Source organism: Oncorhynchus tshawytscha, linkage group LG29, assembly GCF_018296145.1.
Source record: "Oncorhynchus tshawytscha isolate Ot180627B linkage group LG29, Otsh_v2.0, whole genome shotgun sequence".
NCBI lineage: Eukaryota > Metazoa > Chordata > Actinopteri > Salmoniformes > Salmonidae > Oncorhynchus > Oncorhynchus tshawytscha.
The window spans coordinates 7,033,144-7,105,232 of NC_056457.1; the positions used below are offsets into that span (position 1 = coordinate 7,033,144).

General features: G+C 40.8%; 2 protein-coding genes across 2 annotated transcripts; both read left to right on the plus strand.

Moving 5' to 3' along the window:
• Nucleotides 1-746: 746 nt before the first annotated feature.
• Nucleotides 747-12,823, plus strand: tubb6 (tubulin, beta 6 class V). The gene is made up of 5 exons (XM_024393140.2): nt 747-922; nt 1,525-1,633; nt 6,179-6,289; nt 8,497-9,556; nt 12,385-12,823. The coding sequence occupies exons 1-5, from the start codon at nt 866-868 to the stop codon at nt 12,407-12,409; spliced, it is 1,362 nt and encodes a 453-aa protein (XP_024248908.1). The 5' UTR covers nt 747-865; the 3' UTR covers nt 12,410-12,823.
• Nucleotides 12,824-35,757: 22,934 nt separating this feature from the next.
• Nucleotides 35,758-57,198, plus strand: dipk1c (divergent protein kinase domain 1C). The gene is made up of 4 exons (XM_042308751.1): nt 35,758-36,554; nt 51,834-52,517; nt 55,095-55,259; nt 56,628-57,198. Exons 1-4 carry the CDS (start codon nt 36,339-36,341, stop codon nt 56,886-56,888), a joined length of 1,326 nt encoding a protein of 441 aa, XP_042164685.1. The 5' UTR covers nt 35,758-36,338; the 3' UTR covers nt 56,889-57,198.
• The last annotated feature ends 14,891 nt before the right edge of the window (nt 57,199-72,089 follow it).

Below are 72,089 nucleotides of genomic sequence, written 5' to 3' on the forward strand. Positions count from 1 at the left end.
TTGTACTTTTTTGCAGTTTGTACCTTTTTAAGTGGCAAATATGAACTTAAGTCCCTTACACTTCACCATCCCACTTCTGACAACAACGTAGCAAATTCAGAGGGTAGCCCCAACTGGGATTTGAACCTGGCTCCAGCAACTGTCAAGCCAACAACTTAACCATTACACCAAGAGGTCTGTACTTGACTAAGTTGCTCAGTGTTGGGTTAAGCTCGCTACAAAATTACATAAGTCTATATAAAGATTTCAGAACTGTCAGCAGACATGCTCAAACTTGCAATATAACAGTAGACCACTTAAACTGGTACAACACTTCAATTCAGGGGTGGTCAAAAATAACTGAAAACCACGCCCCCAATAATTATACCTTTTTTATATTCAAAATATTGGGTACAAAAATGTACAATTACTAGATTAGCCGCACATGTACCCTAAAATGTACCAAACAGTACCATTAGATCATATGTGTACCTCCTGAAGGTATATTATGTGTATTTTGATATTTTTGTACCCAAGTGAACTACACTCATAATGAGCTCACTACACTCATTCAACTTTAGCACTTGAAATGGTGCAACACCTAAAGCAAATACAGCCTTGGCTACTCTAATTATCACAATTGAATTGATACATTATTTCAACAAACTAAGCCTGATAATATACTTCTCTTGTGAGAAGGGAGATGGGATGGGAGATAACGGTTCACTATTTTATTGCACAGCTGGGGTGTCATTCACTTGTCCAGCCCTACTGGGCGTGGAAGTTCGGCAGAGGTGAACAGGAATTTAGCGCGCCTGCTAATCAGTTGAGTTTACCAGGCTGCATACACACTCCAGCCGCCAAGACACCTTTGCACACAAACAGAATGAGAGAAATAGTTCACATACAAGCCGGACAATGTGGGAATCAGATTGGCACCAAGGCAAGTAGAGACCATTGAACTGAATTACTTTTTCATTAAGAATTACTTTTTTATTTGAATTAACACCTTGCATGTTTTGTGTAGAAAAACAATTTCTTAACTTTTATTATGCCATCGCACACGGATTTTGTCCAATATTTTTTGTTACTGCCGCCAATGTTTTTTCAATGGGAATCATCCGTTGCCAGATGAATGACAACGGATGACGAATGATCGGAATGTCTTTTAAATCCGAAAATACCGTGTGTGGCATTAGCCCGAATTTTTAGAAGCTGATGTGACAAATTGTAGGCCAGTGTTGTATAGCATATGACCCCATGCGTTGGGTCATAGGCTGCGACTTTGCCTTTTGAAAATGGAAATTGACATCGCTTAATTACAAATATATTTAGCCTATAATAAACTTCATAACGGTCCCTAGCGTTCAGCCATGGAGTGCTATGAAATTCGCGCTGTGTGAGTCTATCAATTTCAGCAGCTGAGTGTGCTTCAGTCATCAAATGAGACCGAAGGATGCACAATGTCCAATCGTTTTTTCATGATGCCTTGATAACTTTAGGATATTTAACTGTAACCTATTCCTCACGTTGATATCTCGACAGTTTTGGGAAGTTATCAGCGATGAACACGGCATCGATCCGGCAGGAAACTATGTGGGTAACTCATCGCTTCAAATCGACAGGATTAATGTGTACTACAACGAAGCGTCCGGTAAGTGTGTCTGTGGTAGAATGAGTCATCATGCTTCCAAGTTGTTCCCAATTGTTAAAGGCATAGAGCATGTAACATAAGCGCACTCATGGCCTGCTACAGGGTCCTTACTTCTGGTGCTTTGATAAATTGCCATAACCCTTTTTCCACCTTTTGCTGCAACCTGAACTCAGTGGTAGACGTAACAGTAAATGTAAATCCGGAACACTCCAATTAAACTGAACAAAAATAAATGCAACATGCAACAATTTCAAAAATGCTATGAGTTACAGTTCATATAATGAAATTAGTAAATGGAAATGAATTCATTATGTCATAATCTATGTATTTCACATGACTGGGAATACAGATATGCATCTGGTCAAAGATACCTTTAACAAAAACGTAGGGCTGTGGATCGGAAAACCAGTCCACATCTGGTGTGACCACCATTTTCCTCTTGCAGCGTGACACATCTCTTTCGCATAGAGTTGATTAGGCTGTTGATTGTGGCCTGTGGAATGTTGTCCCACTCTTCAATGGCAGTGCGAAGTTTCTGGATATTGGCGGGAACTGGAACACTCTGTCGTACACGTCGATCTAGAGCATTCCAAACATGCTCAATGGGTGAGATATCGGGTGAGAATGCAGGCCATGGAAGAACTGGGACATTTTCAGCTTCCAGGAATTGTGTACAGATCCTTGAAACATGGGGCCGTGCATTATCACGCTGAAACTTAAGGGTGACGAGGAGGAATAGCACGACAATGGGGGGATTCTAACAATGGAATTATTTTAAGATGGTCATACTATGGATCATTTAGCTATTGAATTAAGGACTCATTTAGGTACCAAAAAATATATATGAACAAATTATTTGATATAATATTGAATTTAGCCTTTTACTACTATAGCCCAGAGAAATGCATTGAATAACACATTCATGAATGGCAAAAACAAAAATCATAAGAAACAAGCTCTTGAAGTGTCTGTCCTATATCTAGGAGATATAAGAAAGCTCCGGAAATATACTGTGCATTCAAAAGTGTTCAGACCCTTTGACTTTTCCACATTTTCTTACATTACAGTCTTATTCTAAAATTGATTAAATAAATGTTTCCCCTGGGTCAAATGTTTCGGGTAGCCTTCCACAAGCTTCCCACAGTAAGTTGGGTGAATTTTGGCCCTTCTTCCTGACAGGACTGGTGTAACTGAGTCAGGTTTGTAGGCCTTCTTGCTCACACACACTTTTTCTATAGGATTGATGTCAGGATTTTGAGGGCCACTCCAATACCTTGACTTTGTTGTCCTTAAGCCATTTTGCCACAACTTTGGAAGTATGCTTGGGGTCAGTGTCCATTTGGAAGACCCATTTGCGACCAAGCTTTAACTTCCTGACTGATGTCTTGAGATGTTGCTTAAATATATCCACATAATTTTCCTCCTCATGATGACATCTATTTTGTGAAGTGCACCAGTCCCTCCTGCAGCAAAGCACCCCCACAACATGATGCTGCCACCCCTGCGCTTCACGGTTGGGATGGTGTTCTTCGGCTTCCAAGCCTCCCCCTTATTCCTCCAAACATAACGATGGTCATTATGGCCAAACAGCTCTATTTTTTTTTAATCGGACCAGAGGACATTCCAAAAAGTACAGTATTTGTCCCCGTGTGCAGTTGCAAACGGTAGTCTGTCTTTTTTATGGTGGTTTTGGAGCAGTGGCTTCTTAATTGCTGAGCGGCCTTTCAGGTTATGTCGATATAGGACTTATTTTACTGTGGATATAGATACTTTTGTACCTGTTTCCTCCATCTTTACAAGGTCCTTTACTGTTGTTCTGAGATTGATTTGCACTTTTCGCACCAAAGTACGTTCATCTCTAGGAGACAGAACGCGTCTCCTTCCTGAGCGTTATTACGGTTGTGTGATCCCATGGTGTTTATACTTGGGTGCTATTGTTTGTACAGATGAACTTGGTACCTTCAGGTGTGTGGAAATTGCTCCCAAGGATGATCCAGACTTGTGGAGGTCTACAATTTTTTTCCTGAGGTCTTGGCTGATTTCTTTTGATTTTCCCATGATGTCAAGCAAAGAGGCACTGGGTTTGAAGGTAGGCCTTGAAATACATCCACAGGTATACCTCCAATTGACTCAATTGAGTCATCGGAAGCTTCTAAAGCCATGACATAATTTTCTGGAATTTTACAAGCTGTTTAAAGGAACAGTCAACTTAGTGTATGTAAACTTCTGACCCACAGGAATTGTGATACAGTGAGTTATAAGTGAAATAATCTGTCTGTACACAATTGTTGGAAAAATTACTTGTGTCATGCACAAAGTAGATGTCCTAACTGACTTGCCAAAACTATAGTTTGTTTACAAGAAATTTATGGAGTGGTTGAAAAACAAGGTTTTCCTACCTAAGTATATGTAAACTTCCGACTTCAACTGTGTGTGTGTGTATATATATATATATATATGAACCATAAACAATTAATGAACATGCAGCTGTGGAGCAGTCGTTAAGACACTAACAGCTTACAGACGGTAGGCTATTAAGGTCACGGTTATGAAAACTTAGGACACTAAAGAGGCCTTTCTACTAACTCTGAAAAACACCAAAAGAAAGATGCCCAGGGTCCCTGCTCATCTGTGTGAAGGCAGGGATGAAGACTGCAGATACGGCCAGGGCAATAAATTGTAATGTCCGTACTGTGAGACGCCTAAGACAGCGCTACAGGGAGACAGGACGGACAGCTGATCATTCTCGCAGTGGCAGACCACGTGTAACAACACCTGCATAGGATCGGTACATCCGAACATCACACCTGCGGCATAGGTACAGGATGGCAACAACAACTGCCTGAGTTACACCAGGAATGCACAATCCCTTCATCAGTACCCATACTGTCCTCAATAGGCTGAGAGAGGCTGGACTGAGAGCTTGTAGGCCTGTTGTAGGGCAGATCCTCACCAGACATCACCTATGGGCACAAACCCACCGTTGCTGGACCAGACATGACTGGCAAAAAGTGCTCTTCACTGACGAGTCGCAGTTTTGTCTCACCAGGGATCGGATTCACATTTATCGTCGAAGGAATGAGCGTTACACCGAGGCCTGTACTCTGGAGCGGGATCGATTTGGAGGTGGAGGGTCCGTCATGGTCTGGGGCTGTGTGTCACAGCATCATCGAACTGAGCTTGTTGTCATTGCAGGCAATCTCAAGCCTGTGCGTTACAGCGGAGACATCCTCCTCCCTCGTGGTACCCATCCTCCAGGTTCATCCTGACATTACCCTCCAGCATGACAATGCCACCAGCCAGGGTGATTTCCTGTGTTCTGCATGGCCAGCGAAGAGCCCGGATCTCAATCCCATTGAGCATGTCTGGGACCTGTTTGATCGGAGGGTGAGGGCTAGGGACATTCCCCCCCCCAAAACAAATGTCTGGGAACTTGCAGGTGACTTGGTGGAAGAGTGGGGTAACATCTCACAGCAAGAACTGGCAAATCTGGTACAGTCCATGAGGAGGAGATGCACTGCAGTACTTAATGCAGCGGGTGACCACACCAGATACTAACTGTTATTTTGACAACCCCCCTTTTGTTCATGGACACATTATTCCATTTCTGTTAGTCACATGTCAGTGGAACTTGTCCAGTTTATCTCAGTTGTTGAATCTTATGTTCATACAAATATTTACACATGTTAAGTTTTCTGAAAATTAATGCAGTTGACAGTGAGTTGTTACTTTTTTTGCTGGGATATTTATTTAACCCATTTTTTTGGGTAGGCACAAAACGACCTTCATTCTTCCATATTTTTTGGGGGACCTTTCGACAACTCACGTGACACTTATGGGGGTCCTAAAGCGTAACTGAGAACACCATCGTGTTTGTGAGAATCTCCCTTTGACATTAGGGGAGATTAGTGTGTAGCCCAAACTTTTCGGACGTTACAAACAGAAGTTGGCACATCGTCAGACGAGTCAACTGACGCCTGTGGGGGTTGTTGAGCAAAACCGTTCGGACGCTACAGACGTTTTCGTGAGAAGTCCAATTTTTGGGACGTCCGATAGCCTGACAAACACCACTCTACCTCTACTACCTTTCACCGCAGATGCGGAAGTGCAATACAGGCGGATGCGGTGGATTGAGATGCATCCAATGCAAAAATCTATCGCTTTTTTTTTAATGTTGCTTAGATAGACTATACTTAACATTGTTACTATGAGACCAGGCTGTTTTATATAGCATGATGTGAATACATTATTTCTGACGCATCTATGTACACCTTTTGTATTCATTCAGCCTTTAAAGTTAGTGTTAGTTAGGACTGAAATATTCAGTGTGAGGGAAAGATGGCAGGCCGCATTGAAAAGGGAAATGTTATCAGGTTGTTGGCAATTCCTTAAGGCCTAAAATAAGGAATGTATTTTAGGTAATAGGTTATAGGCATACCTGACGAAGTCTTGCTTGTGAAACAGACTACAGTAGAATACCATGCATTCAGATACATTTGAAATGTATTCCAATCTGTATAGGTGTTTGGTTGTCTTTTTTTCTAGCACACAAGTATGTCCCCAGAGCAATCCTTGTGGACCTGGAACCGGGGACCATGGACAGTGTCCGGTCGGGGTCTTTTGGACAGCTATTCAGACCTGACAACTTTATCTTCGGTAAGTGGACACTGTAACACTTTACTTAAAGTCAACAGCTAAATAATGCATTGTTATTAGGTATTATATGCATCTTAGAGCATTTATAATATCCTATTATATGGCTTATTTTGTCTCTATGTAGCAAACACATTTTTTTCCCTACTGATTCAAAATGGCTGTTTTCTAGGTATGTGTGCCATTAAGTGTTTTCATTGTTTCTTCAATATCAAGGACACACAGCATGAGGTGTTGCGGCAGTCACGTGAGGTCTACTGGGCCCAGGTTTTGAAAAACTTTTAATCTGGATCAGAATGATCTGTATTGGTCTTTTTTTGCAATCCAGGATCAGATCGTGCTGGCTGTTTTTGAGCCAGTTTTTCAGAACATAATCGGAAATATCATTCTGATCCAGATACCACAATATCAAGATCACAGAATACGGATTCTCAGTGTTTTGAACAAACCTACACCTTGCCATCTACTGGACAGGTTATGGTACTACTTCTACACTGTCATAGGGAAACGGAGAGGAGTAAACTACACAAATAAAGGTACCTGAGATAGAAATAAAAAATAAATTAGCCTACAAGAAAGTACATACATTTATTTGATACTTCTCAATATAACAACTGACCACACACCTAAACTGCTGTCAATTTAACCTAATTAACCTTTGGTTTTCAAATGTAATACTGTTTTTTTTTTTAGCCTTTCCTTAGTTTCATTGCAATGTCTTGGTTGTAGTGCTTTTAACCTTTCTAAATACAACCTGAATCCAGCCATCTAGTGGGATCAAGATAATCCTGATTTTCGGCATCAAAACTATCCTAATCACCTTTGAAAAACGCAAAGAAAACTACATTTAATCCTGATTAAAGGTAAAATTGGATTACAAAATCCAAATCCACACCTGCAGGATCAGAATCCATATTTTTAGTTTTGAAAAACCCAATTAAACCTGACGTTTAATCCTGTCTGATCGTCTAAATCCGATAACTTTTGAAAAACTGGGCCCTGGGGATCAGAATTGATCAAGTTTATAACACAAAGCCCCTGAAAGCTCCCTAGATGAGCCATGGCATCAAGATGTTTTGGTTCTGAACAGTGCTCTCAAAATGGATGGCAGGTTGTTTTTTAGGAGGGTATTTACTTTAGTTGCACGTTTTCACCCATCTCTAATTGGTAACGATTGGGAAATCATTCAAGGATTTGATAGCAGCATATACAGACTGTTTAAGCTTACTTGAATGGGCAATATGTGAGGTAAACGTGAATATGTGAGGCTGTTAAAATGGGATCCTCTACAGACATAACAACTGATTGTCAATCTACATCAAGGACTTGCGTGCACATCTTGTGTTGTGTCTAGTACAAACCAAAATATATGACATGTGACTCTAAACTACACATGATTGTCATACAAAAACAAAATGGAATTAAGTGATCTACAGTTGTGAATTAAATCGTTCAATCAGCACAGATCAATCCATATGTTGTCCTAGTCTAGTTGTTTTCATTAGGGCACACAATTAGACAACGTTTTAAAATGTTCTGCAATTGAGAACAGAAAGTAGAGTTTCTCATTGGACAAGTGAAGGAAGTCCCTCACAGACAGTTATCTTCTGTTCGAAGTCCCAGTACAAACATTCCTACCTGGGTTCAAGTGTGGTGGTGCCAGTGGTATTTTTCAGGAGGTGGATGTAGTCATTGGGCACCATTAGGCATCAAATGTTTTTTTTAAAAAGAAGCTGAGTGAAACAGGGAGGGACTACCTAGGTTTTGTCCAATAAGAAACACTCATTTAATTTTTTAGAAGTTTTCCATTGCATGACCTAATGAAGACTGGGATGGATTAAGTGGGACGGTCCCAGCAGAAGTTGTCAGGAGATGCATGATACATGGCCTTAGTCATTTACCCTTTCATTAGCAGCTACGGGGAGACAATGGAAAACTATTTGACAGAACATGAAGCTTGTACAAATGCCAGACTCAACCTACATTCTTGCCTAAATGTCTTAGACATTTGTTTCATCAACTTTTCAGGGTTTTCACGTGGACTTGAGCCCGAGAATCTCACCTCGCACACACCCTGTACTGACCCCACATTTCTCTTGGCCTAGACTGGATGATAAATGGCTCACAATAAGCTTGTGTTTGGGGTAGTGGGGGGGATTTGGGGTTAGGATTTAACTGACAATTTTCATCCCTTTTTGCTGTCCTTGCAGGGCAGACTGGTGCGGGGAACAACTGGGCCAAGGGCCACTACACTGAGGGAGCAGAGCTGGTAGACTCTGTGCTGGATGTGGTGAGGAAGGAGTGTGAGCACTGTGACTGTCTCCAGGGCTTCCAGCTCACCCACTCCCTGGGTGGGGGCACGGGCTCAGGCATGGGCACCCTGCTCATCAGCAAGCTCCGTGAGGAGTACCCCGACCGCATCATGAACACGTTCAGCGTCATGCCCTCACCCAAGGTGTCTGATACGGTGGTCGAACCGTACAACGCCACGCTCTCTGTGCACCAGCTGGTGGAGAACACGGACGAGACGTACTGCATTGACAACGAGGCGCTCTACGACATCTGCTTCCGTACCCTAAAACTGACCACACCCACTTACGGAGACCTCAACCACCTGGTGTCGGCCACCATGAGCGGTGTGACCACCTCACTGCGCTTCCCTGGCCAGCTCAACGCCGACCTTCGCAAACTGGCCGTCAACATGGTGCCCTTTCCCCGCCTACATTTCTTCATGCCTGGCTTTGCACCACTAACCGCCCGGGGGAGCCAGCAGTATTGCGCCCTGACAGTGCCCGAACTCACTCAGCAAATGTTTGATGCCCGCAACATGATGGCAGCTTGCGACCCGCGCCATGGCCGCTACCTCACCGTGGCCACTGTTTTCCGAGGGCCCATGTCCATGAAGGAGGTGGACGAGCAGATGCTGGCCATCCAGAACAAGAACAGCAGCTACTTCGTGGAGTGGATCCCCAACAACGTCAAGGTGGCCGTGTGTGACATTGCACCCCGCGGCCTTAAGATGGCCTCCACATTCATCGGCAACAGCACGGCCATCCAGGAGCTGTTCAAGCGCTTCTCGGAGCAGTTCTCGGCCATGTTCCGCCGCAAGGCCTTCTTGCACTGGTTCACCGGGGAGGGCATGGACGAGATGGAGTTCACAGAGGCCGAGAGCAACATGAACGACCTGGTGTCTGAGTACCAGCAGTACCAGGAGGCCACGGCTAATGACGGGGAAGAGACATTCGACGACGAAGAAGAAGATCTCAATGAGTAAGGATAACGTTGCCTGTTTGTAAAATAATATATATATTTTATTTTATTTATTATTATTATATATATTTTTTTTAACATGTGTTTTGATGTGTACTGTTTTATGCCCAGAGGTCTCTGTAGCAGTGGTGGAAATAAAGCCTTTTTAAAGGCTTTGAATGTGTTGTATGTTAAGTTTTTGTCTAGTGCAGTTTTCCATTGTGTGATATGTTGTGTATGGGTTCGTTCCATTTGATTTCGATCACTTTTTGACTGCCCCCCTTTTGATTTGAACAAAACAATACGTATTTGACACTGGTCAGAAAGTAACCTTTTGGACTGGAATGCCAAAACATTTAAGGGATAGAGGTGCTCGATAGTTTTGCATACCTCACCCTACCGAGAGACATCCATTCCTTCATTTCTGGAAAAGATTAAAGGTTGAGTCTCGTATCGTTTAAAAGCTTACGAGAAAGGTTTGCTAACAACTTAATTTATTTTAACATAAATTAACAACCAAAAAAAATGCACTTATGTTGTAGCTTAGACCCTATTTTACATCATCAGAATGTTTTCATGTTGGGTGTAATGTTTCGGTAAATGTACTAAAATGGGAATAACATTTCAACTTTAAAATTGTAGCACAAAGATTATTGGAGGTCACCACATCAGAAAATGTTGTTTTAATCTACAGTGTCAATCTTCCATAGGAAACCTATTGAAATCATAGAAATACAGTTACTAGAATATACATTCCCATTTAAGTTGACATTCAACGGTGGGTTGACCGGCAGTCCCTTAGATTAACTACAATCTTTTGAAGTTAATATTTCGATTCAATTTAAATTATGTACCAGCTAAATTGCAGTGGTCTGAAGGGATACTGTATGTCCATTCTATGATTGCTATTTCTATGATTGAAATGACCCCCTCGGTCTACAAGAGTATGCTCTGTCTTTTACACATTTTTAGATAATTGACATTAAAGATGATAAATAAATAAATAATAATATAACTCTGTTTGTAAGCTTTTAAATTATATCAAACTTAACCGTTTAATTGTTCCAGTGATGAAGACATGGATGTCTCATGGTAAAAAAAATAAATCTTATTTACAATGATGGCATACCCCGCCCAAACCCAGAAGACGCTGGGCCAATTGTGCCCTGCCCTATGGGACTCCAAATCACGGCCGGATGTGATACAGCCTGGATTCGAACAAGGGACTGTAGTGACGTATCTTGCACTGAGACGTAGTGCCTTAGACCGCTGCGACACTCGGGAGGGTGGGGTATGCAAAACAGGTCAACTTTGAGCATTAATATCTCCTAATTGTTTTTGCATTCAGGTCCTGAAAGTCACTTTCTGAACACTTCTACTATGGGCAAATATGTATAGAAAGTTTAGTTCAAAAAGTGATTGAAATCAAATGGAACAACTGTATATTCAAATCTGTATGTACATTTCTCAATTCATGTTGGTCAGTTGTGGGCATGATATGTTTGATGGTTGATGTGTGTTGATTAGTACATTGGGAAACTGATTTGCTAAGTTTCTGCTCTAGTCTAGTGCAATGCAAATGGAAGACAAAATATAAATGTCTTGGTGAACTTTTCCTTATTCATCTCTTAATCTTTATTTTACCTTCAACTTTTTGTGTTTTACCCTTTAGAATACCCTTTAGAATACCTTTTAGAATATAACTTGTTCCATTGGAAGTGTCAAGCCTTAAAGAACTTCCTGGATGAATAAAGAACAACACTGGTGTAAATGCTTAGTAGATATAGCTCCAGACACTCTACGGTATGACTGTGATAATGGACAATACAGAGAAGTACACTTCCAATAGCTTGCTAATCGTTCTCCCTCTATTGTGGTTAGAACTTGATTTCCTAGCAGTTCTGTTTAGGGAACAAATAAAGGGAACCAGTCATTGTAAACCCCAAGTGCTTTGTTCATATCCGCCTCAGTCATGTCCCACAGCAGACAGGCTTCAATGTTCCTATGGTGGGGGCAAATCCCCCCCTTCTACCCCTAGTTACTCACAACAGTTGCTGAGCAAGGCTTTCTCCATTTAGAACTGTGGAGCTAACAATAGGGGACCTCCAGTCTGCACCAAACTATTTAGAGCTATTCATGGCCTCAATGAGTCTTCTGCCATACACATACTAGCTAACTGAGTCAGCTTAGTGCTACATTTTGGAAGCATTAAAGTGAGAAACAGATACCATGTGTGAAAAGGTTTATACCTTTAAAGACAACTTTACTAAATGTCACAATAAAAGCACCGTGCATGCTGTGTGCTTTAGGGAAATGAAGCAAACAGGAAGTGAATCTTTCCCCATGATATGAACAAGATGAAGCATGATCACCATCTGATTTTAAAAGCTCTCTCAGTATATCAGCCCAACAGTGGGTACTTGGCCTTAACACCATTCACAGGTCTGTACGGTGGAAGCTCCCCCACACTGCTTACACCTACTGTATACAGATCCTCCAGACCTGTTAACATCTTAGTGTTAGGGCCATGGGGAATGGGTAGGAAGTGAATTGGTATTGGCTGTACGTTGACCTGATGTGGTTGGAAGGGCTTGGTGTGGTATGCACAGCTGCTGTCACAAACGATCTTGGCCCGGCCAGCTAGCTGGGAAGTCAGCTGCAGAAGTGCTTCATGCCACTCAAATTACATTGGCACTGACCATGAGAACAACTCCAGTGTGTGTGTGTGCGTGTGTGCGTGTGTGTGCGTGCGTGCGTGTCTGAATTACTTTATGTATTACATTAGCATGAGCAGGCTGTTTATTACACTTTGATCTTGATACATGTTAACTGTATCCTGTATCCAACAGGGAATGGAACCTTGAAGCCCAATAGCTTGAAGCCCCCATCTTTGAAGACAATGTTATCTCACTGAGCTAAAGCTAAGGCGTTAGCACTGGAAACAGAAATATCCCGCAATGAAGCTGACAGTGTTTTTACTTTAATAGTGATTGTTTAAGTATTATCAGACACTGTAAGTTTTATCCCTGTAAGGATTCACTGACTCAGAAATTATAAAATAAATCGTTGACAGCAGAACAACAATATGCGAGCAAAAGAAAGCCAATTGAACTCTCTATAGAAAGTAGATTGAACTCTCTACAGTAATGCTAGATTGCAGTATGTCACAACCAACAACCAACCAAGTAGTTTGCTTTAGTAAGTAAGATGTTGCAATTGTCTTCGAGCATTTCGGTTCTGAATAGTATGTGAATCAAAACTCAATAAAGGTTTCCTTGAAATTGTCAATTTGTTGTGAGTTTGAAGATTGAAAATAACTACAGTTGGTGAAATTGTCGGACACTGTCTTAAAGAGACAGTACTTGCAGCTGTTAAAGACCCAGTGTAACCCTCCCATGTGTCTCTGTAGCCTCACTCTAGCAGAAACCCACTGCCTATTAAGGGAGGACTGTGCTGGCTCTCAGACTGGGTTATGAAAATATTGCCAAATAAGGGGAAGAGTGACTTAGTATATGTATTTAATGGAGATGAATGGAAGGTGCACATTGGTACTGCATAGGGAGATAGAGTATGTGCATGAATGTCACCCTCTGGTGGGTAGATAGTGAACAAATAACTAAAGTAGGATAATGATGCTGTTGCTTTTCTGGATGCTTGAGCCAACAAGGGGTATGCTTTTTGCCCTTTAACAAAGGTTATGGCATACACCCACACACACCCACAATTAGATCCTATACAGCCTATGGCAGCCTTAGCCTATAGGCTATTAAAGTTTGGTAATCTTGTATAAGACATGTTCTTATAACCAATAAAGGGATGGTGTTTCTTTCCTCAAGATGAGGTATGCTGCTGTTAAAAAATGCTAGTCATTTTAACCAAGTGACAAAGTAGTTATTTAAAGATAGACTAAGTGTTCTAACGTTGGCACAAGCAGCACCTCTTTCCTGCCTAAAATGCTTTTGTTCTTAGTGCAGCATTGCTCCTTGTCAGTCTAGCCTGGTCTCATAGATGAGACGTAACATAGTAAAAGTAAATATGATTACTCTATTTAGAAGGATTTTATTGCTTTTAGTATGGTTACATAAGACAGATGGTTACTTATAACCTGAACTTCTAGCAACCCAAAGGTTGTGAGTTTGAGTCACATAACGGACAACTTTAGCATTTTAGCTAATTGGCAACTTTTCAACTACTTACTACTTTTTATCTACTTTGCAAATACTTAGCATGTTAGCTAACCCTTCCCCTAAACCTTTTAGCTAACCTGTAACATATCATAAGTTTAGCAAATTCGTAACATATTGTACATTAAGAAAATTCATAACATATAATAAGAAATGTAATTTTTAACATACACTATATATACAAAAGTATGTGGACATCACTTCAAATTAGTGGATTTGCCTATTTCAGCCACACCTGTTGCTGATAGGTGTATAAAATCGAGCACACAACCATGCAATCTCCATAGACAAACATTGGCAGTAGAATCGCCTTACTGAAGAGCTCAGTAACTTTCAACATGGCACCATCATGGGATACCACCTATCCAACAAGTCAGTTTGTCAAATGTATGCCCTGCTAGAGCTGCCCCGGTCAACTGTAAATTCTGTTATTGTGAAGTGGAAACATCTAGGAGCAACAACGGCTCAGCCACGAAGTGGTAGACCACACAAGCTCACAGAACGGGACCGCCGGGTACTGAAGCACGTAGTGCATAAAAAGTGTCTGTCTTCGGTTGTAACACTCACTACTGAGTTCCAAACTGCCTCTGGAAGCAATGTCAGCACAATAACGGTTCGTCGAGAGCTTCATGAGCCTAAGATCACCATGCGCAATGCCAAGTGTTGGCTGGCAATGGATTCTGGAGCAGTGGAAACGCGATCTCTAGAGTGACGAATCACGCTTCACCGTCTGGCAGTCCGACAGACGAATCTGGGTTTGGCGGATGCCAGGAGAACGCTACTTGCCCCCAGTTTGGTGGAGGAGGAATAATGGCTGGGGCTGTTTTTCATGGTTCGAGCTAGGCCCCTTAGTTCCAATAATGGGAAATCTTAATGCTACAGCATACAATGACATTCTTTTTGTTTATTTTTTTTTCATTCATGTTTTTTGTTTTTAGAGGTGTGACTGCATCTAGGGTATTAAGCAAGGTTATATATAGATCCTTGGTTAGGTGGATAACTGGGTAGATGGAGGGAGTCTGGAAGGGAATTTATAGCGCAGCTTTTTATAATCCATGGTTGGGGTCTGAGCAGATAGGTTACGTTTCTTACTGGTATGTATTAATTTGTGGATGTCCATCACCCAATGAAACATGTTCCCCCCTTTTGCTGCTATAACAGCCTCCACTCTTCTGGGATGGCTTTCCGCTAGATGTTGGAACTTCTGCGGGGACTTGCTTCCATTCAGCCACAGGAGCATAAGTGAGGTCGGGCACTGATGTTGGGCAATTAGGCCTGGCTCACAGTCGACGTTCCAATTCAACCCAAAGGTGTTCGTTGGGGTTGAGGTCAGGGTTTTATGCAATTGGCTCTCCACCAAACTGGAAGAGTTAGCTTGGAAAGACAGTACCGTGCAATATTGAAGAGCCCTCACTGCTGCTCAATCAACCTTCTTTTCTAACCTAATTGAGGAGAATTTAAAAACAATCCAAAATGTGCATTTGATACATTCACAAAAATAACTAAAAAGCAGCATTCCTCTTCACTTCAGCAGTGATGAATTCATTAACTTCTTAAATGAAAAGATCATGACCATTAGAAAGCCAATTACGGACTCCTCTTTGAATCTGCATATTTCTCCAAAACTCCTGAGTTTTGTCCTGAGTTGGCACAGAACTGCCAGGACCGAGTACCCTATTCTAAGGAAGCAACTGAAAGAGCTATTTCCTGTGCTTGGCCCTCTTATGTTGAACATAATAAATGGCTCCCTGTCCTCCGGATACGTACCAAACTCGCTAAAAGGGGTAGTCATAAAGCCTGAAAAAGCCAAACCATGACCCGGAAAATTCGAAAAAAAAAAAACTATTGGCCTATATCGAATCTCCCATTCCAGAAGAAAAATATTGAAAAGCTGTTGTGCAGCAACTGACTGGCTTCCTGAAGACAAATCATGGATACAATATGTTCCAGTCTGGTTTTAGATCCCATCATAGTACTGAGACTGCATTTGTGAATGTGGTAAGGAACCTTTTAATGGCATCAGACCAGACTGTCCTCGTGCTCCCAAACCTTAGTGCCGCTTTGACACCATCGATCAACACATTCTTTTGGAGAGATTGGAAAGCCTAATTGGTCTACACGGACAGGTTCTTGCCTGGTTTAGATCTTATCTGTCTGAAAGATATCAGTTCTTCTCTGTGGATGGTTTGTCCACTTACACATCAGTTGTATGTTTTGGTGTTCCTCAAGGTTCCGTTTTAGGACCACTGTTGTTGTCATTATATATTTTACCTCTTGGCGATGTCATTCGGAAACACAATCTAAACTTTCACTGCTATGCGGACGACACACAGCTGTACATTTCGATGAAACATGGTGAAGCCCTAAAATTGCCTAACCTGGAAGCCTGTGTTTCAGATATAAGGAAGTAGATGGCAGAAATTTGTTTTATTTTAAACTCGGACTAAACAGAGATAATAGTTCCTGGTCCCAAGAAACAAAGACATCTGCTGTTTGATCTGACAACTAATTTTGATGGCTATACAGTCATCTCAAATAAAACAGTGAAGGAGGCCTGCATACAATATATACATACAATATACTTGCAGTGAAGCCGCTCAACAACTACATCACATTAGTCATCTAACAGACTCCCATCCAGAGCAACACACTGAAGCAACCAGCGTCAACACTCTGCTCAAGGGCACGTCGACAGATCTCACATAAGGTCAAAAACGAGGACCTGAACCAGCGATCCATCAGCCACCGGTCCAAGCTCCCAACCGACAGGCCATCATCAGCCCTCCATGATCCCCCACACAGTTCCCCAAGAGTTGCCCCTCAACCATCGGAGACCCCCCACAGCCCCCCGAAAATAAGACAATAAAATAATATTCCATTCCCCACCATAACCAAGAAAATGAACAAAAGAGAAAAAAGACAAAGACAAAGGAAAACAGAAGACAATAATGCAAATAACAAAACGCATCAAGGACAACAAAAATCATATCAGCAAGGCATGTAGTGCATGTATGGCACTATTTACATGTGTATGTGCATCTGTGTGCATTTGAATGAGTATGTGTGTATATGCATGTGTACAAACACCTGCACGGCATCAGCCTCAGGCAAACCGGCATTAGCTGTAAAAACACTGTCCCTCAGTGTCATTCAAACATACTTTTTGTTATGTTTTATTTTGACAGTATTTTTCATTAGAGTTACCAGCCTCAGAAATTGAATCCCAAATAAATGCTTCACAGAGTTCAAGTAACAGACACATGTCAACATCAACTGTTCAGAGAAGACTGCGTGAATCAGGCCTTCACAGTAGAATTGCTGCAAAGAATCTAATACAAAAGGACACCAATAAGAAGAAGAGGCTTGCTTGGGCCAAGAAATACAAGCAATGGACAAAAATAAAACTGTCCTTTGGTTTGATGAGTCCAAATTTGAGATTTTTGGTTCCAACTACTGTTGGAAAAGCATTCCAGCTGAAGCTGGTTGAGAGAATGCCAAGAGTTTGCAAATCTGTCATCAAGGAAAAGGGTGGCTACTTTGAAGAATCTAAAATATATTTTGATTTGTTAAAAAGAAATTGCTTACTACATGATACCATATGTGTTATGTCATAGTTTTGATGTCTTAACTATTATTCTACAATGTAGAAAATAGTCAAATAAAGAAAAACCCTTGAATGAGTAGGTGTCCAAACTTTTGACTGGTACTGTATGTACGTTTGAACATCTTAAAGAACGATCTGGCCTTAATGTCCATGCACATTTATAATCTCCACCCAGCACAGCCAGAAGAGGACTGGCTACCCATCAGAGCCTGGTTCCTCTCTAGGTTTCTTCCTAGGTTCCTAACTTTCTAGGGAGTTTTTCCTAGCTATCGTGCTTCTACATCTGCATTGCTTGCTGTTTTAGGCTGTGTTTCTGTATAAGCACTTTGTGACATCTGATGATGTAAAAAGAGCTTTATAAATACATTTGATTTCAGTTGCTTTTATACTAAATAGAGTGTCTCGGATTGAGAATAGGTTGGTCAGCAATGCACTGAAGAGCTACTACAGCGCTCTGTAGCGCACATCCATTCCACCGAGGCAGCTGAACCCTACGTGAACCGGCAGGAACTGGCTCATTGGTTGATGCAATCCAATGCCTGAGAAGAGGAACATGAGCATGGAGATGAACGCAATGAAAGATTTGAGTTCCAGACCAACTAGGTAAAATGCCTGTGCAATTGGCCCTCCCTGGCATGCTGTCAGCCTCACCTGGGACAACTTTGGCGATCTCTGTTTTTCTACAGTAAAAAGACTCCATTACAGCAGTTGTTTAGCAGTCAACCTATTTCCTGTAGTCTCAAAATTATTAAAGTTAAAGATTTCTACTTCAAATGGAGCATACTTGGTTAATAATATGTATTAAATCATATGAAATAATGTTATTAAAATAAGTTGAATCACCCGCATAAGTATACCTGGATGCACAGGTATCAACTTTGAAATATTCTTTGTTTTTGGCATATGGCTAGGCTAATGTTGCTTCTAGCACCTAGCATGGCACTTGGTAGTAGCCTTCAATTCACACCTCCCATGTAGATAGCGATAATTAGCATAACTGTCAGTGCTCCTCTTTCCCGCCCAAAATGACTTTGTACATTGAGCAGCTTTGCTGATCAAGCCAGTAGGTGGAAACCAACTTCAGCGCTGCAATTCATTGCCATTTTGCCGACGTAGGCGATGACTCTACTTCCGTTGGTGGCAAAAATGTTCTTAACCGCTGGGACACTTTTGGGGGGGCTATGAACCTAGTGTGAACCGGCAGAGTTCTGTCATGGAAATTCTAAAGAATCAGGAGAGACTTGGATAATTCTTCAAGCAATCGTACATTAATATTGATTAATTAGTACAATAATGGAGCTGGTCAACGAACCAGCCATAGGTGATTCGTTGAGAGCCCCACAATAAGGAAATGCAGAGGTCTTATATATTGGACCTAAAAATGCTTAGTCATGGCTGGTTCCACCTTTCCCCGGCAGATCAGGGAAACAGAAGCTACCTTGTTTTCTTCTTGTGGCTATGTGTATCGGGTCATAGCGCACAAACAAGCGTTAATGTTAGTTCCGTTACTCCTCTCTGTTCAAGCCAGCCTCTATTCTTTTCATATCTCCACACAGCTGTGCCCTTGGAAGAAAGTAAAAAAACATGATGGACTGAAAAACTGTGGTCACTCTCAAGAGGCTCTTTGTCTTGACCGTGTGACTAAGTTGAACAAAGGCAGAGTGGAAAAATACCAGCTCCTTCTTACAAGACCATCAAACAGACAGTGGAATTGTACAGGTTTAAGGTTCATACAGTGCATGTGCATAACAAAGTTTAGCATTAAAAACTATTAAAGTAATTCTTCATTACATTGTCTCTGCTATACAAACTTAGAGGTTATACAGGATTTTTACCTCACAGTTCGGCCATTGGTGGTTTTGCATCACCTCACCTTAGCTGAGACCGACGATGGATTGCATCAATGGACAAATTCCTGTCGGTTCAAGCTGGTTTCATAGCCGTAAAAAAGTATCCCAGCAGTCCCAAAAAAGTATGCCGCCGACGGAAGTGGAGTCACTTCCTACGTCAGCGAAATGTCAGCAACGCGGTATATTATTTAGTATTTTTTTTAGGGGGTAGATCAGCTTTAATATTGCAGATAGATTGTAGCTAGCGTGTTGGGCCAGTAAAATTATATCTATATTTTTTATATAATTTCCTTCATTATTATTTTCCCCTAACTCTACCATCCCTCCCCTAATTGGAGTAGACTAACGGACACTTCCAGCTTATGCATACTACATAAATTTGACGGGCAGTATATTTGACATTAGTTAACTTTAGTTTGTTTTTAGTCCAAGCATTCAGTTATCTCTACTTATTGACTGTATGTTTTGATCATTCCATGTGTAACTCTGTGTTGTTGTATGTGTCGAACTGCTATGCTTTATCTTGGCCAGGTCGCAGTTGCAAATGAGAACTTGTTGTCAACTAGCTTACCTGGTTAAATAAAGGTGAAATAATATTTTTTTAAATACCATTAACCCCTCCCATCTATCCCTGAAGACCATATCCAGTTTTGATTTCTAGATGCCATACATTTTTCCACTGTGCTGTGATGTTTCACAAAAGTTATGAACCTTTCCCATTGTTTCTACAGATTGTAAATTAAAGATAAACACATTTGCTAAGAGCATTATTGTATTATTGATTGATTGACTATGACTTTTCAAATCACCCATAAGTGCTATTAGTTAGCTCTATGTAAATGTTGCAATTTTTCAGCCATTCCTGAATCTGTGACCAAAAACAAGCTACATATGGGCAGTACCAAAACAAGTAATCTAATTATTCTGTCTCTTTGCAGCAAAATATGCAGAGCTGGGATGGGATGCATTCGGAAGGTATTCCGACATTCACTTTTCCACATTTTGTTACGTTACAGCCTTGTTCTAAATTGTGTTAATCCAAAATGTGGAAAAAGTGAAGGGGTCGGAATACTTTCTGAAATCACTGTATATATAACATTCTATTGGTTGTAAGAATTTTGATAAAGTATTTTAATTGAAAAACTTTACGTTTTGAATCCGATATCGTTTTGTGTATCAGATTGTAAACCATGTGCCATGGAATAAGTACGTTGAAAATATCCTCCCAACTATATGGTGCAGCTGTCAAGTTTTTGGTCCTTAAATGAAACTGGTTTGCTTTTTTATTTATCACAATTTTCTTTAGCCAATTTTGGTCTTAGTTGCTCTACACTGCCTGGGCCATGCAGCAATGCTGCCCGGTTAACAAACAAATGTTAGGCAGGAAAGAAGGGCAGAGCGCTGAGTGTTTTGCTTGTTATCGCCATCTACATGATGGGGTGTGAATTGCAGTCAATTACCACATGTCATGCGCTCAGGTAAAAGCAATAAGCCATAGCCCAAACAAAGAAAACCATGTTTCAAATTTGATACACCCAGGTATACTTATGTGAGTGAGTAAACTTCTTTGAATTGTATATAATTTAATACCTTTTATTAACAAAGTGTGCTCCATTTGAAGTAGAAATAAACATGATTAAATTAACACAATTTGTATTAATTTGACACTAAAGGAAATAGGTTGACTGTTATGTTAATAACTGTAGTCATAGCAGTCTTGTGGCTATTGTAGTCTTTTGGGGAGAAAAAAAACCCAGCAATCTCTAAAGTTGTCCCAGGTGAGGCATGAATTCAAGGGAGGGGCACTTACTCCTGTGCCTTCCACCACCTGAACAAGGCCACAGTCACGACTTCCCAGGTCGAAGCACTGAAGTTCCAATAACTCTGACAGCATGTGAACTCCCCCCATTAGTAACTTAGCCGAAATCTCTGACAACACTGTGCAATTTTAAACTCGGCACTGGACTGAAAGCAAAACATTGAATGAAATATGTTTGTCCTATTGTTTTTGTTTACATTTTTTTCAACTCCAAGCAATGAGTAACAATGAGTCACAGGATCTGATGTGGTGTGTATTGATGGATGCCAAGGGAAGCCAGGTGTGCCAAAAATGATTTACAAATCAATTAACACAAATGATTAAAAAATGTATCTTTCTTCCCTTGTTTTCATAATTGTCCTTCAGTTCGCAATTGGCTGTATCTATCTCACCGGAGAAAGCGCCCCTCTGTCTCAGAATGTGTACCACATGAATCTGATGCTGTCTGGACAAAAAGAGTATGACATGTTGCCGCCAAAGCGTTTGATTGATTGATGCCAGCGAGCATTTGGCCTCAGTTGATAAACCAATTCTAAAATAATTAGCCAATCAGCATTGAGTTGAGCTCAACTCTGGGTGGTCCTGGCGCAGCAAAACACCCCCCAAGGCAGGTCAGTCTGGATTTGGCTTCACAACAAAAGCAAAATGTCCTAAAGTAGCTAGCTAGCTAAATCGGCCCTTTACTAAATCGTCCCTTTACTAAGCCATGGATGGAGATGGGAATTTGGACGTGTAATTTTTACTTAAATCTCCATACAGGCCAATGACTATAATGGCAATTCTGATCTAACTATAAATTCATACATTGTACCACTGGCCTGAGAAGACTTTAGTTCAGTATGTATCCTAGATGTAGTAGGCTCACGTTAACTAGCTAGCTAGTTTAGCTATGGATATTCAATTTAGCTATAGATATTCAAGTTGATATTCAACATGTCATGAGTCCTTCAGTTTTAATACAATGGAGAAAACGTGTTTATATGTCCTTTTGCACGCTTGGCGCCATTTTATATTTGTTACAAAGCTTAACAATTCCCAACTCCTCTTCAGATTCATATGCAGATCACCAGCTGGTCTGCTGACTTGCAGAAGGGTCTGATTTATGTCTCCTTAACCTGCTCAGGGCCATTCAGAGTTGTAAAGGGAGAAAAGAAGAGCAGTTTATTGGTCTTGTGATGGGTTGAATGGGGGCGCTGTCAATTACAGAACTGTAAATCTTGGCCTGGAGTGTGGTACTCTGTCCACTCGTGGGCTAACATTACAACATTCCCCTCTTGTGGTTTCAGCTTGGAAGGTTTTCCCTAGCTGTAAACCACAATGTAGGGCTGTCCACGAGCTGTAATTTTGATGCTGAGTCTCCTGACCACATCGTCCAGTCAGCCATCTTGGTTGACCTAGGCAGTAACTTAGCTACAAAGTTAATGGCACATGACACTCAACCAACACACCATTCCTTTCCTATGAGTGGATGCTGTGGCACTTCATTTGTGGTTGTATTGAAGACTGTTCATGGCAGTTTAGGCAAAAATAGGTAAATAAACACATTAATTCTGGTTACCACACCTTAACTATCTAAGCTGACATTTTGGAAAAATTACTCTATTAGGACACTTGTCTAAGATGTCTTACTTAGGGTGTTCCTACTTCAGTGGTGTGTTGCTTAAGGTACTAGTATATGTGGACTTAGGGGCATCAGCTTAGGGAGCCTGCAGACCTCTGGGGAGGCAGTGGCTGTACTGCTTATAGGACTCTCGGGATCACTTGTCAGCTAACCAAAGACTGGTATTGACCCGAACCTGGCACTAGTGATTCTAGTATAGATCCTTGTTGCATCCTCCATTGGGTGTGTGCGCCTAAGCATGTAGTAAGAACAGACGCCAAGGGCAACCAAGGATCATGATAGCGGTCAAAATACTGTCAGGCATTGTCTACGAGTGGGTGACGGGCCAGTCTTTGGACTTATCATCAGCAGGGTTGATTACCAGGCCATCATTAAGTAGACTATGATCAATGACCATCGGTCCCTCATAAAAAATGTGGTCTTGAATGGTACAGTTCAGCCAATTGAAGAGTGCGATTTGAAAATGAATCAGGGATTTTTATCTCAGTGTCCAGTCTGTCCCGTGGAGATGGTACATAGCTAGGTCGCCTATGTGGGCAATTGCTCCCTCTTGCACACTAACAAAGACAGTCTGGTTAGGAATGCTAATTTCAGTGATTGAGGTCATGAAAGTCATAAGTCATGGCAGTGGATGTGAATGGTGTGTTAACAAGCCACTTGTCTTCTACTAACTCCACCTGAGTGGTGGACACATCATCCCTGGTTGTCAGCCTTGCATGGCAGCCCTCATCGCTGGCTAGGGGTTTAAAGATGTTCGGTGTTGTTCCTAACAAATGGTTCGCTAGGGCAAAAGTAATGAACGTCTTTAGTTCTAGTACACTAATAGATTGTTTGTCAGATATAAGTCTGGCCTTTCCTCCTGGAAAGCTACAAGCAGGGATGTGATGATTTTCACGTGTGTTGTCTTGACAGAACCATATGTTGAGTACGGTTTTTAACCTGTAGATATTCTCTACATCAATGACAAAGAGTGTGAGCAGCAATCCCTCATTCTTACCAGCTGTACATGGGCATAATCATGATTCATGACCTCTACCAATTTTCCTATTGAATGGATAGTTCTATTAATGAGAGTAACATGCATGTTAAATAGTGCCTTGGAGTGTCTTTCCTACATGTTGTAACCTAAGTGACTGGGCTTTAATCTGCTGTTGGATCAGGGGCATCTCATCTGTTAGTTCTCTAACATCATTTTTGACAGTGGCCAGACAGACGGCGTTGACGGCAGTGGTACCTAAAGAGAGTAGTGACCCTAAAGCCCTTGCTACTGAGAGTAAGGCTCCAATGAATCGCTTCTGCCGCCTGGGCTCTGGTAATTCTTTGAGAATTTTTGGAGTTGGGCCAACAATGTGAGCAGTGTCTAGCTGGGCGTGCTTAACTGCCTGGCCGATCCAATCAGACCCGGAACCAACTCGGGTGTGCACTGGGGGGGAATGCGTTAACGGTATCCGTTCACAGAGTCCAGGCAGACATACACTCTCTAGAGATTAGTGGACAACTGTGTCCTCTGCAGTTGGTCGTTAATAGTCCTGGATCGTTGCGCAGGATGATAACCGCTGGGGGTCTGCTAGTTAGTACATCTGGTTGGTTTGATTCGACAATGACACAGAGTGCCAGGATCAACCAGAGCAATCCCATCCTAATCTGGATTGATCTCCCGGGATAAGATACACCATTGCATTGCAAGGGTTCTTTGTGAAGTTTTGGAAGGTTGGAACTGGCAACAGATTAAGCATCCCTGTACGTGCTGTGTCACATCCTGTTCCATGTGTGGCCAGTGGCCCACTTGTTGCAAGACTTCAGACGTAGCCTTGACCCCCTATGGCCTTCCGCAAGGCTCATCGTGGGCATGGGCTATCATCACCCCACTTTGTGTCTTTGGGACCACACATCTGTGAGTGCTGTTGGTGGACCGGGACACAAGCCAATATGTTATGCCCAACTTTGGGGTGGAACAAGTGTGTGAGCAGGGCCCCATGTTCATGGGAATAGTAGTTTTATTGAGGCCACCATCTAGGAGCGATACTCGTCAACTGGCAATGGGTCCAGAGCACACAAGAAAGCCTCCTTTTTGTTCAGGGGCTGGGTGGAGTGCCATGATTTCTCATCCGCAATAAGGGATGCTGGAGTGACTGAGTGGCCAAGAGGGAAATCCTTTGTGTCTGGCTCGGTGTCATGGGGTGGTTGAGTAGCTGAAATCGGCTCTTCACTGTGGAGTACAGTGTTGCACCAAGTGTCTTGGGAAGGTGGTAAGGCCAGGGGAGCAGCTGTGGTCACTTGTCCACACTTGGTTCTTGCTCCAGTCAATCAAAAGGACCAAGCAATCTATTAAGTCTGACCCAATTAGCAGTGGCTCGGTTTCAAGGCTGGGAACGTACACAGGGTGAACAAGGGCCACTTTCTGGAAGGTTAGTTTTAGGAGAATTGTGAGAGGTGAAGTTGTTTGTGTGAACCCTCAAAGTTTAGTGGCACATCGTTCCAATTTTAACTCATGTTTAGCCGGGTTGACGATCTTTTTAAGGTCACCCAATAATGTCAGAGAATTAGGGAAATGGTAGAACCAGAAGTGATCAGAGCTTCACAGGGCAGACAGTCCTCAGGGACTATCGTAAAGGTAAGGCCTCTTAGAGTTGTTTTTACTTGTCATCTCCCCAACAAAGTGGAGAGGGGGTGTTTCATAGGGTTACAGCTCGTCATTAGTTTTTGTTTTGATGGTTAAAACAGACGTGCTTATTTCAGGGTCTGGAAGTCACAAGGTTGGATTTTGTGTGGAAGCGGGAGCAGACCTATTAATGTTATACTGATGTTCCACGCCTAGTGATAGCGACTTGTTTTCCCTGTTTAGCTGTTAGCACGTCTTTTCATCTCTTTGAGCAATTCTTCCGCAGAGGCCGTGCTCAGCATTGCATTCCCATTCCATGTTTTGTTACCTTTTTGGTCTGACCCTTTGTCTGACTGATTAGCAACATGTGTTTTATTAGGTTGGCTGCCATACAACCTATTTTGCGCGTACCGGTCATTATTTTTACGCCTACCATGATAGGTGGGGGAGTTGGAACTATTGCGTTGTGGTTGGTAGTCAGGTTGATAATTTTGGGGGGTGGCCGCATTCCCTGTCTGTGGTGTGGGTGGCTATGGCAGCGGATACAGAGGAGGAGAAGGTAGGTCCTCCGGAAGTTTCGTTTTCCTCCATTTTTGCTCAGCTGCCTGCTTCCCTGTTTTGTAAGCTTGAAATTAGTCACTCATCCACGGGCTGGAGTAGAGGGCTGGAGTAGAGGGCTGAGCCTGCGGGAGGAAAGGAGACAGTGAGAGTTATGGGAGGAAAGGAGGAGAGTAGGGTCGAAGTGGCAGAATCAGGGGACAAGAGGGAAAATGATTTAGCAGAAGGGAGAGATTATAGGATAGAAGAGGAGAGAGTAGTAGGAGAGAGAGTGAACATTGCGACGGCGCATGGCAATCTGGGTAGGGCTGAGTGGCTAGAGTTGGAGGAAACGAAGACAGAAAAGGAAACAAAGCAATGATCAGAGTGTATGAATACATTCAATAAAATGTGCACGTATATATTTTTTTAAAGTCAATTGACGAGTATGAATATTCTGCTGTGAATCAAAAATACACATGCAGATTGTCACGACTTCCGCCAAAGTCGGCTCCCCTCCTTGTTCGGGCGGTGTTCGGCGGTCGACGTCACCGGCCTTCTAGCCATCACTGTTCCATTTGTTTTGTCTTGTTCCCTGCACACCTGTTTACATTCCCTAATCAACTGCATATATATATTCCCCATGTCTTTGTGTGGGATTGTTTTGTTACGTGTTTTGTATTGACGCGCCTAGCTGGTTTTTCCCCGGGTACTATGTTTCAACCCGGAGTATGTTTAATTGTTTAACATTTTTGCTTATTTGTGACTTTGTCGAGCTTTGCACTTTTGCCTTTGGCCGGAGGTTTGTTGGACACTGTTGTTTGCTTCTGCCGAATAAAGTGTGCACCTGATCACAACTCTCGGCTCTCCTTCACCTGACTTCAACACCAGTAGCGCATACGCTGACACAGATTTAGAATCTGCACATGCTCAGAGTTCTGTCACGCTACCTAGAGATTTGTTTGCTTGGAAAAAAGTTTTGTACGTTTGTAGAAAGAGATTTGCAAGTAACATTTTTATTTGCGCTCTGGGGCAGGACCTTTTACTCCTGACCAATCAGTTCCCTCTGCCAAAACCACAGCCGCCTAACCATTGGCTGGATTGTTTCATCAATCAAATCTCAGGATGTAGCTACCCACATGAGCAAGAGAGGATGAGGTAAATAAAAACAAGATTCAGTGCGGCTTGGCAGGGTCGACCTTTGCCTCTCCCAAATCTGTACGGGAGTTGCAGCGATGGGACAAGACCGTAACTACCAATTGGGTATCACGAAATTGGGGAGAGAAAGTGTATATATATATTTCATACTCATAAATGGAATAGTTCTGAAATTATACCTGCCGATGTTCAAATGTCAAGAAAACAAGTTTGAGACCTTATTTTCCACCATAATTTGCAAATAAATTCATTAAAATTCCTACAATGTGATAGTATTTCTGGGCAGTCTTGATACAACATTTTGAACAGAAATGCAATGGTTCATTGGATCACATTAAAACTTTGCACATACACTGTTTCCATCTAGTGGCCAATATCTAAATTGTACCTGGGCTGGAATAATACATTATTTTGCTTACTTACTTACTGACTTTATAGTCCCCATGGGGAAATTTTGTTGCAGTGTCATGTACATGTTTAAAGTGGCGTTTAAATGCAAAACAAAATTGACAATACATTTTTCATAACAGTTACATACCAATAAAACATTATTTTTTTGAAGACTAGCCTGCTGGCCTTTCTGAGTCGATAGGAACATTAGCCCGAGCCATTTAGGAGGGATCACACCTGGCACAGATGATTGTCTAGTACTGTTTTTCCTGTTGAGGGGTGCCCTATACCTGCGCCCAGAGGGGAGGAGTTCAAAGTCCGGGTACAGGGGGTGGCTTGGGTCTAAAATGATTTTGTGAGCCTTGCGGAGGGCCCTGACCTTAACGATCTCATCCAGGCCTATCTGTTTGACTCCAAGTACATTGCTTGCTGTGGTGATAATCCTTCTCAGCATATTTCTCTGGCTGACAGTGGCATTGCCAACCCAACAAACAATACAAAAGTTAAAATACTCCCAATGAAAGATTTGTAAAACAGAGTCAGTATAGTACAATTAAAGAACCCAGCTTTTTGAGAAAGTACAGTCTCTGTTGGCTCTTTTTGTAGATCAGGTCTGTACATTTACTCCACTGAAGCTTATTGTCCAAGAGGACACCCTGGCATTTTCTTATTCCTCTACAATCTCTATATTCGGACCTCTGGTAGATGTTTCCGAGGTAAGTGTTGTACGCTTCCTGAAGTCTAAGCACATTTCTTTGGTCTTGTTGGTATTGAGGACCAAGTGTGATTCCTCACACCACTCTACAAAGTCATCTAGGACCGGGCCATGATGTTCCTTGTCATCATGCAACAGGCTGATCAAGGCAGTGTCATCAGCGAACTTAACAAGGTGTCTGTCACGATGGGAACTAGTACAACTATTAGTGTACAAGATGTACAGGAGTGGGGACAAAACGCATCCCTGAGGAGCGCCTGTGTTGGTATTGCGTATGTCTGACACGTGGGGACCTATTTTGACTCACTGTGAGCTTTGGCTCAGGAAGTCCAACAGCCACAAAACCAGCCCCCCATCTAAGGAGAAGTCCCGAATGCGTCTCTGGGCCAGAATGTAGGGCTGGTTTGTGTTGAAGGCAGAAGAAAAATCAACAAACAGAACCCTAACATGGGATTTGGAACCCTCTAGATGTCTATAGACCATGTTAATACCCCCTCTAGATGTCTATAGACCATGTTAATACCCCCTCTAGATGTCTATAGACCATGTTAAGGAGGGTAAGAATGGCATCATCAACTCCTCTGAGAGGCTGACAGGCAAACTGAAATGGTCGAGAAGCTTCTGGGTGACGCTGACAATATGACTTTTCACAAGTTTCTCAAGGCATTTCATTACTAAGGATGTCAAGGTGACAGAGCGGAAGTGATTCAGCACAGAGGGATTAGATGCTATAGGAATTGGTATAATTATTGAGTTTTTCCACAATACTGGCATGTGTTGCTGGTGTTGCTATTTTTCCTAGTGTGACATTTCACATGCTGGTGGTATGTGAGCAGGACTTTGTGCAAGGTACAGTTGTTAAAATCCTCTAAAATAAATGTGGGTGCCTCGGGGGAGATGGATTCCAGTTTCTGTGTTTGATTATAAATAATCTCTGATGCCTTTGTTATATTAGCTTTCGGGTTGAATGTACACAGCGGTAATAAACAATTGGGGGAACTCACGGGGCAGAGAGTAGGGTCGCAGTGACACCGAAAGCAGTTCAATGTCGGGGGAACAGAGTCTCTCTCTTACCAGGATCGATTTACACCACTGGTCCCTGACAAGCAAGACCCCCCTCCACCCCACTCGCAGACAATCAGGGATTAGATGGGCCAATGGGATATCCATCGTGTTTGTGTTTGAGTTGCATTGTAGTAAGAACTCCCTGCTGTATTGGATTCCGCTGCCAGCAGCGTTTTCATAATTCAGTGAGTTTGTAGGGGGTACGTACACGATCAACAAGATCAGTCCAACACCCCACCACTGTGAATCCATGGTTGGCAGATTGTTTGTAAACTAAGTGTACAAATTAAAAACATAAAAGAACGCCACACCAAACACCACGCCACACCAAACATCACACACACTGCAGGATGCAACAGAGCCTGTCTATCCCCCCAATCAGAGCTGATGGCCTTTCCCTTGCATTTCAAAGATGATGGTACAAAAAAAATACAATAAAATGGTCGTTTTTTTTTTCTTTGTTATTATCTTTTACCAGATCTAATGTGTTATGTTCTCCTACATTCCATTCACATTTCCACAAACTTCAAAGTGTTTCCTTTCGAACGGTACCAAGAAAATGCATATCCTTGCTTCAAGGCAATGTCATTCAAGGCAAACATGATTTTAAAAAAAAATAAGTGTCCGATCCTTAAGAGGTTTTAAGTCTTTCACACATCATGATACAAGCTTGCAAAATTAAATGACACGCTTGCGAATAATACTTGCAACCACGAATCTCAACGTGTGACCACGAAATTCTCAATACAAAACGTAGTTCTGTCATCGCTATAATCGCATACACTAATTGCCTAGCAGAGGTGAAAAGCACACCTCCAGGTATTAATTGCTGATAGCCTAGGAGAGGAGAAACCACTCCCCCTCCAATACAGCCACTGATGACCAAAAAAAGTCACAAATTGCCCTGCCCTTTAATCCTGGTTGATGTGTGAAAAATCATCTGCAATTTATGAGTAGTCAGCCGTTCACACACCAAGTAGGCTATTGGGAAGACAGGCAGCATTTAAAGTAGATGGCCCTAGCTAGCAAAAAGAAAGTGCTGAACCACAACAGATAAAGACAAAAATTGTACTTATCACTCCTGGGGATATCAGGAGTCCTCTAGCTATAGAATGAAGCACACAGCTATAGAATGACACATACCATCACTGGACATAGTCATACATAACATGTAATAGCATAACACAACAGATTAGATCAACTGGATTTGACACTCTCACTCACGGTTTCACACAAAAAAGCTGGAAACAAACCACATCCCCAAATTCTCCTCTGGTTAAATAAAGGTTAAATGCTTTTTTTTCTCTAAATATTGCGCTGACGCCACTACATTTTTAATGATCACTAAAAGTTGAAAGAACCCTTTCTTGAATTGCAAAGAACGATTGACGGGCTCAAAGGGTTCTTTGGGTCAGTATGGTTCCACATGGAACCATCACCTTTCACAAAGAACCCTTGAGGAACCGTTTTTTGTTGTTGTTGGTGTGTACACCACATCAGGAATTTATGATTGAAAGACACTTGAATGTTTTACGTTTATCTCAATTTTAAAGCTTCACAAAATAGACAGGGTTTAGTCAGACGCACGTGTTAGCGAATGTTACCATGCCATTCTTTGGAAAGAGCAAGATATCAAGACCCTAAATGAAGATGTACTGTATGAATGAATACAGGACCTTCTCATGTTAACCTATCATAGTTACATGTACCTACGATCAGTAGATGGCGCCGTTATACAGCTTTGAGAAGGTGATACACTGTGCTATTAGAATTCTGGAAAAGCCCATGTATACTTATAGCCTTGGGAAAGTTATAATCAAGTGATCAACTTATTCACCATGATGGCAAGTGGGTACAAGTTCCCAACAAAGAGACTGAATGGTGTGAAAATACAAATACATATTCGGTGTGATCAAGCATATTCCATACGAACAATGAATTGCCCCGTCAATACATCCATTCCTTTGCATAACTCAAGATAATGTGAAATCCCTCCCATTGTTACACTTGAGTGTAATTAGATATGTATTGTAGTTTTGACTCTTTCTTTCTTTGATTTTATGAGATTTGTACGTTTCAAGGTTAGATGTAATAGGGTATAACCCCATTTAAAGTACTGTATATGCTCATCCGGTAATTTGGGAATGGTGTCTGCCCATTAAAATCAACCGGGCATATCTGATGAGTGGCTAGCACTAATGTGTTTGGAGAATAAGAGTGTTATTTCACGTGCCAACACCGAGGAGCTACTCAAAGCACACGAGACTGTTGAATTGGCAATCAAAATGACACAATTTCTCACTAAATGTATAAACATACACAGATCTTGGCACGACTGCTGGTGCCTTTTCTGTGAAGTCATTTGAAATTCTGGGCACTTGTGTAACAGGGTTGGTTAGGTTTCGACTTTCCACTGCAGATATGTATTCTATGTTTATGTATTCCGATTGGTTGGTTCGGAATACATAAACATTGAATTACATATCTGCAGTGGAAAGTCGAGGCTACCCTTGCAGATAGGGGGAGATCGCGAACGTCAATTCTCCCCAGGTTGATGAGTCTATGCACGTGTGAGGTCACTTTCTAAACGACTGTATTCTATTTTCATTTTAATGTTTACGAGTTCATTATGTACATTTCCTGATGTGTGTGTGTGTATATTTGTGTGTATGTGTGTGTGTACACAGTGCCTGTTAGATATTGGGGGCTTCCTGTGCTTTTGTATGTATGATTGCTGTATGTGTGATAGTTAGCTAGCATGCTTGAGCTGTAACGATCACATTAGCCCCTGCTAATACACACAGACCAGCGGGTAAGATAAATAATTGTTTCATTTTATGATACAAATATCAAACATGGTTCACTAATACTAAATGCCTTAATCAACATTTTAAAGATTGGAGGCAATCTGGGAAGAGTGTAAATCAACCAGGTTAAACATCCAGATTTTCTGTTAGCAGAAAATAGGGTAAAATCATTCCAAACAATATAGAAATGACTTTAATTTAATCTACCCACCAAATAAACTCCACAGATAATATATACAATCATTTGGATCATAAAGTACTCTTAATAGACCTTAATAGGGGTCATATTGAGGTCATTTTGACCATCGTCCAATGCATAAAAAATGGTGGACTTTGTGGTAGAGCCGCCAAATTTCAAGTATTTTTGTAAATAGTGCCATCACAGATTTTGTCCATTACCTCCCTGGGGGCCATTTCCAATATGGCCAGCAACCAGCCTCATTGGGACATATTGGACTAGATTCATTTGTCAATATGTCCATAAATCATTTGTACATATAACCCAATGATGGCTTCAAATGTTTGAGGGTGTCTGGAAAACACTATTTAAAAAAAACTTTTTTACAAACTTTGTGTTAAGGCTGAAATGTCTTATCATAAAAGTATTTGTTAAAATGGGTTATCTGTCTCTCTGCTGGACATAATAAGTTCCTGTGTGATTTTACCTAAAGTTATGTGCACAGGGCAGGTTTCCAGTCATTTTTCATAAAATGTACACAAAACAGAATACCATATTACATATCATTGCAGTCAGTAGACTTCAGGGAACACACATTTTACTTTTTAGAGTGTGTACATGTAAACTATTGGAACTAATCGTTTTCACCACTCTTCTACTAAACGTTCAAATGATACGTATGTATGGCATTATTGCGTTCTCCAGAGCCTAAATATTTTAAGCCATCGTTGGGGTGTATGCAATAATTATTTATGGAGACATGGCCAATATGGCCCTGTGCAGCTGGGCCATCGCATGGCCATCATATTTCTAATGTTGATCATTGAAAGAATGTAGCCGGCTACATTTCCTAATGTTTTCCTTGAAGTTAATCTTGCATTTTACCGGGGGAAAAAGTAGGCTGGCTACAACGAGAAAAGTACAGGAGAAAAGTAGCTACACATCAGTCAGAGTGCTGTCTACTGATAGAATTCCCGTTAGAGCATCCAAGTGGAAAAGTGCAACTGAAGCAGAAAATTTGTCTGATGCCGAGCAGAAATTCTAATACGAAGTTTACAAAACTCAGCAAGATATTTCTATTTGTTTTATCTTTTTTTTCCTGCGTGAAAAATGCAGAATTCTGTGTTAACGCGACCCCTAAGTTTAACTTGCTAGTTATCTAAGTAGCTGAATTAATTTGGTGACGGGGCATCATATTGTGTAAGCTTTTTGTCATGTTTGAAAAGTCAAAGCCCTTTGGATTAGTTATTTGTACAGCTTCCACCCTTGATTTACATGATTTTTTTCTTAGCCGGTCTTCTCCTTCCCTCTCTTGTCCTGAGCAGAGCAGACAGCCCTGTTGCCCTAGCGACTCCAGACTCCACACAGACACAGAATGTACACATTCTGCTCCAGAGCCAGTACTGTTCTTCCTTCAGACAGGCATGCATCAAAATGTTGTTCATTTTCACAAAATGTTGTTAATTTACATAATACCTCGTTCACATTCGCTTGTAAATGTTCAAACTCACCAAAAATTACATTCGGTAGCTCCTACCTATATATGTATAACTTTATGAGCTGGATTACCTGTCTGCAATTAGTTTATTTATATTATTTAGCTAGCAGCCTCCATGGAAATTCCATATTACTTGCACTACTTTTGTTAGCATTGCCCAATTGTCTTTTTTTTGCATTTTTTTGGAGACCCCTTGTGTACTATGTATGTACTAGAGTATATCCCAGGAAGAGATAAGGACGGTATGACGATATGAAAATCTGGATACCGCCCAACCCTAAACGTTACAAAGTCATTTTGATATTGTTTGGAAGGATTTTATCCTATTTTCTTCAAACAGGAAATCTGAATGGCAGCCATTTTATAAAAAAGCCCACCCTGGTTATCTGACACACTTCCCAGACTGCCTCCATCTTTACAACGTTCCTTAAGGTACACTACATGACCAAAAGTATGTGGGAACCTGCTCGTTGAGCATCTCATTCCAAAATCATGGATATTAATATGGAGTTGGTCCCCCCTTTGCTGCTATAATAGCCTCCACTCTTCTGGGAAGGCTTTCCACTAGACGTTGGAACATTGCTGCAGGGACTTGCTTCCATTCAGCCACAAGAGCATTAGTAAGGTCGGGTACTGATGTTGGGTGATTAGGCCTGGCTCGCAGTTGGCGTTCTAATTCATCCCAAAGGTTTTCAATGGGGTTGAGGTCAGGGCTCTGTGTAGGCCAGTCAAGTTCTTCCACACCGATCTCAAAAAACAATTTCTGTATTGACCTCGCTTTGTGCTGAAACAGGAAAGGGCCTTCCCCAAACTTTTTCCACAAAGTTGGAAACACAGAATAGTCTAGAATGTCATTGTATGCTGTAGCCTGAAGATTTCCCTTCACTGAAACTTAGGGGCCTAGCCAGAATCATGAAAAACCGTCCCTGACCATTATTCCTCCTCCACCAAACTTTACAGTTGGCACTATGCATTGGGGCAGGTAGCGTTGTCCTGGCATCCGCCAAACCCAGATTTGTCTGTCGGACTGAAAGTTGGTAAAGTGTGACTCATCACTGCAGAGAATGTGTTTCCACTGCATTTCACGAAGCTCCTGAAGAACAGTTATTATGCTGAAGTTGCTTCCAGAGGCATTTTGAAACTCAGTAGTGAGTGTTGCATCTGAGGTCAGACGATTTTTGCAGATGACCCATTGTTGCTCCTAGACATCCCCCCTTCACACAACGGCATGTACAGTTGACCGGGGCAGCTCTAGCTGACAAATTGACTTTTTGGAAAGGTGGCATCATATGATGGTGCCACGTTGAAAGTCACTGAGCTCTTCAGTAAGGCCATTCTATTGCCAATGTTTGTCTGTGGAGATTGCATGGCTGCCTGCTCGATTTTATACACCTATCAGCAACAGGTGTCACTTATTTGAAGGGGTGTCTGCATACTTTTTAATGTATATTTTGTATCTATATAGTATTAGTGTACCAAGTTTGACACTTGTATCACAAAGAAGAACGAGCTCTGGTATGTTTGGTTCTTAGCCACTGGACTAAAAGTTGTTTCCATGCTACAGATGACTCTACAGCCATCGACAGACTTCTTTCTGTACTGCATACTTGTTACTCTTGCTCCGAAGATCGCCTTAAAGATTCCCTGAGATAAAGTGAGCGTAAAAGATTCCCTGAGATAAAGTGAGAGTAAAGAGAGAATGAACCGGGAGAGGGAGAGAGAATGGAGCAAGTGCGAAATGTAATTTCTAAAATTAGAAAGTTCAATTAGCGTCTCAAACATGATCCTTCCAGTGAACTATTTTGTATTTTCTAAGACTGAGAGTAAAAATAAAACCTTCAGTCCAAATCAAATGAAATCAGTTCATGGCGACTGTATTTCACTTGCCGTATTTCATAAACATTTACGAATAGAGCAATTATCAACGAGAGTAAGAGGACCTGGTCTGTTTCTACGGTTATGCCTGTTATGTGTGGCACAGGAGAAAGCACAACGATAATAATTAGAATTGGCAGCACACTCGACAGACACAGCAGCACAGGGACTACAGTAAGTCTTGTCCCAGCTGCCGTGGTAATGTTAAAAGAAAGAGTGTTGTTCAGACGACCCAAAAAGTAGGCGCGTCCACAAGAAGGGGGCGGGAGGCAGAGGAAGGGGGGAAAATGTGGGGTGAGCAAGATAAGAGGGACAGATTGAAAGGGAGACGGGGAAAGAAATACGGGATAGAGGGGTAGAGATCGGACGGGAGAGAGAAACTGCATGGGAGTCTCTCCAATTTGATAGGAAGAGTGTAGAATAGAAGAGCGGACTGGTGGTGCATGCACTAAGCATAGCCTCTCGATCAGAGCACTTGACTGCGCTCATTCAAGAAAAACACACGCATACAAAAACAGACACACACACAGGGGAAGGAGCTGGGAGCCGGGAAGGCAACTCAGGACGAGAAAAACCGAATGGGGCAAAACGCGTGAGTTTGAGAACCAACAGAAGTCGCAAGGGGGAGCGGGGGTATTCCATAGGGGTGGGGAGGGGGGGGCTCCAGACAAGCGCCAGCCAGCCAGCCATGGGAAGCAGAGAGGCGGGAGAGAGAGAGAGGGTAAACCAGAGGAACGTGTACCCAGCAGGACACAGACCCTCACCAGCAGCCTTGCAGCTTCCCAACACCAGACGACCACTTATCCCAGAGATGACAAGCGGGATGAGAGGGGGCCGGATAGCTAGCTCTTGCTCCTGAGCTGTTTAACCAGGGGTGGGAGGGGGGGTTGCAGTCTATAAATGTGGTCGTTGCGGAGGACCATGGGGCCGGGTCCATTACGGGGTGGCTGTTTGCTCAGGTGGCTGGGGTTGAAAATATGCCGCAGGAGCACGCTGGTGTTCGCCCTGCTCTGGTTCGGCACTTGGGTGTTCCTCAATGGCTTGGTGTTTGTGCACCGGACCATCCTCTCCGACTACTGCACGGATGACAAGAGCAAGAGGATACTGCAGAGAGTGGTGAGTAGCCTACGGGGGATGGAGGGCTCACGCTTACGCTTCTGTTTTGATGTTGACATTGAACTTGAGTTTAGTGTGTGTGTGTGTGTGTGTGTGTGTGTGTGTGTGTGTGTGACAAACATGCCACAAACCACATACTACAAACATGCCACAAACCACATACTAAGGAAAATAATATAACAGGTTAAGATACTGTAGAGTACACAGATTCAAATATTGACTGATCCAAACAAACTGACTTGGAAACAAAATATTTTCTCAGGGTAAAGTTATTTAATCAATCTGTCTTGGACAAATACCTTTTTAATTCCACCAACCAACACTCAAGCAATTAAGCTGAATTGACTCAACTGAATCACAACTCAATTGAAGAGCATTCCTAAGCAGTTGTAGACAATAAACCTCCCTTATTCTTAACCTCCTCTGGGCTACAGCACAGCAAATTAGCCAGTGTTATAAAACATTTTTTAAACACTGAGTGTTAAATCAACACTGAAAGTGTCAAGACTGAGAACCTACATAGACACCATAACAGTGTTAAATTAACACACGGCTCTGTGTAAAGCCTTATTCAAATAGTTTTTTTTAAAGCTGAGTTCCTTGCCTTCTGAGTAAATTGTAGATTTACCACCCATGACTGTATTTGTTAGTGAGAGAGACATGTTTGTTGCATTTGGACTTCAGCAAGTGATGTCCTAAGTGAACATTTTAGCATAATGTTTTTTTATGAACACAATTTACTGGTGTAACACTGGAACACAATCACTGGTCTGTGTGTATGTATGTATGTATGTATGTATGTATGTATGTATGTATGTATGTATGTATGTATGTATGTATGTATGTATGTATGTGTGTGTGTGTGTGTGTGTGTGTGTGTGTGCGTGTGTGCGTGTATGTATGTATGTATGTGTGTATGTATGTGTGTATGTATGTATGTATGTATGTATATATATATATATATATATATAGACAAAACACTTTGTGTTGATTTAACATGCTGTGTTATTTAAATAAAAAACACTGGAAAATTTGCTGTGTGTATGTAGCCTATCACATTTATGCCTTTTAATATAATTGCTCTATGCGCCCAGAGTCCACAAACAATCCCAATGGTTACTTAGGAGACATAATTATCTCTGCGCTGCCATGCTCTCTACCAATTACACCGACTAATGTTTCAACCCCAGCATCTTTATGTAGCCCTAGAGGCATTTCACGGACTATGCATTTCGTGGACTGCAATTCTGTCTGGGATTACTTCTTGGTTCTAAAGTTTTCACATAAATCTCCCTTTGAACCAGTGGATTACACACAATGTTGTGAGTGCGATTAAATGGTGGAAAGGTGCAAAGTTCGCAGCATTTTTCCTGAAGGGAATTCCACTTACAGGGTAGAATTAAAAGATTAAACAAAAGTGACAAACAAGCGTGACAAGAGCAAATATAAGGATATAGGATAAATATTTGATTATCTATGCCTATTTGTGTACAATCTGCCCAATCAGATATACAGTGCCTTCAGAAAGTATTCACACCGCATGATTTTTTCCACATTTGTTATGTTACAGCCTAAATTTAAAATGGATTCAATTGAGATAGTGGGTCACTGGCCTACACACAATACCCCATAATGTCAAAGTGGAATTATGTTTTTTTGACATTTTTACAAATGAATTAAAAAGGAAAAGCTGAAATGTCTTGAGTCAGTAAGTATTCAAGCCCTTTGTTATGAAAAACCTAAATAAGTTCAGGAGTAAAAATGTACTTAACATGTCACATAATAAGTTGCATGGACTCACTCTGTGTGCAATAATAGCGTTTAACATGATTTTGTAATGACTACCTCATCTCTGTCCCACAAATACAATTATATGTAATGTCCCTCATTCGAGCAGTGAATTTCAAACACAGATTCAAACACAAAGACCAGGGAGGTTTTTTCAATGCCTCGCAAAGAAGGGCACCTATTGATAGATGAAAAAGACAGTGAATATCCCTTATCCCCTATCAATACACCCAGTAACTACAAAGATACAGGTGTCCTTCCTAACTCAGTTGCTGGAGAGGAAGGAAACTACTCAGGGTTTTCACCATGAGGCCAATGGTGTCTTTAAAATGAGGATGGATCAACAACATTGTAGTTATTCTACAATACTAACCTAAATGAAAAGAAGGAAGCCTGTACAGAATACAAATATTCCAAAACATGCATCCTGTTTTCAATAAGGCACTAAAGTAAAACTGCAAAAACTGTAGAAGAAATTAACTCTATGTCCTGAATCAACACAATCTCACACCAAATTTGTGCAAATATGTACAAAAAGTATTTCAGCAGATTGTGTGTGTTTTTGTGTGGCTTAATTCGTGTGAAAATACATTTTGGGGGGGGCAAACTGTTGAAGTTATTAGAGCAATGCATGATGGGCAATGGTGTTCTACACTTCCTTATTTCGTGTCCCACATTTATTTATATAAAAACAAACGTGTTAACAACCCACTATTGTTAATCAACCAGGTTGTCACCGAAATAATTATAATATAATAGTATCCTTACCTTTTTTATTAATGCCAATACGGTTTTCTATGCTTGGGATACTGGTGCACTTGTAGTCAGAAAAACTGCAACAGTGGCCTTCATAACACATTTCATATTTTGTGGAGCCTGCATTACACAAATTTCTTCATAATGCATTTAATACAAGGCTCCACTTTTTCGTGTTCATTACACAATGGCTTTTTTTGGGGGGGGTATCGATGAAGGTATTCGATTGGGGAATGAGGATACATTATTATGATGGGAAATTATAATACACATTATGATACACGCACACAAACACTTAAACACATATACAACACACTCACTTTGTTTGTACTCATGTTATAGCCAACTCTTGATTCTTGTCTGAATTATTTGTAATAAAATATTTTTTATCTAGTTGTCATGTATTCATTATCTTTAAATGTTTGTAGTTTGCATCTGTCAGTAATGATTAACATGGTTAAATAGTCATACATCTCTGCTTGATTCATCTTTTGATATATTTGGCATTTCTATACATATTCTGTATTTCCACTGAAGAACGCAATAATTAATCAACACACTATTCAGCTATGGGTTTCACAACCTTATAATAATGATACAAGTTATATCAGCTTAAAAAGGTTTCATTTACAAAGTCTGGGGTAAAACATGTTAGGCAAAGTGGTATAGGAGAGTCTGACATACAACCCCTAACTTGAGTTCAGTCTTCCCCAATGAGAACCAAGAGCGGCCTAGCTTCATCCTTCACGACTGGGAAAGGCCTAAATTCTAGGTTGTAGACAATCCTACATCCATTTCATTAGATGTATAACCTTTATTTAACTAGGCGAGTCAGTTAAGAACAAATTCTTATTTACAATGATGGCCTACCAGGGAACAGTGGGTTAACTGCCTCATTCAGGGGCAGAACGACAGATTTTTACCTTGTCAGCTCGGGGATTTGATGCAGCAACCTTTCAGTTACTGGCCCAACTCTCTAACCACTAGTCTACTTGCCGTCCCAGATCAGAACAAGAGGGATCAACAGAGATTGATATTACTGGTTTCCATCCTTAAAAAGCATAGTTGTGTTTTGCCGCGTAACACACATTATTTGTCTACCCATATGATATGGATCATTGTCAGGTTATTAGAACACCGTGGTTGCAATAACACTTCAAACAGGCTGCTTGTAAATGTGTAGAATGTGTTTGTTTTGGGTCCACACTGGTAAGTTTACTTATGTAAATTAGACAGTCACAGAGGATTTTCTTCTGAATAACTGGTCAGGGTTTTGCACTTTCCATTCAGCGTCAGGCAACTTTTGTATAAGGCTGGATCACACCTGTAGTGACTACATCTACATCTGTCACACCCATTGATTCTTCTCCATTGTTCACTAGATGCAGCAATGTAATTACACCCAACGCAATGTTGAAAAACACAATGTTTTTACACCACATAACTAGATGTGAGCTGGACGTGATCACTACGCTGCCACCAATGTAGAGGAAGAAAGTGAAAGCTGCCACAGGGACTCTAACCAGGGCTCATACGTGGCAAAGTGAGTTCTAACGGCCGTTGACATGAAAGCCTAGCAGGCCTCTGGGCAGAGGCAGTATGCCTACAATGCTGGCATATGCCTTGTTACAATAGCCTAAGTATATAACATAATCGACACGACCGCAATAATCATCATGAAACAGCCTTGGAAGTGCCATAAGTGTAAGCCAACATAATTCATTATTTTACATTAATCTGTTTAACTACATTGAAATGGCTTAATTGATCATAGTCCAGACTCGTTATTGTTGCAAAAACCATGCAGTTGCACCAAGGGAATTGAAACCAAACAGATTTTTTTTTTTGCAAATCTTCTGTGTCCCCACATTAATTGATTAATTAATTTCCCATCATGAAAATGAATCCCAATTCCCCAATAAATGCAACCCTCATAAAATCCGACATCGCACTAGTATTTTTAAGTATTAAGCGAAAACAGTATTGGCATCAATAAAAAAGGCTACTATTTTATTCTAAGTATTTTGTTGACAACCTGGTTGATTAACAATACTGAGGTGTTAACCATTTTTTTATATATATAAATAAATGTGGGACACAAAAAAATGCAGTGTCGAACAACATTGCCCAAAATGCATATGGCTTTTTGCACAGGGCAAAATCCTAGAGGAAAACCTGCTTCAGTCTGCTTTCCAACAGACACTGGGAGAAGAATACACCTTTCAGCAGGACAATAACCTAAAACACAAGGCCAAATATACACTGGAGTTGCTTACGAAGATGACATTGAATGTTCCTGAGTGGCCTAGTTATAGTTTTGACTTGAATCGGCTTGAAATTATATGGCAAGACTTGATAATGGTTGTCTAGCAATGATCAACAAACATATTGACAGAGGTTAAAGAATTAAAAAATAAAATAATTTGCAAATATTTTACAATCCAGGTTTGAAAATCTCTTAGAGACTTACCCAGAATGACTCTCAACTGTAATCGCTGCCATAGGTGATTTCAACATTTATTGACTCAGGGGTGTGAATACTTACAGTATGTAAATGAGATATTTCTGCTCTCATTTTTAAAAACATTTTCTTTATTGACAAAAAAAGACAACATGTGGTAAAGGCAAACACTTAAGTACCAATTGCTTATTGCATTGCTCCATATTTAAATCCCAATGAACATTGCGCAAATCATTTTGGTAGGCAAGCCTGAACAAACAAAATACACAAGGTAATAATAGCTAGATTTTGTATTATTATTAAATGCAGGCAATCCATTGTCTCCCTTCAACATTTACTCTGCCAACTTCATAAATAACGCCAAACATGCTTTGAAATTATGCAGCCATTCCAATTAATCATGTGGCGAGACAAGAAATGAGCACAAAATAGGCAAATATTGGTTGCTTTTGCAACAGGTCATCAGTCAGTCATTTCTGGTTTTGGCTTTGTTGCAGGGCCTTATGTTGGCCAACCTTAAAATGTATCCCACTCTTTAGGGTCAAACTGACCAATGATTTACTGGTCAGCAATGTCAGCCAAGGTAGAACGCAAGTAAAAACACCCCAACTATGTATTTGCTGTCTGAGTCTATATTCCTATTCAGACAAAGTTCCTGTTCTGATTTATATTCATCATTATTTGTTTGCAATAGGTGCAACACAATCATACTATTCATAATATGTACACACATACAGTACTCAGTATTTACTCTGAGTACATTCTGGTAAAATGTACAGATAAAAACATGTTAAGGCTAGGTGTGTAGATTTTCACATTTTTAAGGGACATTTCATCATGGCCTATAGATTATTTAGCTTTCAATCAACATTTCATTGCAGAGGAGGCTATATATTTATATATATTATGTGGCTTGAGGCGACCACTGAGGATTGTAGCAAAATTGTATATAATGTAACAGGGGTATTTTTAACTAAGCTACTAGATGAAAACTATCACACTGATACCTTGTGAACCTATTACTAAAACCACACACAATGAAGGCAGCAGATATCTTTGAGAGCGGACCTTGATGGAAATGACCAATATCCTGATGATACAGTTGAAGTTGGGAGTTTACATACACTTAGGTTGAAGTCATTAAAACTCGTTTTTCAACCACTCCACAAATTTCTTGTTACCAAACTATAGTTTTGGCAAGTCACTTAGGACATCTACTTTGTGCATGACACAAGTAATTTTTCCAACAATTGTTTACAGACAGATTATTTCACTTATAATTCACTGTATCACAATTCCAGTGGGTCAGAAGTTTACATACACTAAGTTGACTGCCTTTAAACAGCTTGTTAAATTCCAGAAAATTATGTCATGGCTTTAGAAGCTTCTGATAAGGCTAATTGACATCATTTGAGTCAATTGCAGGTGTATTTCAAGGCCTACTTTCATACTCAGTGCCTCGTTTCTTGACATGGGAAAAGCAAAAGAAATCAGTCAAGACCTCAGAAAAAAAGTTGTAGACCTCCACAAGTCTGGTTCACCCTTAGGAGCAATTTCCAAACGCCTGAAGGTACCACGTTCATCTGTACAAACAATAGTACGCAAGTATAAACACCATGGGACAACACAGCCACCAAACCGGTCAGGAAGGAGACACGTTCTGTCTCCTAGAGATGAACTTACTTTGGTGCGGAAAGTGCAAATCAATCCCAAACAACAGCAAAGGACTTTGTGAAGATGATGGAGGAAACAAGTACAAAAGTATCTATATCCAGGAGTAAAATGAGTCCTATATCAACATAACCTGAAAGGCCGCTCAGCAAGGAACCGCCATAAAAAAGCCAGACTATGGTTTGCAACTGCACATGGGGACAAAGATCGTACTTTTTGGAGAAATGTCCCCTGGTCTGATGAAACAAAAATAGAACTGTTTGGCCATAATGTCCATCGTTATGTTTGGAGGAAAAAGGGGGAGGCTTGCAAGCTGAAGAACACCATCCCAACCGTGAAGCACGGGGTGGCAGCATCATGTTGTGGGGGTGCTTTGCTGCAGGAGGGACTGGTGCACTTCACAAATAGATGGCATCATGAGGGGGGAAATTGTGGCTATATTGAAGCAACATCTCAAGACATCAGTCATGAAGTTAAAGCTTGGTCGCAAATGGGTCTTCCAAATGGACAATGACCCCAAGCATACTTCCAAAGTTGTGGCAAAATGGCTTAAGGACAACAAAGTCAAGGTATTGGAGTGGCCATCACAAAGCCCTGACCTCAATCCTATAAAAAATTGGTGGGCAGAACTGAAAAAGCGTGTGCGAGCAAGGAGGCCTTTACTCACCTGTCTCAGTTACACCAGCTCTGTCAGGAGGAATGGGCCAAAATTCACCCAACTTATTGTGGGAAGCATGTTTAAGAGTACCCAAAACGTTTGACCCACATTAAACAATTTAAAGGCAATGCTACCAAACACTAATTGAGTGTATGTAAACCTGTGATCCACTGGAAATGTGATGAAATAAATAAACGCTGAAATAAATCATTCTCTCTACTATTATTCTGACATTTCACATTCTTAAAATAAAGTGGTGATCCTAACTGACCTAAGACAGGCAATTTGACAGGATTAAATGTTAGGAATTGTGAAAAACTGAGTTTAAATGTATTTGGCTAAGGTGTATGTAAACTTCCAACTTCAACTGTATATACAGGGACTAACATTGTCCCAGTGTTGCTATGGTTTGCTACGGTTTCCTGATGGGAAGTTAAGCATATCTACAGCTTGGAACAACTTCTCACTTTGGTAAGGGGGCATATACACTAATTTCATCACTTCTCAGCTGGCAATAGGGACTTTGTGCTTTAGATAGCATCATGTAGCTACGCCTCTAAGCCCGGAGCAGACATGAAAGTGTCTGTATGTGTTCACAACTATTGTCTATCTGTGAGGCGTTCAGTCAGAATAATCAAAGAACGGTAACATCCTCTGAGGATTTCCTCAGGTAGAGTCATATTTGTTTGTCAAGTTGCAATATCCATGAAATCTCTTTTCTCATCCATAATGATAACAGACAAAAGCAAACGAAGGGAAACAAAACAACAACAGAAAATGTAGCCAGAGCTGAACTTCAATTTGAATATAACCTAAAAAAATACACTTTGGAATGCATGCTTACTTCCTTACCTAACCACATAACCACATAAATACCTACAACACCACCCCACCCCTAGTTGTGCTACTGTATGTAATAGATAGTACTAGAAATATTAAAGTTTACAGGTTCTGATGTTGGATCTTAATTTGATCACCAGATTTCAAGACAACTTTCCTGCAATGTAGGACATTTTGAACTTGTAGTGTATTTGAGGTTTTAAAAGGCATCTGCAGCTTGTAATTCCCACTTTGACTTGATTTTCCCTTAAGAAAAATGTATCAACCCCTACAAAAATGTCCATTCATTATAATCCACCTAATAATTCACATTTCCTGTTGCTACAGGATTATTTTACTGCTCTAGCAAACTGGCACAAAATTAAGATCCTACATCTATCTGAATGCTAAATTACCTAAAATGAAATTAATCTAAATGAACTAAAACAAAATTTTAAAGGATCCCATTCAAAATGTTATGTTGTGAGTCCTCTTTTTAAACAGTGGAGCCATCTTTTCGAAGGTCTTTTGGCAGCCTTTGCCAGTTGAACAAACCCCTTAAGATTTTTACTGCACACCTTAATAGCTTTCTGCTCCAGGGCTTACACTACAGCTTGGCTATTTTATTCTTTATTTATGCATTTAACCAGGCACAGATGGCAATGCCTGGAGATAGGGAGTTGTACCAAGGCCACTTCAATGTTAATTCTAATGATGCTTGTGTTTCATAGGATAATTACAGTAGGCTACTGTTTTAGAAAGTATACATAATATATATATATTATACTTTATATCTGTAAAGTAACTGTAAATATGATATTGTGTTCCTTTTATACCATGCCATTGTGAATAATATGATTGGTTAATAATATTGTGACAATTCCACATTTTGTTGTGTTACAGCCTGATTTTAAAATAGATTATCTTGTGATTTTTCTGTCACTGGCCTACACACAATACCCCATAATGTCAAAGTGGAACAATGTTTTTTGAAAATGTTACTAATTAAAACCTGAAATGTCTTAATTCAATAAGTATTCAACCTCTTTGTTATGGCAAGCCTAAATAAGTTCAGGAGTAAAAATGTGCTGAAAAAGTCACATAATAAGTTGCATGGACTCACTCTGTGTGCAATAACAGAGTTTAACATGATTTTTTAATGACTACTTCATCTCTGTACCGCACAATTATCTGTAAGTGAATTTCAAACACAGATTCAACCACAAAGACCAGGGAGGTTTTCCAATGCCTCTCAAAGAAGGGTACTTATTGGTAGATGGGTAAAAAAAAAACACACATTGAACAGCCCTTTGAGCATGGTGAAGTTATTCATTACACTTTGGATGGTGTATCAATATACCAAGTCACTACAAAGATACAGGCGTTCTTCCTAACTCAGTTGCCGGAGAGGAAGGAAACTGGTGACTTTAAAACAGTTACAGAGAGTTATGGCTATTATGGGACAAAACTGTGGATGGATCAACAGCATTGCAGTTACTCCACAGTACTAACCTAATTGACAGAGTGAAAAGAAAAAAGCATGTACAGATATAAAATATTCTAAAACATGCATCCTGTTTGCAAAAAAATGTGTCATTAACTTTTTGTTCTGAATACAAAGTGTTATGTTTGAGGCAAATCCAATACAACACATTACTGAGTACCACTCTCAATATTTTCAAGTATAGTGGTGGTTGCATCATGTCATGGGTATGCTTGTAATCGTTAAGGACTGGGGAGTTTTTCAGGATTAAAAATACATGTAATTGAGCTAAGCACAGGCAAAATCCTAGAGGAAAACCTGGTTCAGTCTGCTTTACACCAGACACTCTGTCACGCCTGCTCCTGTTCCTCCCCTCCGGCATACGAAGTCGCCAGAGTACTAACCACCGGTCCTGGGATTCATCATTACACACACCTGGCTCTCATCATTACACACACCTGTGAATCATTATGATTCACACATGTACTCCATTACCTTCATCATTTCCTCCCCTTCATATGTCACTCTCCCAGGTTCACTCACCATTTGGTATTGTTCTTGTGTATCGGCTTACTGCCTTATGTTAGTGGCATGTTCTTGGTTTTGTTGTTTTATTAGAACGGTTCACCTGCACCTGCTTCCGACTCACCGCCCCATCATTACACACTGGGTGTTGAATTCAATTCTCAGCAAGACAACCTAAAACGTAAGACCAAATCTACACTGGAGTTGCTTACCAAGAAGACAGTGAATGTTCCTGAGTGGCTGAATTACAGTTTTGACATAAATCTACTTCTAAAACTATGGCAAGACCTGAACATGGTTGTCTAGCAATGATCAACAACCAATTTGACAGAAGTTGAAGTATTCTTAAAAGAATAATGGGCAAATGTTGCACAATCCAGGTGTGTAAAGCTCTTAGAGACTTACCCAGAAAGACTCACAGCTAATCGCTGCCAAATATGCTTCTGCTAAGTATTGACTCAGGGGTGTGAATACTTATGTAAATTAGATATTTCTATATTTAATTTTCAATACATTTGCAAAACAATATTAAAAAATCATGTTACTTTGTCATTATGGGTTATTCTGTGTAGATGGGTGAGCGAAAAAAATCTATTTTAATCCATTCTGAATTCAGGCTGTACCACAACAAAATGTGGAATAAGTCAAGGGGTATTAATACTTTCTCCTATGGAGATGGAACAGGTCATGAAAATAGAATATAATATTAATATAATGTATGTGGTAACTTTTGTGTTTTTTATTATGTGCTAGTAAACCAGCTGTTTGAGACTAAAAACAATATGACAAGGGCTTGAATCCCACAGCTAAACGATCAGATCATGCAACACTAGGCTAGTGAATAAAGGGGTTTAGTTCACCATATAAGCAGCAATGAAGTTGTGCATAGTGCATGCATACATAATTATGGGATACTAGTACTTCCAGTGAACTGGACTTCTCGACAAAAAACAGGCCACCCTCTCAGTGCCCTCAAAATGAATGTATTTATTGTTCTTCTTCGTTTAAAATGAATAAACACAATAAAGTCCACCCCACATTCACACTTCACACAATAAGAGCAATTATGGCTTGATGATTTACAGTCCTGGCTTACATTGGCCATGATGAGTGAGTCCAAATAATTATCACATTGTTCCCGCTTAGCAAATCGAGACAAATGTATATAATCTAGGCTACAATGTATATATTTTAAACGATTGTCTGTCAAATAATGGGGAACAAAAGGTCTTCTCTGGACGTATTTGAGCATATCTTTGTTTTCGGACAAATTCTTCCAGTGAGAGAAATCTTAGTAGAGCTAAGGCCACTGTTGTAGGACATTCCAGACATGCCGACTCTGACCAGTGCTTGGGCCAGACTGCGCTCCGCTCAACGGACCGCAGCACACTGGTCCACTGCACTTTTCTTGTGTGAAACTTGTGAACTGTCATGTGAACTGAAGCCACTACAGTTCAGCCATTTACAATAGTTGTACAAAATAAGTATGCTTTTAATAACAGGAAACTAACCATATTTATGACACATGCATTGAACTAATGTAATTCTGAGGGATTCGTTTGTTATTACATAAATGCGAAGGGACATTGCGTTATTTAGCTCCCTTAGCCATTAGCGAATAAGATTACAGAATGGTGAGCACTGTAAAACCTATACTGCCACTTCCAGGTAGATTCTCTTCATAGGTAGATGGCTTCAGTTTTCAGAATAAGAAGTGTGCGTAAACAGGCAGCAGTTTGTGAACTTTGTCTGTTTGATTGAATCCCAGTCATAGAATAGGAATAAAACATAAATGGTACAATTAAAAGGTAAATATTTTATAATAGAAAAGTGGACCAATCTTTGCAGTGGTGCAGACGCTTTAGTAAACCTTGCCATTGAGCTAAAATAAAAATAAAAATGTGATTAGCTTTTGTTGGGCCTTTTAAGGTCTATGTATTTGGACTTTAGTATATGGAACGTGCTCCAGAGATGGAGTTTGGGCTTTGCCCAGCCAGCAGCGATTTCCCTGATTCTGATTGATGGTCAATAAATGTTTGCTTTGTTCATGACCTTTTTGGGGATTTCGAGACATACAATGTAAAAGGAGGAAAAGAACAGAAAGAAACCACCTGCTGATCTTTTGTTGTTGTTGCTGTTTCGACCCTGTAATCATGATGATGTGACTTGGCTGGTCAACCGAAGGTTCATTAATGACTTGGACTACTTCAAAGTCTGGAGTGTGTTGTTTCCCTGAGCCCACGCATTCACGTCATTAGCTAGAGTTTGAAATGCCAAACAAACATGCTGTGGGCGCCAGCAGGGCTATTTATTGACTTTAACTCTTGTTGCCGTATTTTGGCTTCTCTGTACATATCCACATCTGACAGTATGACATGTGTAACTATAGCTGAAGCCACTGTTTCTCCACAAAGCAATTATATGTACATTGTAAACGCCAATGCTTATACAAAATGCCAGCAAAACATCATGACAGAGTCCAAACACCACAGTGGGAAAGTTTCCATACAAACAGAAGCTAAAAACAGCTGCAGTCTGACATTATGCAAGTCCCAGGAAATCCAGGGAATTAAACATGGATGTGTGGAACTTGGATGCCTTGCTGAGAAGGGAAAAAAAGAAAAGAAAAGAAAATACACGATTCGGCCTGGGCTAGATGCCCTAGGCTGGGATATTATGGCCACGGCACCGGTTAGCCTACACAAGGCCGAGAGATAGCAGGGGTGCATTAGGGGCCTCAAAATAATTGCAGGGGTCTCTGAGTTCAGCTCTCTGGAGATAAGGGGAGGACACTTAGGCCTTTCAGATGGCTGCAATGACCGTCAAAACTATGTGATACAGCTCAAGACAGGCCACTTTCATTTGTGTTGTCACCCAGCCTAACAGATAGCAAATTTGGAGAGCAGTAAAGTCTGCCAATGCATCCATAGTATGAGACTCAATATCAGGCACAAGCCAAGCAGAGAAGGATGGTGACTGCTAACTCTTTTTCATTTATTTTGTGAAATATACACTACCGGTCAAAAGTTTTAGAACACCTACTCATTCAGGTTTTTCTTGATTTCTACAATTTCCTCATTGTAATAGTGAAGACATCTAAACTATGAAATAACACATATGGAATCATGTAGTAACCAAAAAAGTGTTAAACAAATCAAAATATATTTTACATTTTAGATTCTTCAAATAGCCACCCTTTGCCTTGATGACAGCTTTGCACACACTTGGCATTCTCTCAACCAGCTTCACCTGGAATGCTTTTCCAACAGTCTTGAAAGAGATCCCACATGCTGAGCACTTGTTGGCTGCTTTTCCTTCACTCTGTGGTCCGACTCATCCCAAACCATTTCAATCTGGTTGAGGTCGGGGGATTGTGGAGGCCAGGTCATCTGATGCAACACTCCATCACTCTCCTTCTTGGTAAAATAGCCCTTACACAGCCTGGAGGTGTGTTGGGTCATTGTCTTTTTGAAAAACAAATGATAGTCCCACTAAGCGCAAACAGATGGGATGGCATATCGCTGCAGAATCCTATGGTAGTCATGCTGGTTAAGTGTGCCTTGAATTATAAATAAGTCAGCAGTGTCACCAGCAAAGCACCCCCACACCATCACACCTCCTCCATGCTTTACGGTGGAAAATACACATGCAGAGATCATCTGTTCACCCACACCGCGTCTCACAAAGACACAGCGGTTGGAACCAAAAAACTCCCATTTGGACTCCAGACCAAAGGACAAATTTCCACCAGTCTAATGTCCATTGCTTGTGTTTCTTGGCCCAAGCAAGTCTCTTCTTCTTAATGGTGTCCTCTAGTATTGAATTCTTTGCAGCAAAATCAACCATGAAGGCCTGATTCACGCAGTCACCTCAGAACAGTTGATGTTGAGATGTGTCTGTTACTTGAACTCTGTGAAGCATTTGTTTGGGCTGCAATTTCTGAGGCTGGTAACTCGAATGAACTTATCCTCTGCAGCAGAGGTAACTCTGGGTCTTCCATTCCTGTGGCGGTCCTCATGAGAGCCAGTTTCATCATAGCGCTTGATAGTTTTTGCGACTGCACTTGAAGAAATTTTCAAAGTTCTTGAAATGTTCCGTATTGACTGACCTCCATGTCTTAAAGTAATGATAGACTGTCGTTTCTATTTGCTTATTTGAGCTGTTGTTGCCATAATATGGACTTGGTCTTTTAACCAGGTGACTTCCTCATGAAGCTGGTTGAGAGAATGCCAAGAGTGTGCAAAGCTGTCATCAAGGCAAAGGGTTGCTATTTGAAGAATCTCAAACATAAAATATATTTAGATTTGTTTAACACTTTTTTGGTTACTACATGATTCCATATGTGTTACTGCATAGTTTGTTATTCTTCTACAATGTAGAAAATAGTTTTAAAAAATAAAGAAAAACCCTTGAATGAGTAGGTGTTCTAAAACATTTGACCGGTAGTTTCAATGCAAACCTACAAGCCTAGAGATTTAAGGGTGTGGAAGGACCAATAAACATCTGTGAGGGTTGGTGATAAGAGAAACAAAACTATGGCTAACGTGTTAATGCCATGCCACCCAGTCAAGGCTATTAAGCATCTCACTGAAATCTTGAGAGAATCAAGATGACAGCTGTTTACTTTGGAATGTAGGCAGAGAGGGAGTTTCTATGTAATCCCGCTAGGAACACTAATCATTTCCAACCTCTGGATGTACATCTATGCACTGAGATGTACACCAATCACATTAGCTCGCGAATCGGAGACATAAAAAGCAGGTTGAATAGAGGGCGAAGCTGTAGTGTAGTGGGATGTAATTTAATTCACCATCAACTGAAACGTTTTCAGAAAATGTACTGCCTTGTACAGGATTATCCATTTTCATTTCAGTAGCACAGTAATACAGTGCCATTCCCTTATTAGGATGTGACGTAGACTACAAATCACATTTTTCAAATCTGCTGTTCAAAAATAAACGTTGTTTCCTGCAAAATTGTTGGTGCCTTGTCATTTTAGGAAAAAAAATAAGATTTGCAAAAAAACAACAACAATGTTTTGTGACTCTACCATGACAAACTTACTATGTACACCAAAAATAATTTGATTTTGTCTGTGTGTCTCTCTGTCTGTCCCAGTGTGAGGAGTACCGCGAGGGCTCCCTGACTGGTGACCTCTGCGAGGACCTGTGCGTGAGCGGCCAGGTGGAGTACAAGCGCTGCCTCTACTACGAGAATGGCAAGAAGGTGATCGAGGCTCGGTGGCGTGGCACTCCTGTGGTGCTCAAGTCCAAGCTGGAGAACTTCTCCTCCTACGAAAGCCTGGGCCTCCTGGAGTACCAGGACCCGGCCGAGGAGCTCGCTCCCCTGGACGTGGTCTTCTATGCCACCCTGGAGATCAGGAACTCCCTGGGGCTGGACATGGGTGGCAACGCCTCGCTGCCACCGCTGTGGGGCCAGAGGCTGAGGGAGCGTGGGCGGCCCTACTCGCGGGCAGAGCTGGCATCGCTTTGGTCCCTGCTCCAGCAGGAGGAGTACGTCTTCCTGAGGGTGCTGCAGGACCTCAGCCGCCACGTGGCCAAGGTGCTGGGTTCCTGCGGACACTTCTACGCTGTTGAGTACTTGTCGGCGGGCCACGCCTGGGACCAGAACATCTTCTCTCTGGAGGAGTTATCGGCGGGCCCATGGACGGCAAGGGACATGGTGCACCGCATCGCCCTCAGCTTCCTGGACATGGCGTGGCGCTTCGACAATGACTTCTCACACCGCCTCCATCTGTGCGACATCAAACCAGAGAACTTTGCCATCCGGAAGGACCTTACGGTGAGCTGACCACATTTGCACACATACACACACACACATATGAACACACTCACACACAGAGTACACTCATAGACACACACACACATGCTTCAAAGCAATAAGTTGCTGACTCTTTCACACAGGAACGCTAAAACAGCATGGAAGTCTCGTTTGGAGATAAACCTGTCATTAAAACTGTCCCAGAGCGGCTGCTGGGTACCCCTCACAGATCTGAGATCGGCTTATTTTTAGTGGGGGAGTTCAGATTGTTTCTGTGTAAACAAGAAAAGGTCAGATTTAGCTCCCTTTTTTCATAGTAAAACAGTAATTAATCCACACAATAATACTGCAGCACATTCATCCGCAGAGTGCAAACCGTTTGATGAGAACAACGCGCCATCTGAAGAATGATGAGGCTCCAAGTTGTTTAATTGTTTCCCACAAGGTTTAAAAAAAACAGCCGGTTGTGCCATTTTTCACAATTATATTACGTTGCTTTTTAACGTGGAGGAAGCCCATGATCCAGGCAACCCACCGAGGAATAGGATTAAAGATTTATATAAATATGCTTGTTGAGGACACCCCCTATGCATTCCACGATATAAATTTGTCTGAGTTTCACCTGAGTTTCTCTGTGTGAAACCTATACACCTTTGGCTGACTCTGACCTATGAAGGACTGAGAGCAAGGTGCATATACACCTCACGTTGCATTTTTGTACCCCAATTGTGCCACCAGTGTGTCAATAATCAGTACAAAACATGTTTTATTTCTGCTGATGGGGGATTCAAAGCATAGACAGATATCCAAATGAACTCTTTCTGAGTAGCCTAGATGAGACAAGAGGAATAAAAAGCAAAAATCATTAACACAAAAGCATAGTGTTACCATAGAGGGTATTACAATTTATTAACAGTCCTCTCTGGTAGGCACCATTTTCATTTTATTTCCATAAAAATGTGATAAACTTGCCAGGGCCGTGAAGAATAAGCTGTTTGAGCAATCAATGAAAAACACATGTATTATCTTTAGAGTGAGTAGATTTATTTATATTTTCATTCAACTTGGCTTAAGTTGCTGTACACCAATTGCTCATGTTGGCGGCGGTACCCGAAATTGGAGAGCATTAGTTTGATGAGGCCCTCGATGAGATAATTATTGTTATAAGGACATCATTTATTTTGCATAACAGTTAGCATGCCAAAACCCAAATTATCTTTCGAAATATTTTTTTTTTTTTAAAGAAACATGCAAGAAAAAAGAAAGATAGAAGCTTTTACAATTTATCGACAGCGTAGAAAGTAAAGAGATGACGCTGTTTGAAATGAAATATAATATTCTCGTCCCTATTATGGTTTACATCAACCGTGAGCTCATTTGATAGTGTGGACAAAGACCAGGAGGAAGGAGAGGAGTCCAAAGGAGACATGTTATTGTCTATGTTTCGGCTCCTGCGTCGTCAAAAAACATTATCCTTTCAATCCCTCCTTTCTTTTTATCTCATAAGTACATGTATATAGCTCCAGGTGATACTTTGTTTTTTTACCGTGCAGCTGATCCCTTATTTAGTTTTCTCATGTGATAATAAACAGAGGAAAGGAATTCTCTGTTATATACTGGGGGGTATATTGAAAGGGTGTATTGTGTACAGTATATTAAATGTTGGGGGGGGGTATACAGTATAGGGGCTATATTGTATATTGAAAATATATTAGGAGTATATATTTGGTTGGCTTGCGTCATTGCATTAGCAGTGGTAAGTGATACATAGGATACCATTTATTATCATATCTGTCAGATCTACAGCTCCTTAAAGCGCTATGCTGATTTGGCTGGACGTGATGGATGAGTGAAGAGCAATGTCGAGAATACCATCTCTTATGTTCACTGATCACTAAGGGCTCTATTCAGTCTGTATCGCTGAAGCATCACAGATTGCGCACTAGAAAAGTGAAGGTAATTTCCGATTGAGCCGACATACCGTGAATGCAGTCTCCTTGACCACGAGAACATTGCCTTTAGTTGTCAATCACGCTATGAAGCTTCACCTTCCGCGATACGGATTGAATAGAGCCCTTAAGATTCTTTCTACCTTTCAGAATTCGACAGTGACTTGTTTTTTTGTTGTTGGTGTTCTGACATGTTTGCTACAAATCAGCTGAAGCTGACATGAAGTGCTGCAGTGGCGTCATTCCTCACGGGCCGTCACTTCAGCAAAGAGGACAATTATAACAAGCCATACAGATGAAACAGAATCCCAACGCCCTTAAAACAACAGCATGTGTGAATTTTTTATTTTTTTTTTACTGTATAATTCCATGTCAATGAGATTCAAAATATCTCCCACAGGAATAGTTGCAATGTGGTTATTCTTGATTTATTCCTTTTGCTTAAAAAAAGAACAAGTGGTGAAGGAAATGGGAGGTAGATGAAAGTAGTGAAAGTAAGTGATGATACTGAAAATAAACGAGGCTAAATCAAAATAAATTTGATTGATTGATACAGCTATTAAACCCTTGCCTCTGGGTTCAATGTGAGCTCCGGAGTTGGCAGCAATGAAACTCCGGCACTTACTCACCTCTCTGTGCTGTTGTGCAGGTGGTGGCTATAGATGTGGACATGGCTTTCTTCGAGCCCAAAATGCGAGACATCCTCGAGCAGAACTGCACTAATGACGACGACTGCAACTTCTTTGACTGCATCTCGAAATGCAACATGAAGACGAACAAGTGCAGCTCAAAGCGGAGGAATAGCAACCTGCAGGTAAGTGTGATTGCATCGAAATATGAACGTGATTGCATATTGTTTTCAACTCACTCTACATCTCACCATTAAGTAAGTTATTCAATTCTTGGGTTGGTTGCTCCTCTGAAGAGCTAAACAGGAGCACTCAACTTTCAATTATTTTTTAATTATAAATGTGTAGTTGAGCGTTTCAAGGAATGTTAATTGCTTATGATAACACTATGGAATTTCAGTGCATGATTATAATACAAGAACCAACCCAAGATAGATAAGACCTCAAGAGACTATTTCCCACTTTCGCTGTAAACACAGAAGAAATCATTTTCGCTGTAAACACAGCAGTTGTCAGCTTAAGCAGAAATCACCTTTACGGCCCGGGATTCAATGCGATCGTGTTTTTTGTCAGCATTTTAATTGCTATGTTTCCGCGTTTGCGGAGACTATATCCACGGTTGACCTTTCAATGTTGACCTTTCAATGGCACATTGTTCAAATCCGCGATCGGTTTGAAACCCGGCCTAAGACGCAATGCAGTACAAAAGCGCAACATGACTGCAAAAGAGACAGGTTGGAATGTCTGAGAAATTAGTGGACAAATGAAACTTTTTGGTAAATTAGTGGTGTTTGAATTTGTTGATAAAATGCGGGACATGATTGTTTGGTTGCGGGATGCTGGACAAAAGGCCAAAATGCGGCACGGTCCCACACAATCCGGGACATGTTGTCACCCTTGTCAATACCTAGTCTTTGACATAATATGCATCCAATTGATAAGTTAAAATACTGTCGTCACTCATACTGCCGGATGCCCTGGAGAAGCAGAGAGCTCCCAGACAATGTCGCATATGTGATGACACCAGGTCCATCTCAAGGCCACAGGTGGCTGCTGCGAATGATACCTTTCCTCCGCTCCTGATCACTTATCGCGACCCTCGCTGACCCCTACCTCTCCATTGTACTGCCTGCCATCCAGGAGACAATGGTGGCTTTGTCTTTAAACGATTGCGGGGGTCAAGGAGACGATTTGTGTCTCGGGGCTCTCGTCCCCTTCAAACAGGCGTGTAATAAGAATATGACTGATGATGGCCCCGGTGATAATGAAATAAGAACTAAGGAACAGTAGGTTACTCTCACAATGACCAACCCCCCTTCCCTTTTCTCTTGTCCACCCCTCTTTCTTCTCCTCTCTGACTGTCCACTTCTGTCATCCCCCCTCCCCCACTTTCCTTGTGTTTCTGACTGTCCCCTCCTCTTCTCTCCCCTCTCTGTTACCCCCCTTCCTCCGTTCCTCTTGGGTCTGACTCACCCCCTCTTCTCTCCTCCTTTCTTCGCTCCTCTCTGGACTGTCATCCCCTCTTCTCTCCCCCTCTCTTCTGCTCTGGACAGGTGATCTGTCAGAAGATCTTCAGGCCCTGGTTCTCTCCCACACTGCTGGGCGCCAAGGCGGGCCTCCCCCTCCAGGTGGACCTCCAGCGGGCGGTGCAGGAGTGCGCCGAGACGCCCTGGGGAGAGGATGAGGAGCGTCCCCAAGCCGTCCAGAAGCGCTTGCTGCACCTCCTTACGCGCCTTCTCCACCAAGGGACCTCCTCTGAGCGTGGGGGCGCAGATGGAGAGGGCATTCACTCCCACACAGCTCTTAACTTCTGAGACATTGCACTGTTCACTCTCACAAAAACTATACACTGAAGAAAACAATCATATTGCCTTCATGAGAGTTATTTAAAGTGTCTAGATGTTTTGTGATGTGATTCCTGCGGACTGATACTGGTTGTTGATGTAACAAAAGATGCACTGATGGTGGTAGTACTGACTATGTGTCTTTAGTACCTACTGTAAGCAGACAATGGCAGTTTCTGAGGTATAACTGAAGCATCTGCTAATAATTGGTGGTCTATCAAGCAAGTGGTTCTTATTTGAGTTATCATTACATTAAATAAATGCAGATACTTTCTTTGAACCCTTTTGTACAGTCAATCTATTACTATGATCTCATGTTGATCACTAAGGATATGCCCCTTTTCTTCAATTTCCGCCAAAAATGACATACCCAAATCTAACTGCCTGTAGCTCAGGCCCTGAAGCAAGGATATGCATATTCTTGGTGCCATTTGAAAGGAAACACTTTGAAGTTTGTGGAAATGTGAAATGAATGTAGGAGAATATAACACAATAGATCTGGTAAAAGATAATACAAAGAAATAATCTACAGTTCTTTTGTATTTTTTTGTACCTTCGTCTTTGAAATGCAAGAGAAAGGCCATAATGTATTATTCCAGCCCAGGTGCAATTTAGATTTTGGCCACTAGATGGCAGCAGTGTATGTGCAAAGTTTTAGACTGATCCAATGAACCATTGCATTTCTGGTCAAAATGTTGTATCAAGACTGCCCAAATGTGCCTCATTTGTTTATTAATAACTTTTCATGTTCAAAATGGTGCACTCTCCTGAAACAATAGCATGGTATTCTTTCACTGTAATAGCTACTATAATTGGACAGTGCAGTTAGATTAACAAGAATTCAAGCTTTATATCAAATATGTCTATGTCCTGGGAAATGTTCTTGTTACTTACAACCCACGCATTAGCTCAACCGTCCCGTGGAATGGACACCGATCCCGAAGAAGTTATTAATTAATAAAAAGTTACTTCAGTAACAGTTATGCAGTGTGACACACATAGCTTTTTAAAAATGTTTCCCAATATCTGTTTGATACCCGCTTGTGATCAACTAGCCAAACTCACAGCTGCCTGTTGTCAGATCTGCCTTTTGTTTCAAGTAACATGTCAACACCTTCCAGGCTAATGGACGGGGAGAAGTATAGATCAGAAACAGAGCTCGGTTCCCACCGTCTGGCCCGGTCGCTTGTTCCAATGGGAAATGGCGATGCTGTCTGTCGGGCAAGTACTCCCCTTCTCTCTACAGTGGACTTTAGCTTCCAAGAAGATCAGGTTCCCTACGCTCTCCAGCTGGTTCACCACAGGATAGGGGGAGGAAGGAGATGAAACCCAGGCTTTGGACGGGAAGGGCGGGTGGGATGAGGGGCAAAACCCATCACATCCACAGGGGGCATCGAGAGTGTGACACGGACCTGGTAATCTGGTAACATCTTACCTGCGAGTGAACTCCGGCCCTATGGGGACCTACAGGGAGAGCCACTGATTTATGTTCAAGTGTCTCAGCTTTCTCTCAAAACACAGACCTCTGCAGCTCCCAGGGTCTCCAAGGTGATACTGAGGGTCTGGTTTGGATCTACTCCTAGGGACTAAGCCAGGGGATGGTGGAGATACTGTACTATGAAGGAGAGTGAGAGATGAGTGGACTCTAGGTTCTAGGAAGGTCTTCAGCTGGATCACTGTCACGTTCGGAGATAAACAGATTAGTTTAGATAGAGTTACTGTAAAAGGGAGAGATGGAAAAAAGGAATGAGAGCGCAAGAGACTCTTTCCAGTCCCTACTGTCAACATTCCACTACCTCATCTTCATGGGAAAGAAAAAGCCATGGGCTTTTATTCCTAGGTTCAAGTGTGCAGTGGAAATCTGCTGGCCTCTGTTTTTGTGTGTGCAGACACAGACCTCGTAAAACATTGAGTTTTATAAGATTGGATCATAAAACCGGCGTCATCAGCGTTTGCATCCTGTTCATACTCTAACTCTTCATACAAACATAAGGGAACGTGTCACTTGATATGCCTGACCAATGATGTTCTGAAGTTTTGTGTTGTCTCTCCCTGAAATCATGTTTAATATCAACCTATCAGTAATGTGATGATCACAATATCCCAATAACTGTCTGTTTCATATTGGACAAGGCAGATTTCATGAGTTGACGAGATACTATAGCTTGAAATAATTATCTACCTTTAATGATCAGAAACACTTGGGACTTGGGAGATAATGCCCCCCAAGTGAAATTTCTATTTTAAAAAGCACGGTTTGGTAAGATTTAGATATGTGCATAATGTCTATCCTTAGCAAACACATTTTTAAGGGGAATAAGTGGGCAGATTTTTGTTGTTATTCAATAGAAACAAAAACTTTAGATAGGGGTGTTTTGCCCCAATATCTGGGCAAAATGCCCCCTGAAGATTAGTGTGTTAAAATCCGTTTTTTTTGTTGTAATTGACTCCTAAAAGATAAAGTCTAGGTATCTTATTTTAATGAAATAATCTCTGAAATAATCTCACTATTAATATCTTCACTATATTGAGGTTTTGATGTAAGTCAATGGTACATTTTTTATTAAATTTACATTTGTTCCCTTCCTGTCCAATCATCCTAAAGTTTCTCAAAATTGACTGTGTAACTCAAAGAAGTTACTTATAGATGATTTGAAAAATGATAATATACAGTGCATGAAAACCGCAAATTTCACATTACATACATAAGTATTCAGACACTTTACTCATTACTTTGAAGCACATTAGGCAGCGATTACAGCCTCGAGTCTTCTTGAGTATGACGCTACAAGCTGGGCACATGTATCTGGGTTTCTCTCATTCTTCTCTGCAGATCCTTTCAAGCTCTGTCAGGTTGAATGTGGATCGTCGCTGCACAGCTATTTTCAGGTCTCTCCAGAGATGTTCGATGCTTCACCGTAGGGATGATGCTAGGTTTCCTCCAGATGTTACGCTTGGTTTTCAGGCCAAAGAGTTCAATCTTGGGTTCATCAGACCAGAGAATCTTGTTTTTAATGGTCTGAGAGTCCTTTATGGGTCTTTTGGCAAACTCCAAGCGGGCTATCGTGTGCTTTTTACTGAGTCGTGGCTTCCATCTGGCCACTTCACCAAAAAGGCCTGATTGGTGGAGTGCTGCAGAGATGGTTGTCCTTCGGAAAGGTTCTCCCATCTCCGCAGAGGAACTCTAGAGCTCTGTTAGAGTGACCATCGGGTTCTTGGTCACCTCCCTGACCAAGGCCCTTTTCCCCCGATTGCTCAGTTTGGCCAGGCTGCCAACTATTGGAAGAGTCTTGGTGGTTCCAAACGTCTTCCATTTAAGAATGATTGAGGCCACTGTGTTCTTGGGGATCTTCAATGCTGCAGAAATGTTTTTGTACCCTTCCCAGATCTGTGCCTCTACGGACAATTCCTTTGACCTCATGGCTTGGTTTTTGAACCTTATATAGGCAGGTGTGTGTCTTTCCAAATCATGTCTAATCAATTGATTTTACCACAAGTGGACTCCAATCAAGTTATAGAAACATCTCAGGGATGATCAATGGAAACAGGATGCACCTGAGCTTAATTTCGAGTCGCATAGCAAAAGTACTTCCGTTTTTTTATGTTTAATATATTTGTACAAATTTGAACAAATCTGTTTTCACTTTGTCATTGTGAGTTATTGTGTGTAGATTGATAAGGAAAACATATATTTAATACATTTTAGAATAAGGCTGTAACGTAACGCAATGTGGAAAAAGTCAAGCGGTCTGAATACTTTCCGAATGCACTGTAAATAGCGTATATTTGATGGTCCGAACACATTCTGTCCCTTGTCAACAAGAATGACAGAAAATAGTCAAGACAACTAGCTTAATCGAGCCTCCGCCATGTATATCTTCATACTTTCTGAATGCACTGTAGGTACCATTGACTTGCATCGATTGCCCTAGGGGCATTTAGCCCCCACTGGATTTTGCCCCAAATTGTACTACTATATTAAAAATCCAAATTCTCTCTTTTTATTTAATTATGTAAGCAATAAGGCATAAGGGGGGTGATATATGGCCAATATACCACGGCTAAGGGCTGTTCTTAGGCACTATGCAATGCAGCCCTTAGAGGTGGTGTATTGGGCATATACCACAAACCCCTGAAGTGCCTTATTGCTAGTATAAAGTGGTTACCAATGCAATTAAAACAGTAAAAAATATGTTTTTGTCATACCCGTGGTATACGGTCTGCTATACCATGGCTTTCAGCCAATCAGCATCCAGGAGCCAAACTACCTGGTTTATAATTATCTTTAGGCTCCCCTGCTGGTATGTATTTTTTTTTTTTACATGTATAGATCTAACATTTCTTAAAATTGACAGAAAACAGAATATCATATTACAGACTGAACAAAAATCTAAATGTAACATGCAACAATTTCAAAGATTTTAAAATTACAGTTCATATAAGGAAATCAGTCAATTTAAATAAATTCATTAGGCCCTAATCTATAGATTTCACATGACTGGGAATACAGATCTGTTGGTCACAGATACCCTAAAAAAAAAGGTAGGGGCGTGGATCAGAAAACCAGTCAGTATCTGGTGTGGCCACCATTTGCCTCATTCAGCGCAACACATCACCTTCGCATAGAGTTGATGAGGCTGTTGATCGTGGCCTGTGGAATGTTGTCCCACTCCTCTTCAATGGCTGTGCGAAGTTGCTGGATTTTGGAGAGAACTGGAACATGCTGTCCAAACATGCTCAATGGGTGACATGTCTGGTGAGTATGCAGGCCATGGACGAACTGGGACATTTTCAACTCCCAGGAATTGTGTACAGATGGGGGCAACATTATCAAGCTGAAACATGAGGAGATGGAGGCAGATGAATGGCACGACAATGGGCCTCAGGATCTCATTATGGTATCTCTGTTAATTCAAATTGCCATTGATAAAATGTAATTGTGTTCCTTGTCCGTAGCTTATGCCTGGCCATACAATAACCCCACCGCCACTATGGGGCACTCTGTTCACAACGTTGCCATCAACAAACCGCTCACCCACACAACGCCATGTACACCGTTCGCCTTCTGCTCGGTACAGTTGAAACCGGATTCGTCCGTGAAGAGCACACTTCTCCAGCGTGCCAGTGGTCATCGAAGGTGAGCATTATTCTCTAAAACGACAATGAAGGGGGCTTACGGTAGAGAAATGAACATTCAATTCTCTGGCAACAGCTCTGGTGGACATTCCTGCAGTCAGCATGCCAATTACACGCTCCCTCAAAACTTAAGACATCCATTATGTTGTGTGACAAAACTGCACATTTTAGAGTGGCTTTTTGTTATCCCCAGAAGAAGGTGCACCTGTGTAATGTTATTGATATTCCACACATGTCAGGTTAATGGAGTATTTTGGCAAAGGAGAAATGCTCACTAACAGTGATTTAAATACATTTGTGCACAAAATTCAAGAGAAATACACTGTATGTTAAAAAAAAAAATTCAGCTCATGAAACATGGGACCAACATTTTACATGTTGCATTACATTTTGTGTATATCGTTTTGTTGGAGTAATTTAAAAAGTTGAGGTGAGGCAGATTTTATGTTGAGAAAGTGTTGTGGCATTCAGCAAAAGTGTTGAAAAAAATGTTGCAGACATAAAGTGGTTTCTGGGAGAATTACATGGGGTGGCGTGGGGACGTTTAACCCCAAGCCACCCTAATGCTATTAGATTGGGAAGAGACAGAAGTGTGAATGGGAAAATGTATGGCTAGTCTGTCATTTGGAAAAAATTTAGCACAGTGTAAATTGCTGTGGAAGCGCAATAAAACCAGCGAGCTGTGACAAATTACTCTTAGCAAAAACGCACAGAGTTCCAGACTAACAAGCTGCTTTGGCAAAGTTAGCCAATCTTTTGTTTAGACAGTAGCACAAATAGGGAAAATGTGAATCATGAAATACGCACCAAATCCAAAATGCACATAGCTCAGTATTTTCCAGTAAGATATACACCTATGGAAAGAAATCAAACATACTGAGACAAAAACCCAGTTACTACTAGGTTCCTCTTTGCAGTTTCAAGCTTCCACACCTTGTCATTGGTGGGCTTAGAACCGCTGTTGTCATGGTTCTGTGGTGTGGAATGGCTGCGCCAGGCTTTGTTGCAATGCATATTATTACGTGTGACACTTTGAAGTTTCTTCACCCCTGTGATGTCGAGACTGGAGATGCGAGCCTGGCGAATTGCACACAGATGTGCGGAAATTGGTCACATATTTTGAGCGTTATCTACTTCGCAAAAAAGCTGAGAAAGGTCAACTGTTATAATAGATTGCGGGGACCTGAGGAAAATAAACTTTGGACTGCTATACTACAACCCACATGAAGAAAATACTATAGTGTTTTTGCGGACTACTGTATTTACTTCCTTGTCTTTGCTTGATTATCTTTGACATAGAAGGTTTCATGTACAGAAGAAATAATAAAAGAGTACATTTTCCATAACCTGTAGGTAGAACTGGGGTCTGACCAGATAGCTCAGCACTTCTGCTGTTTTATATAACATTTAGAGAACACAATATATGAAGTATATTTGTCATGAAGGTTTCTCATTTATGGGTGGCACAAATTACGGTATGGGGAGGGGAATGGTATACGTACATTAAATACTGTAGCATTGACTATAGTTTAAAAAGTGTAGTGTTTATGCGGCCTGTCGTGTTTTTGCAGACATTATTATAGTTTTTACAACAGTATTATCCGCAAAAAACACTGTAGTATTTACTATAGTATTTTACAGTATACTAAAACATTATATAGTAAGTACTACACATGATCGAGGGATATTACAGTGTGTAGTATAATATTCTATAGTATACTACAGTTTACAATAGAATTCTATCGTAAGTACTGTAGTATTCTATTGTAAACTGTAGTATTTCATGTGGGAGGGTGGCAACACAACAGCAGTTCTCCAAACAGCAGTAGTCCCAAAGTAGTGATAGGAAATGCAACACAGAAAAGCTAGCTCAGTGCAATTATTAATCTTATCACTATTGAAATTGCCTCACTGCAATTTAAAGGGACAATACACTTCAAAATCTAAGTTTTTCCTATATTTTCAGACCTCACTAATGATCTTCTGTTTAAATAAATCTACCATTTGTTTTGTACATCCAGTTATATAGCACAACCCAAAATAAATGGAAAAGATAAGCACAAAGAACCTGGAAATAATATGGTGCTTATCTTTTCAACTCAGATGGGTTTGCAGCGGGGGGAAAAACTTTTGAGGTTTGAAAATATTTGAGAAACGTTGATTTTGGAGTGTAATGTCCCACTAACTAGATACATCTGCATAGATAAATAACTGGCATGTTCTCATATCCTGTTTTGTTGAGAATCTTGAATGGCACCATCCATTTGGAAGTCATAGAGGAAATTTGTAGCAAGGACTTGATCAACTGCTATCATATGGGCCACTGACTTGATATAAGGCTGGTAGGCCCAACTAAACAGTTTCACATGTCTCCGGCAGAGATTCTCCGTTGCGCATCAGTCGTCTGGGCAATTTTAGCAATGGGGCTATGGAAGGAAATATGTGGGTGAGGCAAAATTCTCTCACTGACTTTATATCTAGTGATGGATTAATGTGTTGACAATCATCAGTGTGCTTTGGGAACCAGCGCACCGCTGTGGATTGAGTAATATGGACTCATGACCAAAAAGTCAAGAGTTCAAATGTTGGTTAGGAAAATGTTACAATCTAAAAAAAGGCTGGGTTAAAAACAACCCAATCTGGGTAAATATTGGACAGAACACATGTTGGATTACTTTGACCAAGCCAGTTGGCTCAAAAACAACCTATTGCTTTCTTTAAAAGTAGCTGCTGAGGCTGGGTTATTGAGCTATGAGCCACTGGGTCAGATCAGAAAACTGGATGCATGGCTTAGTAGGGGCGTGGCTTTCATGTAGTTATTTTTGGCCACCCGTGAGAGTAAATGTCAATATGCTCTGTTTTATGGTCAACACATTCAAATCTAATATTATATGTTATATGTTATATGTTACTGTAAAAAATGATCACATTCCTTGTGTATGATCATATATTTTGATACATTGAATGTTAATATTGTGACACTGTTATACATTTCGTACCTCCTGTTTCAGGAAGTGATGTCACTGAGTACTGCCCCTGAGTACAAATGTATTTACATCACTGTTAGTGAGCATTTCTTCTTTGCCAAGACAATCCATCCATCCACTTGACAGGTATGCCATTTCAAGAAGCTGATTAAACAGCATGATCATTACAGAGGAGTCCTTTGTGCTGGGGACAATAAAAGGCCACTCTAAAATGTGCAGTTTTGTCACACAACACAATGCCAACGATGTCTCAAGTTTGAAGGGAGCTTGCAATTGGCATGCTGACTGCAGGAATGTTCACCACAGCTGGGTGGGCCTGGGAGGGCATAAGCCCACCCACTAGCTGCACCCCTGCCCAGTCATGTGAAATCCATAGATTAGCGCCTATTGAATTTATTTTAATTGACTGATTTTCTCATATGAACTGTAACTTGTTGAAATTGTTGCATGTTGAGTTTAAATATTTTTTCTGTATAAATATTTTGTCATTTGTATCAAACTGGGCTGAACTACACTCCAATGTTTTTTGTAACAAGATGCTTTCGAGAGCTGTAATTTTTATTTTCTAAATACAAAATACCTTTCTATACCATTTATTAGCAGTTCATAATTTTGTGCCCCCTTTCACCCTGCATTGGTATCCGAAGTCTGATGGCACTATGGTGTGATAAGAGTGTATATGACTAAATATCAATGTATATGTAAAAAATTAACAATTGCAAAGCATGCTGAGAATTATTCTTATGAGCTCCTCCCCAAAACAAGGCAAAAATAATAACACTCAGTGTGTTTTGCAACTCATTTTGGTATGTTAATTTTAACATATACATTTTTGTCATTTAGCAGAAACTCTTATCCAGAGTGACTTACAGTCAGTGTGTTCAACTAAGGAAGATTAACAACAACATATCACAGTCATAGCAAATAAAACGTTTCCAGACCTGTTACTGAGAATGTTGTTGCAGTTTGGGCCAGCTACTTTTAAAATACTAAATACTGTTGAAGTTGGAAGTTTACATACACCTTAGCAAAGTACATGTACATTTAAACTCAGTTTTTCACAATTCCTGACATTTAATCCTAGTAAAGATTCCCTGTCTTAGGTCAGTTAGGCTCACCACTTTATTTTAAGAATGTGAAATGTTAGAATAATAGTAGAGCAAATTATTTATTTCAGCTTTTATTTCTTTCATCACAATCCCAGTGGGTCAGAAGTTTACATCCACTCAATTAGTATTTGGTAGCATTGCCTTTAAATAGTTTAACTTGGGTCAGACGTTTCGGGTGGCCTTCCACAAGCTTCCCACATTAATCACACAATAAGTTGGGTGAATTTTGGCCCATTCCTCCTGACAGAGCTGGTGTAACTGAGTCAGGTGCCTTGCTCGGTGTCAGGCCTCCTTGCTCGCACACACTTTTTCAGTTCTGCCAACAAATTTTCTATAGGATTGAGGTCAGGGCTTTGTGATGGCCACTCCAATACCTTGACTTTGTTGTCCTTAAGTCATTTTGCCACAACTTTGGAAGTATGCTTGGGGTCATTGTCCATTTGGAAGACCCATTTGCGACCAAGCTTTAACTTCCTGACTGATGTCTTGAGATGTTACTTCAACATATCCACATAATTTTCCTCCTCATGATGCCATCTATTTTGTGAAGTGCACCAGTCCCTCCTGCAGCAAAGCACCCCCACAACATGATGATGCCACCTCCGTGCTTCACGGTTGGGATGGTGTTCTTCGGCTTGCAACCTCACCCTTTTTCCTCCAAACATAACGATGGTCATTATGGCCAAACAGTTCAATTTTTGTTTCATCAGACCAGAGGACATTTCTCCAAAAAGTATGAACTTTGTCCCCATGTGCAGTTGCAAACCGTAGTCTGGCTTTTCTATGATGGTTTTGGAGCAGTGGTTTGTTCCTTGCTGAGTGACCTATCAGGTTATGTCGATATAGGACTCATTTTACTGTGGATATAGATACTTTTATACCTGTTTCCTGCAGCATCTTCACAAGATCCTTTGCTGTTGTTTTGGGATTGATTTGCACTTTTCACACCAAAGTACGTTCATCTCTAGGAGACAGAACGTGTCTCCTTCCTGAGTGGTATGACGGCTGCGTGGTCCCATGGTGTTTATACTTGCATACTATTGTTTGTACAGATGAACGTGGTACCTTCAGGCGTTTGGACATTGCATTTGGAAAGGATGAATCAGACTCGTGGAGGTCTACAAGTTTTAATGACTCCAACCTAAGTGTATGTAAACTTCCGACTTCATCTGTACATTTATTTTAATTCAAGACATCTCAAAATACAAATATTTTGTAGTTTATTTTGATAAAATGATCTTTATGGTATTCTGTAATTGTATTTTGCAATTATTTTTACATTTTTGCCCGTCCCTGCCTACAGTAATGTATCCCTTTCCTTGTGGTATATAGCTGGGAAACATTTGCTATGTCCAATCAACACAATTCAGGAAAGGAAAAGGGTTCCTCATCAAGTAACCGAGACAAAATTCATCAAGAGGATGGGGAGAAGAAATCCTTTTGATGCACAAAACAAGCTGTTTGTTTGATCTTATTCATAATCTGGCACTGCGAATGAAATGAAATGCTTAGTGAGATGAAGTCTCCAGTCACTTCATTAATCCTCATGGTTCTTAATACAGTTTCTGAGAGAGCAGCCGAGTTGAAGTAAACGTGTTGACCATAAATCATATCGTATCTTCCCAAATCCTTATGAATAACATAGCTGTACACTGTTAGACGTTTTTGTAATTTTATCAGTAACTTACTGTACTAATCAACAGTATGATTCTGTATAAACTGAATACAGTAGATTACTGTAGAATGCACAGTAAAATACTGTATATTTGTACGACAGCACACTAACACCTATCTGTAATTTCAACAGTAAAACACTGTAGAATGCATAGTAAAATACAGTAAATGTGTTTAACAGTGTTAGTTATGGTACATTGTGAGAAAGTGTTGTGGGTGGGGAAATAGTCTCTGGCTCATTAACGTATTTTAAGGCATGCCTTGTAAGAGGCTATATTTGTTGCACCTGTGAGTGAGAATCCTATACCCCCCACAGAATATAGTAATATACTGTATTTTTGTAACGTGGGAGTCGGGAAGCAAGTTCAGGGAGTGGATCATTTAATAAACAAATGAACAAAACAAGAAACAATAACACCTGAGGAAAGAACCAAGGGGAGTGACAGATATAGGGAAGATAATCAAGGAGGGGATTAGAGTCCAGGTGAGTGTCATGAGGCACAGGTGCGTGAGACGATTGTGACGGGTGTGCTGGATAATCAGCAGCCTGATGACCTAGAGGCCGGGGATGGCGCATACGTGACAATTTTATGGATTCTCCAAACTCAACAGTAAATTACTGGCCAATTGCTGCCAGTAATGTACTGTAATTCAGAATACAGTACCATACCGCCTTACTGGAGCTACAAAAATCATTCTCACTCGTTAACATATTTCGAAGAGTCTTGTAAGATGCTATATTTGTTGCACCCATTATGTGGTAGTGGTTCCCTAACAATTAAATATAGGGGACAAAGCCGAGTGACAGCAATTCTCAAACCTTTAATGGTTCGCCATGTCCATTTGATCTGGTTTGCTATGTAGTCACTGTCAGTTTAGAGGACTTTGTTAAGGCCTGAAGTGCAAGTGATATTAAACACCAAATGTAAGCTGGTATGCTGTAATGTATAATACAATATTCACTATTAGCAATTGCTGATTTTATGTTCACTACAATTCAACTACAAAGTGCTGTTTTGCTATATATTTTTTTACAGCATACTGTAAATTATGTTGCATTGTGGAGAATTATTGCGGAAGGAGAATCTCTGGCTCATTAACACATTTTAAGTCATGCCTTGTACAGTAAGTGGCTATATGTTTTGACCCATTTGTGAGTCCTGTACCAATTTAAGTGATATGTGGTAGTAGTTCCCTAATAATTGAACAGATCAGAGTGGTAATGGGTATTAAACCTTTTCATAGTTGAAAATGTACTCATATCCAATTAATCTGTTTTGCCCTGTAATCAATACCATTTTAGAAGCCTTAAATTATGAGGCTAGAAGTGCAAGACATATAAAACACCCAGTATTCATAATTATGCTTTAATATTTAAAGACAACCTGCTTGCACTAATCCCTTGTAATTACAGTAAAATACTGTAGAAATAATTTTCTTACAGTTAATAGTCACTTTTACTGTATTGTACTGTGATTCATTGCTCTGGCATCAAGTTACTGTGAATATCTCAGTATTGTATTGGGGCTCCCGAGTGGCGCAGGGGTCTAAGGCACTGCATCTCAGTGCTAGAGGCATCTCTACAGACCTTGGTTCTATTCCAGGCTGTATAACAACCTGCCATGATTGGGAGTCCCATAGGGCTGCGCACAATTGGCTCAGTGTCGTCTGGGTTAGGGTTTGGCCGGGGTAGGGCGTCATTGTAAAGAAGAATTTGTTCATAACTGACTTGCCTAGTTAAATTAAGTTAATAAAAATATATATATAATTTTAAAACTATCCAACAAGATATCTTGTTGTAATCACAATCACAATGAAGACCAATGTATCCTTAACTACAACAACATTTTCAGTAACGGTTATGCATACTTTTTACTTGCTATGACTGTGATATGTTTTTTTATCACCCTGTAAATTACCAAGGACAAGAGTGCCGCTAAAAAATCTAAATGTAAACTTGTAAAGAACACTGGGTAATACGTCGCAGCATGGGTAATTCCAATAATATACCGTAAATTAGATTTCAGTAACATTTCCGGTACTGTAAATGGATTACCGTAAAATGGATTACAGTAGCTGTGCTGTAACATAAATTACAGTAACTTACTGGACAATTGCTGCCAGTAAGTTCCTGTACATTTTACAGGAAATATTTTACAGTGTAGTCATGGAAGGATATGGAAAATGGTTGAAGTTAACTCATAGGCACAAAAGTATCAATAGCAATGATAGCCTTTCAGGTTATGTTAATATAGGAGTAATTTTTACTGTGGATATAGATACTTTTGTACCTGTTTCCTCCAGCATCTTCACAGGGTCCTTTGCTGTTGTTCTGGGATTGATTTGCACTTTTCGCACCAAAGTATGTCCATCTCTAGGAGACAGAATGCATCTCCTTCCTGAGCGGTATGGCGGCTGCGTGGTCCCATGGTGTTTATACTTGCATACTATTGTTTGTACAGATGAATGTGGTGCCTTCAGGTGTTTGGAAATTGCTCCCAAGGATGAACCAGGCTTGTGGAGGTCTATTTTTTCTGAGGTCTTGGCTGATTTCTTTTGATTTTCCCATGATGTCAAGCAAATAGGCACTGATTTTGAAGGTAGGCCTTGAAATGTATTCACAGGTGCACCTCCAATTGACTCAAATGATGTCAATTAGCCTATCAGAAGCTCCTAAAGCCAGGTCGTAATTGTAAATGAGAACTTGTTCTTAACTTGCCTACCTGGCAAAATAAAGGTGAAAAAAATTAAAAAATGACATCATTTTCTGGAATTTTCCAAGCTGTTTAAAGGCACAGTCAATTCAGTGTATGTAAACTTCTGACCCACTGGAATTGTGATACAGTAAATTATTAGTGAAATAATCTGTCTGTAAACAATTGTTGGAAAAATTACTTGTGTCATGCACAAAGTAGATGTCCTAACCGACTTGCCAAAACAATAGTTTTGTTAACAAGAAATTTGTGGAGTGGTTGAAAAACAAGTTTTAATGACTCCAACCTAAGTGTATGTAAACTTCCGACTTCAACTGTATATGAAGTGTTCCTGGAAAGTGTTACAAATTCGAGGCTTTAAAAAACAAGGAATTGCAGTACAAAGCCATACTACAATAACCAATGACCTGCATCACTGACCACCAAACCCTTTCAATGGGGGAAATTGCCACCTGCATACTGGTAAGTGATAGCATGTTGCAATTTCAATGGAAAACAGGAGGAACCACTGAACTAATTACTTTCGTTGGAACTGTCAGTGTGTTGCCGGCGGCTTCCATTTATTTTCCCAGTGTGGTTAGGTTTGGAAACTTCACTGGCCTTCTGACATGATGGGAATCACCTGGCCAATAGTGGAGAGTGTTGGCAATTGTGATGAGCATTTCATAAAGATTGAGGTTCCATGAATCTCCAGTTGACATCTGTGATAAGTTATAGAAGTTTATCCAAGGATTCCAAACAGTGGCTGTTACAGTAGGTTTCACAGATGCAATAGCAACTTCATAACATTCTCATAGAAAAATACCTTTCACTGTTGATACCTCTTATCAAGTGCATTATTCGTACTGTAATGTAGATGGTACGGTGAACCACACTAATTGTAATGAGTAGACCTGAAGACGTATGTTACGTCCCCGAGCTAATGCCTAGGCAGGTCCTCGAGCGGGATAACACAGCCCTGTGGTGTGTTGCAGACCCAGCTTTGTACCCAGTCAATCACACTACTGTACATACCACAAGTAGAGTCTACACAGTATTGCCCTAAAATATTGAACTGTTTTTGTTTGTCTGTTTGTGATAAAGGAAACTTCTAAAACCTCCTGTGGTGCAGTGAAGAAGATGAGGAGTACATAAATTATACATCACCTCATTGAAGTAGTGTGGATGGGAAAAGCAGGGGAACATGAAACATTCACCCAATGAATGTCAAGTAATGGAATTTAATGAAGGTCAATCAAATCAATCACTATTATTTATAAAGCCCTTTTTTTACATCAGCAGATGTCACAGTGCTATACAGAAACCCAGCCTAAAACCCCAAACTGCAAGCAATGCAGGCGTAGAAGCACGGTGGCTAGGAAAAACTCCCTAGAAAAGGAGGAACCTAGGATGAAACCTAGAGAGGAACCAGGCTCTAAGGGGTGGCCAGTCCTCTTCTGGCTGTACCGGGTGGAAATTATAAGAGTACATGGCCATTTAAGGCCAGATTGTTCTTCAAGATGTTTAAAAGTTCATTCAAATCAAATCAAATCAAATCAAATCTAATTTTAT

Excerpts from the sequence above, each read along its gene's own strand:
- tubb6 (XM_024393140.2), top strand. The coding sequence starts at position 866 with ATGAGAGAAATAGTTCACATACAAGCCGGACAATGTGGGAATCAGATT. Across the intron at positions 923-1,524 it reads GGAATCAGATTGGCACCAAG|TTTTGGGAAGTTATCAGCGA; the intron begins GCAAGTAGAGAC and ends ATATCTCGACAG. Across the intron at positions 9,557-12,384 it reads GAAGAAGAAGATCTCAATGA|GGAATGGAACCTTGAAGCCC; the intron begins GTAAGGATAACG and ends TGTATCCAACAG.
- dipk1c (XM_042308751.1), top strand. The coding sequence starts at position 36,339 with ATGTGGTCGTTGCGGAGGACCATGGGGCCGGGTCCATTACGGGGTGGC. Across the intron at positions 36,555-51,833 it reads AGAGGATACTGCAGAGAGTG|TGTGAGGAGTACCGCGAGGG; the intron begins GTGAGTAGCCTA and ends TGTCTGTCCCAG. Across the intron at positions 52,518-55,094 it reads CCATCCGGAAGGACCTTACG|GTGGTGGCTATAGATGTGGA; the intron begins GTGAGCTGACCA and ends GCTGTTGTGCAG.